Consider the following 54,224-nt stretch of genomic DNA (forward strand, 5'->3'; position numbering starts at 1 on the left):
CAGTATCAGTTTGAAGGGTTTTTTTAAGTGCCTTTCAAAGCTAATAGAATACACATAATTTTCCATAACTTCACATTTTAGCAAGAGCTTCATGAATTACTGTGAGGAACAAAACATAATCCTCCTATCCCTGCTTACATAACTTTAAACACAGCATTTTTAAAGGCTTTGGAGAACTGGATATGCCTGACTTCTCCAAAACAATGGTTTACTCTTGCACATTCATCTTTGGATGTCAGCTGTGGAAGTTACCAGGCAAAGTGCTTTGGTAAGTTCCAACAGTGGAAAAGAATGAAGCTTCAGAGGGTAGTGAAAACACAGCAATAGCAAATTATTTTTGTTGTGTGTGAATTCTGGAAGCTATTTCAGGAGTGAAGAAAATAAGAACTTGCTTTCTTTTACAGCATTGTTGGTACTTGCCAAACAATGAACATTACAAAAGCAGATTGGTCACTTTGGCTGCCTAACGAATAATCAGCTTCAAAATTCAAACTGCAGAGAGAATGCAAAAACCTGAAAGCTGCAAAACGAGGGCTAACTTGGACTCCTGGTGACAGGTAAAAATGTGTGTGCATGTTAGGCTGTAAGATGAATACGCATGTGCACGCATGCACATGGACCAGGAATAGGAGAGGTGCTCTTTTGTGACAACTGACTTGACTTACCATTATGGAAAAATCACTGAGGGACATTGCCAGTATTTGTAAGATTTAATATGCATTTAATGAAGGTAAAAATATTGCCTTTTAAAAAAAGTTTTTAAGGATCCCTATTTCTACTTGACGTATGTAACTAAGTAGCAAATAAAATAGTTTGTATATTCTCATGAGGTTATTCATAACGACTGATGTTAGATGCTTTACGTGATGAGTTAGTAATGGTGGTTTGAAATCTGGCTTATGTAATCCTGTATCCTTTCACTTCTTCATTCTTCCCATGTTAGAACTGGAAGGGTTGTATATTCAAAACAAGCCTGGTCCAAAGAGTAATTTCTTAAGATGGTTTCCTTTCCACAAATGTCATATGAGCACAGCTTCTGCTTCAGTGGAACTGTCCTTCTGCCTTCTTTGGGTGCCTTTACCAGGAGATGGTTCATACAGCCCAAAGGCATTTTTCACTTTTGATTCAGCTGTTCCACTGCAGTCCTGCCTGTACTGGCAGTGCCTGCTGTGTTTTGATCTTGTACCTGATGTAAAAAGCCCACGATGCAAATTCTCAGTGGCTTCTGAGAATATGTATTTTTTGTTCAGCCTAATGGTTGTTTTGTTTCTTGGACCTGAAATCACACGGATACTCTCTGGCTGCTCACTGTTACTTAGCTCTTCGTCTGGCTTGTTTTCTTCTTTCTCATATTCTTCCACTGCAACTTCCTCTTGATTGTTCTCCTTCATACTGTCACTTAGAGGAGTTTGTTCAGTTTTCATCACTTCTTTCAGCTCCTGTTTAAGCAAATCTGTCTCTTTTTCTTTTTTCATAAATTCCAAACAAATGTGTTCTTCCATCAGTAGTCTGCCCTCCTGTAAATAGTCTAAAATGAAATACGAGGTGTTTAGAGTAAGTTTCCTAGGAACATAAAGAGTCATGAAGCATTAATGAAAACTTCACTTCCTTATTTCTTAAGTTTCACTTCCTTATTGCTTAAGTTGTTAATGGTATTTCAGTCTTGAGGACTATGACAGTGCTGTTTACTAATAAATATAACAGGATGTGGCAAGATTTAAACAAGATTACTATGCCATTAAATCCAGGTAAATATGTTTCTCTTTTTTATTATGTTCAATTTTATTATATGAATTGTCATGCAAACATGATCAGTAATGGCTAAGTATAGGTCCAGAAAAGTCATGCGCAATGCAAGAGATTTTACAAGAGATCAATGCAAGAGACCACATGAGATCTGAACTCCTTACTTGTAATTTTCTTGCTTTTAAATGTAACTTCAATACATTTATGGTTTTCTTTCCCTTAACTGTCAACACAGTTGCTTGTTGCATGGAGCAGGATATATGGCAACTCTCATCTACAAATGAGTTGGCTTCACTTTCTAGTAGGAAAAGGTATGTGTGTACTGAATGCCTACAGCAAATACATTTGTTGGCTGCAGGGGACAAATTCTAATAGGTTCTGTGCTTTGGAGAGACTCAAAGAGTACCTCTAGACTGAGGTTAAAGGAGAAGTGTATAGAGTTGCAATAGCTAAAATGGCTAAATAATCTAATACTGGCAGTGAGTGAAAACTGGAAGGGTCCAGCAGACAGTAAGGAGAGACATTCACACGCAGAACCAGAAGACGGGTGTTTTCTGTAAGGGGGTTTTCAAAGACAATGGTGACGAGGGTTATCTGGTGGGGTCTTGGAAGGCTGCAACTGAAGACAGAGTACAAACCACAGGGGTTAATGCATTCCAGATTCCCAGCTCTGTTACTGATCTAGTAAGTGACCTCAACAACCTGTTTCACCTTTGTAACTGCGTGACCTTTAGGTCATGTAATGTCTCCTACCATAAGTGCATGATGGCATTCAGATCTCAGTTATTTCTACAAGCCTTACTGTAATGAAAGTAACATGAGTATTTTTAGAAGGAAAAAATCAGGTAAAGGAATAGATGCGCTGGCTCCTTTCTTCTACAGAATTCTGTCAGAATAAAGGTGTTTGTAGATGAGTCCCTTGCACGCAAGTTTTATATGAGAACACAGTCAATGGCTAAGGATTACATAAAATCTATTTATGCACTGCAATGAGGAGATACTCCTAGCCCTGGAAGAAGTCTTTTCCTTTTCAGCAATAGTTCCTGAGCCAGAAATACATGTTGACATCAGCTATGATGAAGATTCACAACCAAAAATTTGAGTTCTGTATTTGATCAGTGTGGAATTAAGAAACTAATAACTAAGTTGTACTTTTACCAATAAAGCACTGACTTTTTACCCTGTGACTAACAACTGCATTTAGAATCATAGAATGGTTTGGTTTGGAAGGGATCTTAAAGATCTGCTGGTTCTATCCCTCTGCCATGGGCAGGGACACCTTCCACTACACGAGGTTGCTCCAAGCCCCATCCAACCTGACCTTGAGCACTGCCAGGGATGGGGCAGCCACAGCTTCTCTGCGCAACCCAAGTAGTACAGGAATATGAAGATGTCTTATGCTATGCAGCCGCTCTGCTGTCAGGGCAGCACCACCAGCACCCGGATTTCACTGACATTTCATGTTATTCTGTTGAACTAGCTCCTGTCAGTCAGATATCAGCTAATGGCTGTTAGACCCAAGTAACCTACCAATACCATTGGTTCATTCATCCTTTGAAGAGATCAAATGAGTTTCTGAGAAAAATGATAAAATATACCTCTATGTGTCCTATTAAAAGCTTCTGGCTCTGGTATTTTCTTGGTTGATTGTTTTTCTGTTCTACATTGAGCATCTGGGTATACTTCATTTACTTCAGCTTTTTTACTTTTATCTTCTGGAGATGTTTCCTCCTACAATTGGCAATTAAAGGTAAAAATAATAAGGGAATACTTGTTTAGTGACTCTCAAAAGTACACAATCATGCCATACTTATAAAAAGTTGTAATTTCTATTACTATCATATTCTTATTTTGTATCATTACCTTGTGCTATATGTTTAATATAATTACATTTACACAAAATCCACATCCTAGAAAAAAAGATGGATGAGGCGATTCAGGCATATTACTGAAACGTATGGAGTAACAAACAGCTTAGCTGAGAGTTTAAACACGAGATTGGATCCAGATCATTCATACCTTTGTTAGCTGAAGAGGGCTGCTTTCTGTTTCCTGAGCTTCGTACTCTGACAGCAGCAGTGGTCTAAAAATGTCTTTATCTACTTGTACTGATCTGTGTATACTGAAGCCTATTGAAAAGGACAATCATTAGTAATACAGTAGTTTCTGGAATTATATTGTAGATATAAACAAAAGAACTCTTTGATGACTGATAATACTGGTATGTGGCCTAGGATTTAAACATTTTTGTGCTGCATGTCTTAATGCCCTTTAAGAAAGTAATTCTTTGTTTTGCCTGATCTATAAATGCTCAAACTGGAACACATACCTGGACTTTTGAGGGTTTTCATTTGTCCATCATAAATATACTTTAGTTTTAGATCTACAAAGTCCTGTTCAGATAGAACATGCTAAGTCAGACAAATGCATCTATGTCCTAGAACCCATGGTAACATTCCAATGAAAGTTTAAGAGATCTGGTATAAGGCCTCACCTTTCAGGTTCCTAAATTTGTATCTTAAAAGAGTATAATAAACATGCTTGCTTCGATGCCTTGTGGTTTGTTAACTCACCTTTCTCAAGTTAATGGAACCAAATTCTCCAGAGGGAATGCTTAACACTGAAATATCTATGGTCTTTGAAAAGGGATACAAAAGGAGTGACTGAGACATTTAAAAGAAGTAGCTGAATGGAGATGGGATGGGGAAGGTATGTTCTGCTTTTGTTCTATTTTTAGAATAGTTTTGACATAAGTACAGTAGCTGAGAAAGTTACTGGCACAGCAGCAAAAATGTGATCTTGCCTCTCTTGCCATTTGACCTTGTTCTCAGTTTTGATCTCTGAAATCAGAGGAGGACACGTTGTAAAAACGATGGTTTTCAAAGGTTTGGTGGTAAAACGGCTGTTGAGGATTACTCTTGAAGATACGGCTCCGATGTTGTGGAGGACTTTAGTTTTCCCTTTGGAAAGGCAACCAGCAAGCAGTTACCAGCTGCTTCAGCAGAGATCAGCGGAGAGTTCCTGAGATTCAGAACTAGGGGGAGCTGTACCTCTAGATCAGCTGGTGTGACCTTCCCACAACTGAGCAACCTGCTCTTACTAAGAGCTCATTAAATGAACGGCTTCATTCGATAAATCAATTTTATGTAGGTACACAGAGCTTTCTGATAACCTAAGCCAGCCTAACTTCAACTACTCATCAGGAGAGTTAAAAAATGCAACCCTGCATGATTCTATGATTTCTTCTTTCCATCTGGGTGAAAATTTTTGCAAACAGAATAAAAATAATTACTTGAATAATTACTATAAAAATAATAATGTATTACTTTAAATAATTATTTTTTATGACTTGAAGTAATAAAAATTATTACTGGAATAATTAATACTTGAAGAAGTAGCTCTTTCTAAATCTGCTGTAGGAAAAATCAAGTCAATAGTGGAAAGGAAAAAAATTGTCAGTAATTCCAGTTTAAGATTTCTAAATCATCTGTTTCCATTAACTCATAGAGAATGAAACCTTTATTGGGCAAAAATATCAAAAGATCACATAACTTTGCTTGGAACCTTTTTATTGCAAAATATTAGGTCTCTCTCCAGCTAAGCCCCGTTATCTTGCTTAAAGAAAAGAAACTTAAATCATAAACAGTGAGTTAAGTACTGTAATTTAAATGACAATACTGTACAAGTCCATAGGTTACTAAAATGACAAAAAATTACAGCTGGTTCTGGGGTGTAACTAAACCTGGAATTCAGAGCTTCATAAAATCTGTGTCTGACTTGGAATGAGAAGTAGGAATTTGTGTTTCTTAATTGTACAGCTTGAATTACCAAGCTGTTCCCTGCATTTCGCTTGTGGTTAAGGCAGAGTAATAAATTTGCAAAGGCAAAGAAGGGGAAAGACATAAGCAACTATGGTAAGATTTTGTACCAATACCATAATTTGAAGAATTCTGTGGGCAATATTTCCAGCAGATATGCTTGCTACCATGTAAGTTCTAGATGCTCCTCTGTACCCATACGAAGAAAGCTCCAATCCCTTCTTCCACTGGAATATTTGACCAGTATTTTAAAGAAGGCTTAACCCAAGGAAGTCATGTTCAGGTCATAATCCAAAATTAAGGGTGTAAGTTTGTTGAGCAGGAAGCTCTCCTTCAGGGTATTGACAGAATGTTTATGATCCTGAGTAGGAGGCAAATATCACTTTCAATGTGGGGGAAGTACTCGAAATCTATTTATTAGTTTCTGTATAAAATACACAAATTCTAGATACAACTTCTAAAGAATATGATAATTAGAAAGTTGTAAGTACTTAATCAGTGCCTCCTTCAACATTTTTGTCCCTGATGAATATAGTGAGCACACAGGCAGCTAAGTTCTTGACTTCTATGATTTGTGGCTGGTTTTAGCTGTTGCTTGCTCAGTTCAAGGGACGGGATCCACTTGTCTGAACACAGGCGCCTCATGCTATTTGAGATGCCCTCAAGTATTCAGGATATCTACATAAGGCTGGCTGATAATACATAGGACTGATGGGACGCCTGTGTCCTTCTGGAACAACAACTAAGGGCCAGGCAGAATGTACTAGAACACTCAAATGGCACTGGATGCCTGTAATTAAGTAGTTGAATCCCACACAAGGGGCAGTCCCACTCTTAGGATGTTTGATAAGGAAGACTGTATATGATAGATATTTCTCTCCAGTAACTGAGCACCCATGTAAAAAAACAACACTCTTTACTAAAGAGCTCGCTCTTCCTTGATGGAATTAACTTTCTATCATTCTTTTCTATCATTCGACTGTATCATCTTAAATAACACCAATTCTGTAGAAACAGTCGAAAGGATGGACAATAACTGGGTTATTGCCCATTTAAATTTACTGATGCTATAAACCCAAAGGGCTGCTAAGGATAAACATTCTCTTCTCTCAGATAAGCTGACCATACGATCATCCCACTGGCTATTAAACCTCCTAAACCTGGTATCTGAAAATTCCTCCTCTCCTTACACTCCAACAAATTGCAGGTTGCTGGAGCTTCAATAATGGACATTGAAGCACCTATGCTAGAAGTAACACGGTGTAAGGATTTTAAAGATGAGAAAACATTTTTTAAAGACCTTATTAAATCCATTAATTTTGCTGGCATGAAAGCACTTTGAAAGCCTGTACTAAAAGTAGGAACTTGATACAGAAGGGTTGTTTGTGAGGTGCTTTGAGTTAGTGAACCAGGTGGCAGGAATTCTAGGTCCAGGGTAGCCACTTCTCCAGGCCAAGTCAAAGGAAACAGCCTGAAGGAAACTGTCTGCCAAAGCTCTGGGGACTGATAGCTTCACCTTGTTAAAAAACAAACAGGCAAACAGCTCTTGATGCAAATATGCACTTAAAATAGCAGCACTACTTCAGTGTCACTGTTAGTATACTCAAATTATGTATGCTAAACACTATTCATGATGAAAATTGGGTTAAATATTAAAAACAAGTCATGTATTTGTATTCATAGAATAAATGAGCAAAAAACCTAAGCACAAATTATATGTAACAGAATATTTTTAGCCCATATAAAAGTACTATATTAGCTTTTATTTTGGAACATATGTCCAAGCTATAAAGCAAATTAAGCACGCAACTAAACCAAAAAAGGAAAATGAATGTACACGTACTTTTTCCATGAGGTACTGCATCACTTTTGTCTTTTGGGATTTTAGGCATCCGATTTGCATAGATATTTTTTATAAAAAGTTGACGATCTTTCTCCTAAGAAGAAATAAACACCATTAAACTTCTAATATGCGTTAAGAATTACATGTTAACAACTTAATTTTCCCATGTTGGAAGAAAACTGTCAATGTTTTTGCATTGTGCCAGGCTGCGTGGTGACTTCGTCATTTACATAAATAGGAATCTGTCCTTTGCTTTCATGAGCCAAATCAAAATTCTTCCTTTTCAAAGCTAAGAACACACCTGTACACCTATGTGATCTTTTTTATAACACCATGTTCAGCAGATGAAGTCTTCTATGATTTCTTCATTTGTTGTTCTGTTCGTTTCAGACTAAGCAATTTTTTTGCCTTTACTTCCTTCTTTTAATAAAAATTCTTTACTCAGTGCTCTTAGAACGTGCTCAGTTCTGTTTTATAAAATATTGCCTGGGAAATGACATAAACTTCAGAGGCACACTTTTAACATTTATTTAGCAAGAGTCCTCTTGCGTTACTGAAATTTGTCTGAAACACAGAGGAGAGATTTCAGTAACTCTCACTGTATTGGGTTTTAGCATGAAAAATAGGAGCTGCACTTAGTTTGGAGATACAGGTTGTCTTGATAGCATGTCTAAATACCTTCAATGCTCTGAATTAACCAGGTGCCCAAAACTATGAATGTGGAAGCCAAAACTCTGTTCTGGCAGAGAAATAAGGTTAAAAAGTATCTCTGGTCTTTTTGCAGTAAAACATGCATGGTCTGTTTGCAGTAAAACAATAGAAGGTTTCTGAATCTGAATAGAATATTGGGAGAACTGAACACATATAGAAAACTGTGTGGAGCAATCCCAGGCACAGCTAAAGGTTGGGCAGAGAAGAGATTCAGAGCAGCCCTGTGGAGAAGGACTTGGGGGTGCTGGTCGATGAGAAAATGAACATGAGCTGGCTTCAGTGTGTGCTCGCAGCTCAGGAAGCCAACCGTATCCTGGGCTGCATCAAAAGGAGCGTGACCAGCAGGTCGAAGGAGGTGATCCTGCCCCTCTACTCTGCTCTTGTGAGACCTCACTTGGAGTACTGTGTACAGTTCTGGTGTCCTCAACACAAAAAGGACATGGAACTGCTGAAATAAGTCCAGAGGAGGGCCACGAGGATGATCAGGGGACTGGAGCACCTCGTGTATGAAGACAGGCTGGGAAAGTTGGGGCTCTTCAGCCTGGAGAAGAGAAGGCTGCGTGGAGACCTCATAGCAGCCTTCCAGTATCTGAAGGGGGCCTATAGGGAAGGTGAGGAGGGACTCTTCATTAGGGACTGTAGTAACAGGATAAGGAGTAACGGGTTCAAACTTAAAGAAGGGAAGTTTAGATTGGATATAAGGAGGAAATTCTTTCCTGTTAGGGTGGTGAGGCACTGGAATGGGTTGCCCAGGGACGTTGCGAATGCTCCATCCCTGGCGGTGTTCAAGGCCAGGTTGGACGAGGCCTTGGGTGATATGGTTTAGTGTGAGGTGTCCCTGCCCATAGCAGGGGGGTTGGAACTTGATGATCTTAAGGTCCTTTCCAACCCTAACTATTCTATGATTCTATGATTTTAGAGAAGCACTAGAGTGTGAACTGTACTTCCGAATAACTTACATTTTGGAACAGTTTTACATTAGTGTTCTTGGGACTGTAACTGTTCCTGTCTCCTGGATCTGCACATATAGGAGGAGATCAGACTCTGGCAGGCAAGTAGCACTGCAGGTCCAGGAAAAGCACTGTACAGCTTCTGCTGCTGGGCAGCCTTGTTGCTGCCAACTAACAGGAGGAACATTTCTGCACCTGATATAAACAGCGAATGCCCTTGTACAGAAACACAAAGCTGCATGAATCTTCAGGAGGCACCGGTTCTGCCCTTCACAATGTCTGGGAAAGCTCCCCATAACAACATCTTTCGCATTTATTATGATTCCATTTAGAAGGAGGATGCTCCCTAGCAGGGCCAATGGGTGGATCAGTCACTTTACACAGAAATTAAACAGTGTATTTTAACTGTGTAACTAACAGTTTAAATTACTAAAAAGCCAGAAGGGTTTTTGTGTTTTCTGGAATTTGTACTATTTTTTCTTGTTTACAACTCATGACATACCATTCATGGCAGTTTTGTTTCTACTTCTATTTAGTGTCACTTTTAGGTTTTTCTGTATGTTTGGTTTACAGACATTACAGTAAGTGTTGAACTGGACATACTTGTCCCAAAAATATTTGCCTAAAAACGAAGCTGGAATTTAAACAAACGATTGAAACATTTATGTATGACTTTTTGTTATAGTTTTTCAGATTGTAACATTTGGCTAATTTTAATTTGAAAGTGTTTTTGTAAGGGAGCTCACTTTAAATTAGTAGGTAAATATATTGACACAGATATATCAAAATGGTAGCAAATTGGTGTGGCTTATTTGTTCAAACTGTAATGCATTCATCTCTGTTTAGAATATTTATTGATTTACTTTGAACTTGTGACAAAGAGACCCTACAATAATTTCATCATTTGATATTTGACCTTTTTTTCATAAACTATAGACTCAATTAGGAAACAAAAATCCCATTACTAAATAATATAAAAGAGTAAAAAAGAATAGGTAACATTTAATACTTGAATTTTCTTGTAGGAGCAGAAACCTCTTAAAAAGCTTAAATACCTTAATTTTTTGGTGAAGAGAGTTAATTTCCATTTGCAAGGTCTTTGTAATTATCCCAGCTTCCAGAGCTTTTCTGTTCTCATTTGCCAGCTGACGACTAAAGCTGCTATTGTTCAACTTCAGCTGCTTTTCCAGGATCTTAAAAAAAATTATGTATTTTAATATAAGAATGTGCTCAGTGTGACTGCTTAAAAATTACAGTACTTAGCAGAGTTGAAAAATAAGTATGATCATGTAATAGAAAGTAAGCTTCTAATAATTATAGTCTACGGTGAACAATGCAAGAAATTATGAAGTATCTGAAAAATTACTTTTAAAATGAGCAAAACCTGGTATAAAATCTATTTTTAATTAACAACAAAAAAGCATATTTGGCATTCAAACATAAAAAATACAGCTCTACATTATCCATCTGGTGGATTAACGAATACAGTCATCACTGAGAAATGTTAAGACAACATGTCTGTTCACACTGAGATCTACTAACCTCAATACCATAAGGAAGCTTAGTGTAAATGAAAACTAGGTAATTTATGGAGTACCTTATTAAGGACTTTATCATTAGAAGCCAGTGCCCTGCACTGAAATTATAATTACTAAAACTGTAATATGGACACCCCACCCTGCATGCTTTTTATAGCTTCTCACTAGGACTTCTGTGAATAGAAAAAGTTTTCAAAAACCCACCTGAGTTCAGCTGTTCACATTTTCATTTTCTTTCATGTAATAAATGTATTTCATCCCTAGCTGTTCAGATGGTGAAACACCTCTAAGATTACCTGGCTTTTTACTGATTCTATATATAATATATCCTAAGGAATAGAGAAATTAATGAAATAGAAATTTCACTCTTCCAGTTTTGTATTAAAAACTGTATTCTTCCCTTTTTGTGGCATCCTGGTGGTCTCCATGTATGACTAACCCTGTGCTTTGCCAAGGTAAATTAGGGTCTGTCCTGTTGTGACTCAGAGGCCCAAGCAAGCGTGGATACCCCATGCTGCTTGCAGGGAGCAGAGTAGACACTGCTGAAGACTGCCCTTCATAAGCTATGCTTCTCACCTAACAGGGTTAAGGCATACAAGTTAAAATAATTCCTAAAATATCTTTATTGCCAAACTCAACCTACTTATACATTTCTGCCAGATTTTAAAATACTGGAAGGGGGCACTACTGCCATTTTTAGTATCTTATATTCAGGACTGCACTGGATTAAAAGGAATGTTCGATGTTACAGGGCTGTATCAGAATCATTAATGTGACAAGCAGCAGCTAAAAACTCCACTATTCTTGCACAAAAAAACTTTCCTATTATTGTTCCATAAATACAATGCTATGCAGATATTACCTGTATTCTCTTATCATTCACTTCAATTTTTTCTGTAAGGACTGACAATCTGTGATCAAGTTCCTCTCTCTCTGCAAGAGTTTTGTCTCCTGAAAGTGTATGTAAGGTCTGCAAAGCACCTTTAGCTTTTACCAGCGATGCTTCAACTTCTCTGAGCTTCCTGGATGAATTTCGCTCGTCCTCCTGAGACATCCTCAGGCTTTTCCTTAAAGTTCTCACCTCATTATAATGACTTGCTAAGAGATCCTGCAAGCTACATCCTAAATTTTCATATCTATCTATTTCTTTCAAGTGTCGATACTGAAGCTCTTTCAAAATGTGGTTTTCTAAGCTTGATGCTTCTAATTTGCATTGTAAGTCAAATATTTCATTCTTCAGCTCTTTAATTTTGTGAACTTTTGCTGACGATATTCGCTGAGCCACCGTGGTTTCTTTCCGGGAAATCATACTACTCTGCAGGCTTAAAGATGAAGCATTTTGATGTGGTATCTTCTCAGCTGGCAATTTTGGTCCTCCTGCATTCAGACCAAAGTAAACTGGCATTGATATATAGCAATCATTTCAGATAGCAAAATCACCGTGTGTCTTTACTGCTCACGTAAGTGCATATACTGCTCATCCAAGCTTAACTGCGTATTTGACAAAAAGCCCAAGATCTATACTAAGACTCCAATATTCAAGTATTTCACAGATAAATCCATTAAAGATTTTATATCTCTGTGCGTGCAGTTATTTTTCTGCACTAGATCAATAGGAGGTCAAGGTTCCCTCCTTTCATTCTTTGAAGCCATTTTCATCCTAAACAGCCATCATACCCACTTTTCATTACTAAGGGTAACTATACAGGCAGTGTCTTCTAGGGCAAACAGCACTAAAACTCTGGGAATAATTTAGTAAAGTATGTTTACATTAACACATTACTGCAGTGTCAATGGAAATAACTTTTCTCTCTGTAAATCATGCAGCTCACTGTAGGCATGATCTGGAAACTGATTCCCAACAGGGGGACACATAGATATGTGTCGTGGTTTGAACCCAGCTGGTAACTAGGAAAAAAAATAACTATTACAGCTCAAACCAGGAAAGATGTGGCAGAAAAACCCTCAACATAGTAATGCAAGATCTTAAAAACCAAGGTGATCACAACAGCACATGGTGAAATTTCTCTGCAGCTAGGATTTTTAAACAGCTTTCTAGAATTCTCAAGTCAACTGTGAACTATGTTTTTAAACCATGGCTGCTTATTAGTATAGAACAGTTATGTAGCTGTGTACACTGTTTCGATAGACCAATTGAAAGAGATCTATATGGGCTAGCATTCTAAGTGTATTACTGCCATTTGCCCTTCTTTATGACCAGCATTCTGAGTGAATTACACTCATTTCCCTTTCCTGAAATATAATTAGGATTTGAAAATGGTCAAGACTGTAAATCTGAGTGTGTTCCCCCTTTTCAGGCATATATTCAATTTCACTATGGCTCTAAAGACATTTCAGGCAGCATTTTGCTAGAGGTTTATTATAACGATTTATAGATCACATAATATTTTATGGATAAAATAGGCAAGGTACTAACCTAAAAAACACCAGAGGGAAAGGACAGATCTTTTCAAGCACTTCTGTTGAATCTAATGGGTGTTTTGCACACAAACTCTTACAGGAGCAGGCCCCAACCAGAACACCCCATTGCAGATGGGAAGCAACATCGAATCAGTGGTAGGAAAAGTAAAGAAGGATGCTGCTTAGGGCAGCCGTGGCCTTTCTGCTCCCACAACATATGCCAGAATAGAAGAAAGCTATAGCAAGCATTATCTGGAAAGACAGTGGCTTCAGCAGGGGAATGGGCTATTCCCTGCAGCAGCAGAACCCACTGCTCTCTCCCTCCTTCCCTGAGGGCAGGAGCTTCCCCAGCATTCCACAGCTTCAGCCCAGCTCTGCTCCTCCCTTTCCTGAAGCAGCGCCTGGAGTCAGGCCCATGCCTAGGTGCGTGATGTGCAAGGCAGAAAGTTAGAGGAAAGAATGAAGGGGGTGATGTATACAGTTCTCTGAGTCCTCTGCTATTATTCCTGAAATACCTGATACACTCCACTGTTTCAGGATACAAATCAGATGGTCTTTGTTCTGATGGTCCTCCTGGTGGAGAAGAGAAAGCAGGAGGAAGGAAAGAAGGCAAGCTGGTAGGACCTCACTCATACAGAACCATGTAGGGAGAAGAGACTACCAAATTCAACGTGATAGCAGAATGATAGGATAGAAAGAATTAGATTAGCACTCAAAAGGAGGAGAGATTGTGACTTGGTCAGAGCTCTAATTTTTTTTACATATGTTTTAACTAGATTAAGAAGGACTGTTGCCCTGTTGGGCAATCTCAGGCACAGCTCCATCCCTAGCAGTGTTCAAGGCCAGGGTGGACAGGGCCTTGGGTGACATGGTCTAGTTTGAGGTGTCCCTGCCCATAGCAGGGGATTGGAACTAGATGATCTTAAGGTCCTTTCCAACCCTAATTATTCTATGATTCTATGATTGTGAAGATTCAAGTAAACAGAGAAGAAACTGTAGCAGCCAGTTGAGGTCGAACACATTCAAGACCTTCTGCAGTGAACACATTAACCAGTGCTGTGAAAAAACTCATCAGAAGTAAAAACCAAAGCAAATGGAAAGTACGCAGGATCACACTCATGTGTTCTCTGTAATATGATTCCACTGCAGAAAGACTGACATAGAATCATAGAACAGTTTGGCTTGGAAAGGACCTTAAGATCATCCAGTTCCAATCACAGAATCACAGAATAGTTGGGATTGGAAAGGACCTTAAGATCATCCAGTTCCAACCCCCCTGCCATGGGCAGGGACACTTCACTCTAAACCATATCACCCAAGGCCTCATCCAACCTGGCCTTGAACACTGCCAGGGATGGAGCATTCACAACCTCCCTGGGCAACCTATTCCAGTGCCTCACCACCCTAACAGGAAAGAATTTCCTCCTTATATCCAATCTAAATTTCCCCTGTTTAAGTTTTAACCCATTACCCCTTATCCTGTCACTACAGTCCCTAATGAAGAGTCCATCCCCAGCATCCCTATTGGCCCCCTTCAGATACTGGAAGGCTGCTATGAGGTCTCCACGCAGCCTTCTCTTCTCCAGGCTGAAGAGCCCCAACTTTCTCAGCCCGTCTTCATACGGGAGGTGCTCCAGTCCCCTGATCATCCTCGTGGCCCTCCTCTGGACTTATTTCAGCAGTTCCATGTCCTTTTTATGTTGAGGACACCAGAACTGTACACAGTACTCCAAGTGAGGTCTCACGAGAGCAGAATAAAGGGGCAGGATCACCTCCTTCGACCTGCTGGTCATGCTCCTTTTGATGCAGCCCAGGATATGGTTGGCTTTCTGGGCAGGGACACCTTCCACTAGAGCAGGTTGCTCCAAACCCCATCCAGCCTGGCCTTAAACACTGTCAGGGATGGAGCATTCACAACTTTTTGGGCAGCCTGTTCCTGTGCCTCACAACCCTCTCCGTAAAGAAAATCAGAACAACCATTACATTACTATTTTATTTTTTTCCAGAATGGAACACAATGATGTAAAAGAAATGGGAAAATACCTTCCTGCAAAAGCTGACAAAAATACTCTAAAAACTATACATGGCTATACAGGGTGAAAATGTAAGTTATAATCGTGTTCCTGGGAAACTGATCATTTCAAATAGCTGTGAACAAGCAAAAAATACCACTTACAATATCCAACACAGGTAGTAGCTAATAATGATTCTTCTGCTAAATTGATTTGAAAAAATGTGACTATTCTTTCTGGTCTGCTAGTTTTATGCCAATATGACTTCTTGATAGCAGCATGTAACTCAGATGATAGAAGAGGTAATCAGTTGTTCTCTCTCTTTTTTTTGGTTGATTTGTATCTTACAGATTTGGTAGATCTAGATGAAATTTTGAAGCTCAGCAGGAAAAGGGTCATTTTTTGACATGTAATGCTGGGATTTAAGAAAGCATGGGTGTAGATATGAAAATATGCAGACATGAAAAAGATTATTTACTGTTAACATTTATTTAAAAGTATTATTTTTGTGTAATATGGTCATGCCACTGAAACACAGACTTAATTTTACTATATACACCACGACTACGCTGGCCAAAACATAGCACTTTTTTTTGGTCAAAATTGACACTTTTATGCAGACATATAATTTTTGAGCAACTTCCCTCAGGAAGGGCTTTTTCAGACTCATCATGTGATGCATGGCCAAAACCAGAAATTCCAGGAAATGTGTGAGAGTTTCCAAGTCCTCAGATTAGGTTTGTAAAGGTGCTCCTACATCTCTGGTGATTATCCTCTCTTGGATCATGAGTACTGTGGGATAATACAATGAGGAACCTCTATCTCTCTTCCCTCCCCTTCCTAGTGTTTGAAACATAATTTGTTACTTCACTGGAAAACTGTTTCCCCTGTCTACCTAGTTACTGAAAAAAAATGCCAAAGAAAGGGAACAACTGTACTTCTCAAGAGTCTCATTTTCTACTAACAGATAACAAAGTACCTTTTTTACCATCTTGAGGGAAGATACAGTGTCCTTTCTTCCTCTTTTCCTTTTCCTTTTTTTTCTTTTCCTCTGTTTTCTTCTCTTCAGTTCCTGATATTTCTAAATGTTTGCTGCTTCTGGGTGTTTCAGAGCACATCACTGGCAAAGCCTTCAGAATAGTCAATGTGAGAATTTTCACTTCTGTATTCACACTTCTGTATTCTCTACTGTGTTGCTTACAATTGTTACCTCTGTTACAGCTTCTGCTTCTAATACTTCTGGGCTTTGGGGAATCTATAGTATCCCTGCTTTGTGCCAGGTTCTGACTTCTTATCTTCTGTCACTATAATATGGAAGAAACAATCATCTGAGTTCACCACTGTGTAATAGTAGAAGACTTAAAAGTGGACCTCCATAACCTATCAGATATCAGAAGGACACTGAGTTGTTTGCAGTTAACATAAAAATACTAAACAGGGTTGAACTATATTAAATTATGCTAAGAAACACTGAATTACCTTTAAAAAAATCCAGACATTATTCTTTAACCCATAAAATAATTGTGTGGTCTGCAGGAAGTGGGTGAGTTTGTTTCTAGGATGAACTGCAATATGAAATATACTAGCTTGTGTTCAGAATTTCCCATGAAACTGGCATGCATTTTCTAAAGATTTACTTCTGTTTAAATAGAAACAGATACCATTGTTTGTTTCCTGTAATGTACACATTTTCTCCAGGATTAATGTAATTTAAAAGCAGCTTAATTGTATTTATGCTTAATATCTACAAAGTGCTTTTCTAAATTAAAAAAGAATTGTTCAAGTCTCTAAAACATGGACATTTCTAACTGTGTTTTTATGATATTTTTAGCCTTCCAGTCATGTCATAAAAGTATCAGTCATATTTTTCAATAATTAGATCACAAATCAAATAACAAAATTAGCATAAAACAAACCAAATCAAATCAAATAAAATCAAATCTTAGCTGCTATATTACCATTACAAGTAGAGGATATAGCAGCACCTAAAGCTGTACAACAGATCATATGACTTCGAGGCTTGAAATAAAGGTTTTCTTAAATTTTTGGTTAGTATTTTATTTTACTTATTCTCAGATTGTGAAAAAAAAAGGCTTGCACATAAAAGCTCACAATGTAGTCAAAATGTCTCTGCACAATTTCAGAAGAAACATTAGAGAGGATTTCAGAGTGTATTTTAAATGAAAACAATTTCTTCACAGCCTAAATGTACTTAACACGTTCGCTTTTGAAAATGCAGCAAGACACTTATCTCCATGTCTACGCACTCATACAGCTTGGAAAAATATCACCTGTAATGCACTGCTGTTGTCAGAAATGTGCCTCTCTGATGAGATGATGATCTCATTTTGTTTGACTGAGTTTGAAGTAACACTGTTGCTTCCTCTGGAATTGTCTTCCCTCAAAAGCCCAATTTTCAAACAAAATGAACTCTCCTAAGTGTTTGGCTTTTAAAATCATATATTTAGCATAAAATACAGAATGCTGACTAATTTTCTATATCTTTGTTAATACCTGCCACACCTCAATTTTTTTCTCTACTGAAGCAGCTGGAGAGTAGGAGAACAGATTAGTTCATACTCCTGGCAGCATTGTTTAAGCACTGTGGTTCTGGTAAAAATTATTTCTTGGGATATGATACAACCTGCTTCATTTTCTTAATATCACATGAAGACTATTTAGACCACTACTGAGATCAGAGCTTTATAGATGCATAATTCTACTCAGTACTGGGATAAGTTGTCTATATGGGGGGCTGCGGTGCTGTGTGAAAGGGGCATAGCAATTATCTAAAAGAAATCTGAGGGAGATTAAAATGATATTTTAGTTCAGATGAATTTTAACAAGTAGCCTTTACTAAAAAAATGAGAAGGCATTTTTAGAACATACTAAATCCTTTGTTGGCATTTTTGTTTTGTGGTGGCATTTGATTTTTAATTAATTTCTAAAGGGGAGAGGGGAATCACATAACTCCCAAAGAAGATTAAAAAGGGTAATTTAGGATCTCACAAAATGTTCTAAGTTGAATTAAAATGGTTTCATTACTCTTCAGTCCTTTACATGAATAACATTTCCCTGTGGAAGACTAAGGAATGCCCAGGGTTCCTGCTAAATGTGAGCCAGTGCAATAATCTCTTAAGAGATGAGAACTCATATTTAAAGATGAGGACTAGGCAAAGGCCATCTTGGTGCATAGATTTGTATTTCTGTTTAAATTTGATTTGGCACTGTCAACACTTTCTGGCCAAATTGTCTTTAAATCAAATTAGCTTAAATTAAACTTAGAACTACTGCTTTAATTTGTTTTGGTGAGAAGCATGGGCTGAATCTCACTATCCAGCTTGAAGAGCAGATGTTGAGAAGAAAATAAAATGGAAATGGAGAAGACAGAAAAACAAAAGGTGAAGGACGAGAAAGAAGAAAAATTAAATGAGAGGTTACTACGGAAATTAAGGGCGGGGGGAAGCAGTAGCTGAAGGGCAACTAAAATGGACAAACAGTAGGAGAATGCATGTTGGAGGAAGAGATGCAAACAAAAATAATTAGGGTCTAATCTACCTGTCAGAGATGAAAATGTAATGTCAAGCATTTAGAAACTGCAGAACTGTCGTGGGGAAGAATTAATTGTAGCCTGTGTACAAAACCTAAGTAAGTAAATCCAGGTGGGAGAACACTGACTTCCCAGAGGAGCATGGTGCAGCAGCCTGCTCTGCCTCACAGCTGACCCCTGAGCTCCACGGGAATCAAAACGGGGCCAGAGCCCAGCTGCTCAGGCAGGAAGGGTGAGGGTGTATCCTGGGCCCCCATACCTACCACTGGGCTCCTCCAAGGGCCACAGGCAGCACCCCGGTGTGCTCCATGCAACCAACAGCACCCCCACCAAACTTCACAGTGCAGGGCTCCCATGGAGCTGGTGAGGTCCCACCGCCACCCCACTCTCCCCAGTCACCTCAGAGGCTTCAAAGTCAGCACCCTACCCTAACAGCCAACACAGCACCTCAACACCCACCCCTAGGCTCTGACAGCCACTTCGAGTTGCCCCACACCTTGCCACCCAGCCTGACAACGTCCTCTTCTGCTCTCTCTGTCCAGAGCGAGGGAGCAGCCCCTTGCTACTGCGCACCCCAAGGCAGGACATCCCGCCGTCCCCTCTCATGAAACCTCCATCTTTTTCCACCCGGCCCTAGCCCACCCGGGCATTGCCCGCACCGCCGCCATTACCGGCCTCATCGCCGGGCAGCCGCGTCGCCGTTGCCATGGGGACAGGGCGGCGGCCGCGGTGCACCCCGGGAGGTGTAGTCCCAGCCGGTGCGGCAGCCTTAGCCCTTTTCCTCTCCCCGAGACCTGCAGTGGTGTCTGCAAAAGTGCTTTTTATGTACCTCTTATTTATGTGCCTCACCTTATTTATGTACCCCACTGAGGTGTTAATGGGAATTCGACATTTTAGTGTGCAGGCAGTGGGTCCCTCTGCGCTATGCGGCCGCTGAGCCTTGTGGTGGCTGTGGGGGCACCTCATGCTGTGTGTAGTGTGTGGTGTGAAGATGTCCGATATGGTGCAGCATGGTGAACGTCCTGAGAGCGTGCATGCTGAACACAACAGGCTCCAACTCACTCTGTGGGGTTTACACAAAACATTTATCCCATGAAAAGAGCGAAAAATCCCATGAGAATTGATGAAAGAAAAGGTATGAATGTGCCATCCCTGGCAGTGTTCAAGGCCAGGTTGGATGGGACCTTGAGTGACCTGGTCTAGTGGAAGGTGTCCCTGCCAGTGGCAGGGGGTTGGAACTGGATGAGCTTTACAGGTCCCTTCCAAACCAAAACATTCTTATGATTCTATGAAAGCAGCTGGAGCAATGGAAATCGTGCCCTGAAGTCCTGACCTGCCAAGCCCTGAGTGGGCAGAGGCTTTGGCTATATCCCGTTTTTCCCCTGTGTAGTTCAGTGTCAGTTTCAGGGGTGAAGTCAAATGGGAGAGAGTGCTAACTGATACTTTGTCTCAGTCCTGACAGTGGACATTTGATCAAGCGAGTATTTCCTGCTTTGAGTATTAACTATTAGCATTGCAAAGCTTATCGGTATGTTTTGAAGCCAATGACCACTGCCTCTATTGTTTGGTTGGCATATTCCAAGTGGCCAGTCATTTCCACTGAATTTGCTTACATACAGAATCTCCTTAAAAACAAGTATGTGTAACAGCTTCTGGCAATAATTTATGGGTTTGCACTAAGGGGGTTTTGTGTATTTGTTTTACAGGCAAATACTCTGAAAATACCAGATTCTATTAGGCTTTTCTTTTTGTTGGGCCTGCTATTGCTTCTCAGAAGAAGAAAGAAAAGACAGATGGTGAGCCGCAGTAAATAGTGCACACCATCTACTGTTATTTTTAGTTTTCATGAGGTTTTTCAGGATCCCTGTTCCATACATGGAATACTCCCATTTCCAGCTCCACATAATGGTTTACTTTCACGAACATATTTCCTATTGAGCATTTGGTCCTACCTACTCCTGGAAAGAAAGTATTCTATTCTATTTTAAGTTTTTATCCAGACTGGACACTGCTATATTCAGTTTTAACATTTGAAATGTGTGTAAGCACCTTCTAAAACCTAGGCCAGCTTCACCTCTGACATAAGGTCAGCTTTACTGAGCTTGGTGACATGTTGCTGACCTAGAGCAGAGACAAACTTGGCCCTCAAAACCTGAAAGTAATCTGTTACCATTTAACATTCTTAAAATACCTCTCATGCTCAGAGATCTCCTTAAGCAAATACACACAGTCAGCCACTGAACTTTGACCATCTCTGGGGTAGAAGGCAATGACTAAGTGCAAAAAGAGCATCCTGTATCACACAGTAGAATGGTGTGTTTTTCACCCAGGACCTCGTCTTAGCACCTTATGCCCTGACAATTTTCACCGGTGATGCAAAAAATGCAGCAGAAGGTTCTTTATACACAGAAGCAGCCAAATCACACCCCTCAGTATTATGAAGTGCCCTGACATGTATTTATTTCAGAGAAGTCCCTGAGCCCTGCAGTGTGGATGATGATCTGAATTCTTTAAAGCTGACAGCATTTGTAACTGAGGTTTATTTCAACATGATCTCTGCTATAATTACTTCTGCATCTATGCTCCCCTTGCTCCCCCATTTCTCCTTCCCCTTTTAATATGTAAAATTTGCAGCTACAACTGTGAAGCCTCCTTGCTGTGGTGAGGGAGAGGACATAAGCCATTTCATGCAGGAGGTAGCTGTGACAGTGCCCATGCAACATTAAATGTTAAACCAGCTTTGTGATCACCCCCAGGACTAAGTTGCCTGCTCCCTGTCCCTTGTCCCTTCTCACTTGTCCCTTCCCCCTCTCCCAAATATTTCTCCAGCCCTGTCTCATTGGTGCTCTACTTTGCTTTGCCTTTTTTGGACTGCCACCCTGTCAATCTAATGCGATAAGGCCAGGGGCAGGTGCAAACCTCTTGCTATGGCTCCTCTTACTAACCAATCCTCTGTCGGTCCCTCAGCCCAAAATACCTAAGAGCCAATAGGGTGGGAAAACCCAGGACCTGGGGGAGAGGCCAAAGCTGCTGGACTGCTGCAGGGGCATCCATTTAGGGCTCAGGTTAGTCCAGGAGCGGCTGAACAAGCACTTGGATTCCTCTTGGGGCTGTGGTGACTTGTGGATAGCAGGTGTGCTCTGCTGATCCACTTCCCTCACTGTCAACATGGTGATCAAAGTCTTTGTAGCCACGTCTTCGGGGTCTACAGCGGTAGGTGTCTTATTTTCAACATACTCCTCTTTCTGCTGCGATCAGGTTGGTAAATTAGCCTAGAATATCCCAGGACAGCCTGAGTTTGCCTGTGAGAAAATAACACTGGATTTCTTCTCGTCCACACTGGCCACCTTATTCTTGAAAGCTACTGAAGATGTAGGGAATTCCTGTTAATGCAGGATTGCTTGCATGCAAGGTTTTACTACAGTTGTAACATTTGCATATAAATTATCAAATAGATTTACTTCTGTTTGAAAAAGTATATGCAATATATATTCACTGAAGAAGGGAAAAGTGGGTATTTTATTTGCACAAAAGCTAAAGTAGATTGTTTGCAGTAGAAATTAATGTATTTCTTTTTAAAAGAGACTTCAGGACACTGCTCCTCCAAAATGGGAACACTGTCTAAGACAGAACCCGGAGGCAAAGTAAGCTGAATGAAGATATGCAGAAAAAAATTGTTCCTCCCTTTCCCTAGGTTGGTTGGTTGTTGGGGTTTTCTGGTATGTATGTATTTTGGGTTTTTTTTCCCTTGTCGGTTGTTTGTGTGTGTGTCTTGAAATGCTATACTGATGATTTTTTGTATTGAGATATACTGCTGTAGCTGTCAGCATAGTGTATCAACTGAAGGGAAGGGCATGTGAATAGTAGGGAGGTTGGAAGTCCGTGGGAGGTGGGAACCAGGAAAGGACTGTTTCCTTTTATATCCAGTTCCCAGATGAGCTCAGATTGCAGCTTTCCTTTGGCAGTCACTCACTCCCAGTGACATGGCTAAACAAACAGGCTGGTGCTTGCTCATAGCTGTAACTACATCTCTGTCTGACACCAGCTCCGCGTCTTTAAGAAGCTTCCAGAGTAGAACAGCTCCAAAACTCACACCCTGTTCATGGGGCCGTCACCTCTAGAAAACGAACTGGGGGTCATTCACTACAGTTCAAATTGGAATTGCTGGGGAATTTTGCAGTTCTCTCATCAGCTTATCTCATCAGCCTGTTGCTAAGCCTGATGCTCTAAATTTATTACTGACATTTTAGCATTCCTCTTTTAATAAGAAACCTCAGATGCAAGGGCAAGAAAGAAGAGGGGCTTGGACACTGCAGGTTTGGTAATCTGTAATGTAGCAGTTAATGCTCAAGTAGCTTTATAGATTGCCCTACACTGTGCTTTGCTCCTCTTTGGTCTTCTGTTTTTTGGTCTCCTTTGGCTGACCAAGGAAGAGTTGGTAAGGATACTTCTTTACCACTTTTCTGGGGAAAGTTGTGACCATGACTGAAATCACACTACTGACATTCTATATGTGTGTGTTGAGGCCATCGTTGTCATGTATGCCTCAGGCACGAACTGTTGCCACTCTGGCCATAGGACTGGGGCTGTAGTCAACAAGGCAGTTGTACGAATGCTTTGATTCAACAATGATATTCAGAGATCACCTATGCAGTTAAAACTAAGCATATCATATATTTAGCACTAGCAGAAAGAAGACCTTTCCCCTGCTATATACATTCCTTGTAAATTCTCCCAGCTAGTAGCTTTAACTAAGTCTTTCCTCTTGGACTGCAGTGAAGGGCTGGGTAGGTATGCTCCACTGAACACTGAGTAACATGCAAGCTTTATCCAGCCATTTTGAGCTGTAAAGCATTGCTGCTGTGGTGTATTACTCCTAAGAAATATAGCTAATGCCAGTGAACTGTAACAGATTTTAAGCTTATTAATGCCAGCCCACAAAAAGCAGCCCACAAAAGCTGTTAGTGATACCCCAAACATACATTGGAAAGAAGGGTATGGCATCTCTGCATGGCAGTATGTTTCTGTACTTCCTCCTTTCTGGTGTGTTGGGTGTATGTGTAGCTGTAACAATCTCAGAAGACAGAATGTTCAGATAACTGATACAGAATTTCAATGCCAAGTGAAAACAATTTCAGCTGGAGTAGTTTTACAGATTTGCTGATTAAAATTGAAGGTATCCTTTCAATGAACCTTTAATGAGTTTGGTATATATGAAATAAAACTCATTCATGCAAGGAGCCAGCACAAACTTCAATGTATCACTAAAATCCTATTAAAAACAAATTTTGTATCAGCCTTGTACAGCTTTTCCTGAGAAGAATGAATTTAATCCCTAAAGCACTTAAATTGGAAGACTAAATTGTCCTAGTAGCACTGGTGCTCTCTTCAATGTGGCTGATCTCCATCAAATGCGTGGTGTTCATTTTGAATTTCAATCTAAGATGGGGTTAGCCTCTGCTGATTTACACTAGAGGATATTTGGTAAAGAATGAAAACCATCTCTATTCTATGTACCACACAATCACACTACTAATTTCAACTGGTTATTATGGTAATAAGTACTTTTAAAAAGTGAACGCAGTGGAATACACAGTAATGTCCCAGTGCTCTGGATCAGACGCTTGAATGATACAATTCACTGTGGCTCTAGAGCAGATCTGAAGTCTTTATTTTTCCCCTCACACATTCATAAATTAATTTTAAATAACTTCATCTTTAGATGATCTTTCTGCTCCAAACTTAGTTGGTATTGAACTATTCATTATGGCAAGCAGAAGTGGAGACATATATACTGCTAAAAAGTACTAAATTCTTGGCTTGAAGCAAACAGTAGAAAAATAAATCTAGCTACAGAGGTGTTTAGAAATGTGTAATATCCTGCAAAGTTCTAAGGTACCATGAATCACAGGAGAAAGGGGGAGTTGCGTTTTACACAGAGGAAGTCTTCTGAAGTCTTGCTTACTGCTTCTTATGGTTAGGGCACCTCTAAAATCCTTTTATTCCCAGTGGTTTTGGTGACATTGTATGAACTTTAAATCTGTAGGTCTCAGGACTGAGAAAAATGCAGGCTATTTGAATTATGTCCTCTACAATGCAGCACAGGTTTGTCATCTGTGACTGTGAATCTAGCCATAGAGAAAGAGCTTGAATTGCAGACAGATTTCAAGTCAAATCAGAGGTAAGAGGGTGATCAATAATTATCAGGAGTAGGTTGTCCACGCAGTAGTAGAACCAGAAGCTGCAGCAATTCTGCCTACCAACATTAATGTTTGTCTTGCTCTAAGTTGTTGACTACGCACCACTTGCTTCTGCCACAAGCAGCTGGTCAATGTGAATGCTCAGGGTCATAAGGATATAGATGATAATATTTAATTACTCATCAGGTGAAACTAATATTATCTGTAGCTCTTACACTCTACCTAGGTGATATTTATTCAGAACTATTTTAAGGGACTACGCAGCTAGGGATGGTGGAAGTCAGGCTTTGCTGAAAGGGAAAATTACACTACCACTTTACAGGGAATCTGTGCCCAAGTAGTGTGAATTCTTGCCATACCATCAGACACAAGTGAGGGCACAAACAAGCTCCTCTAACCTCGTATCTTCCGGAAAAACCTTTGCCTGTCCCCTGTGTTGTTACGCCCTGGAAGACTTCTCTCTCTCAGTATTGCTTGCTGGAGAGATTCTTTTGGTTGCCCAGCTACTTGGTGCCAGCCACAGCATAGTCTTGCTGTATGGTTTCATACTTAGAATGTGTCCCAAGTCTTTTGCTCTGCCTAAACCGTAATAATTGTAAATGTTAAGACATAGCACATTTTCATCATAGTTTGTTGTTGTTCTCATAAACATCTTGCCTTTCCCTTATGCAGGCATAATTGCATGTAACTTTTTGTTTTTCCTCAGCATCCATTTTTCACACAACCCTCTCCTAACTTTTGCTTTCAGTCCTGGTGCCTCCACAATACCAGTCTGAGCCTCCTTTGTATTATGAGCCTCAAGCTGGAGAAATATTGTTTATCTGGGTTTAATTCTAAAAGTTATAGCTACAGTCATAAGCAAGGGAGCACAGAATCTATATCTCAGTTTCCATTATCTCCTCAGAGGCGCTGTCTGTCCTGGGCACTAGCTATTCCAGGAGCCGTATCTACTGTGCCCAAAGAGACAAGCTGATGCTGAAATTGCAGCTGACAGCATTTGAGTACACTGGCTTTCAGAGAATGTGATGAAACTCTTAGCACTGGCTCATGCAGATTTTATTAACCATTTATGCAAATACTATCCTGCCACTTCCTGCAATGAAGTGTCTCTCAAGCAATCCTTTCTGCCCCCTGAATGTGCTCTGTAAGTAACTGTTCAGCTCAATAGCCATTAAGAAAATTACCTCTGTTTACAAAGTGAAAGTAAGAATATAAATAAGCACCTTTGAGATCTGTCAACTGCATGGCTTTTGAACACTCTGGATGAGTGTTCCATTCAAAGTGATGCACTTTTTCAAGCTCACCATAAACCTCTGTTGCTCCCATAAAAATGTACAGCATTTAATGTTATTTTTTATAATCAAGCATAGATGTATAGATACTTCCTTATTTAAGCAAATAAAAAGAGTTTAATCCTTAATAATGAAAATTCATACTTCCAATATAATATGCTATCATTCCACTTCAGCTTTCAGGTTTATTAGATTATAAAAATACAGAGTCTAGGAATCATTTTCATTGTCTGTCTCAGAGTGATTTACACTAGCTTGGTGTCACTTTAAATTCAGTTGTTCATATGTCTGGCTTGCGAAGGTGCAGTTTCAAATCAAATGATGGCTCATATGTAAAACTTACCTTAATACATCATTCCAGCTACTGTTTACACAGGACACTATCTTGCTGCATGAAGTACCATAACTGGGAGAAGATGAGAGTCATGTCTGGAGTGTGATTGTGCTAGACAGTAATTTAGTTGTCTGTGACTGAAGAGCACCTTGAGAGAATTTGGACAAATCAGTGGAAACAGTGCTTGCTTCAAATGCTGCAGTACTTGTAGGGCTAATGTTTGGCCTTGCAGCTACTAGATGAGATAGATAAAGAATCATAGAACAGTTAAGGTTTGAAAGGATCTTAAGAACATCTAGTTCCAACCCCCCTGCCATGGGCAGGGACACCACACACTAAACCATGTTACCCCAAGACTCCGTCCAGCCTGGCCTTGAACACTGCCAGGGATGGAGCATTCACAACTTCCTTGGGCAACCTGTTCCAGTGGCTCACCACCCTCACAGTAAAGAACTTCTTCTTTATATATAATCTAAGCTTTCCCTTTTAACTTTGAACCCATTACCCCTTGTACTATCACTACAGCCCCTAATGAAGAGTCCCTCCCCAGCATCCTTGTAGGGCCCCTTCAGATACTGGAAGGCTGCTATGAGGTCTCCACGCAGCCTTCTCCAGGCTGAACAGCCCCAACTTTCTCAGCCTGTCTTCATATGGGAGGTGCTCCAGTCCCCTGATCATCCTCTTGGCCCTTCTCTGGACTTGTTCCAACAGTTCCATGTCCTTTTTATGTTGAGGACACCAGAACTGCACACAATACTCCAGGTGAGGTCTCACGAGAGCAGAGTAGGATCACCTCCTTCGACCTGCTGGTCACACTCCTTTTGAGGCAGCCCAGGATACGGTTGGCTTTCTGGGCTGCGAGCGCACACTGAAGTGGGCTCATGTTTATTTTCTCATCAACCAACACCAGGGCTGCTCTGAATCTCTTCTCTGCCCAACCTGTATCTGTGTCTGGGATTGCTCTGACCCAGGTGTAGGACCTTGCACTTGGCATGGTTAAACTTCATGAGGTTGGCATCAGCCCACCTCACAAGCGTGTCAAGGTCCCTCTGGATGGCATTCCTTCCCTCCAGCATATCAACCGAACCACACAGCTTGGTGTCATCGGCAAACTTGCTTAGAGTGCACTCAATCCCACTGTCCATGTCAGCGACAAAGATGTTGAACAGGATCGGTCCCAACACTGATCCCTGAGGTACACCACTCGTTACTGGTCTCCAGCTGGATGCTGAGCCATTGATCACAACTCTTTATGTGCGGCCATCCAGCCAGTTCTTTATCCACCGAGTGGTCCATCCATCAAATTGACGTCTCTCCAATTTAGAGACAAGGATGTCGTGCAGGACAGTGTTGAACGCTTTGCACAAGTCCACGTAGATTACGTCAACTGCTTTGCCTCATCCATCAGTTCTGTAGCCCCATTACAGCCCACCAAATCGGTCAGGCAGGATTTCCCCTTAGTGAAGCCATGCTGGCTGTCACCAAGCATCTTGTTGATTTTCATGTGCCTTAGCATGCCTTCCAGGAGAATCTGCTCCAAGATTTTGCCAGGCACAGAGGTAAGACTGACTGGTATGTAATTCCCCGGGTCTTCTATGTTCCCCTTCTTGAAAATGGGGGTTATATTTCCCTTTTTGCAGTTGTCAGGAACTTCATCTCACTGCCATGATTTTTCAAATGATGGACAGTGGCTTAGCAACTTCATTTGCCAGCTCCTCCAGGACTCATGGATGGATTTCATCTGGTTCCACGGACTTGTGCACATTGAGGTTAAGATGATCTTGAACCTGATGGTCTCCTACACTGGGCCTAGGGTCCTCCATTCTCACAGAGGCATCTGCCTCCCAAGACTTGGGCATTGTGGTCAGAGCATTTGCCGGTGAACAGAGGCAAAGGAGTCATTGAGAACCGCAGCCTCCTTCAAATCCAGGGTAACCAGTTCTCCTGTTAACTCCTGGAGAGGGCTCACGTTACCCCTCGTCTGTCTTTTGTTTGCTGCATACCTATAGAAGCCCTTGCTGTTATCTTTCACATCCCTTGCCAGCTTTAATTCTAACTGGGCTTAGAATCTTTTAGCCTACTGACAGTGTCCTGCAGCTCAGTCACCTGCTGCAGAAGGACCTCCACCAGGGCAAACCGAGTGCAGCCTTTCCCATTGTGCACCCTTGCCTCAAGACACACGTGGAGGCACTTTCTACACTCCAAGGTCTGCGCTGCAGCCTCCCCTCTCACTGGTTCTGTCTGGGTGTCTGGTGTGATTAAGCTCACTTTCTACCAGAACTGGGCAGAGGCAGTAGCATTTTCTACTACTGTGTGTGAAAAACATGGGTGTATTGCCTAAAAGAACAGTTTGCTCAGGCAGACACAGAAGTTTCCTCACTTCAGATAGGATCCCAGCTGGAGCTGTCTTCTGCAGCCTACACCAACACCTCCAATAAACTGTCTTTCCCTTCCCCCCCCAATAGACCACTCAAGAAATAAGCCTGTGGGAGAGAGACAGCAGTCATTCTGCATTTCAGGGATTCTAACAAATGTAATGGGGATTTGTTGCCAATCTCTAAATCTCTGCCCTCTGTACAGTACTCTTACGTGATACTTAGCTGAGGGTTTTAAAACTGTTCTACACAACTGGGTCAGTTACTTGTTTTTCCTGAGTGTTGAAGGGAAAAGCTGCTCAGTCCACATGGTTTAAACCAAACTGGGATCAAAACACTTTATTGAGCTATCAAGAACATAGAATTAGGCAGCAGTCAGCGAAACGTCGCATTCAAGTAATAATACAAGAGGTAAACCCCCAAATTAGTCACACGAATGTTAATAAACACAAGCAAATATCTAAACACCCTGTGTAACAAAGGCAGAAGAGATTTCTTAAATTCTTCTTCTTTCCAAGAAGAAGACCTCACCATAAGCAGCGCAGTAGCAAATGCCATTTGGCATATTGATAAGGAATGGTGACTAAATTCTGTATGCTCTCTACATTTCTGCCAAGTTCATGCAGAGGGAACCAAAACCCCTTTCCTTTCACCTTTGGGATCACCACTGTCAAATGACTGTACATGGTATAAAAGCCTTTATTGACACATCTGAACATAGAGATTAATTTACAGGGACACCAAGCAGTGGTGCCCAGTGTGTGGCCACCATGGTGGGACATCCCCCTGTGCCTCCTGGGCACAGGCACTGCCTCTGGACAGCTCCCCAAAGGCCTTTCTCCAAGGGATGCTGGGCAAAAGGGCAGCAGCAGCAGGGCTGCAGTGGGCAGGACTGTGGGGGCCCATCACCGCAGTGTTATAGTGCCACTATCTGCCAACACAGCATCACAATACTCTGGGCAGTATAAGGCAGCGTCCGCCTGTGTCCCACTGCCAGAGTGCCCGGCTTTGCCACCAGGACAGAGCTGGCAGCCTGAAGGCATCCAAGAGGAAGTCCTTGAGGCACTGGTGGAATTACTTGGAGGGGCAGAGGGGGGAAGACTGCCCGAAGCTGCGAGAAGCTCTCTGCTGCAGTTCCAGCTCCTGGAGGGGCCATGCTCAGAGCTCATTGATGGATGGATACCCTGCTTCAGTCTTTGGGGAGCTCGCTGCCCTCATCGTCTGGGGAGACAGTGGCAGTAGCCATAAGAAATAGGATCCACAGATGGCCCAGTGCCCTCCTCCAGTGCTTTGGAGCTCCAAGGATTCTTTCCCCCAGGGTTGATCAGGCCAGCGGCATTTTGCTGTTCTTGGGAGCCCCTCAGATGGCTCCAGGCGGAGGCAGAAAAGGCAGAGCCAGTGTCCCCTTAGAGGCATAACCAGCCCGAGCCGGTCTTGCTCACATGCTCAGGGAGTAGCCGACTGCCAGCACTGGGGTCAGGAAGGAATTTTCCCCCAGGGCAGACTGGCACCAGTCCCCGGGGTTTTTTTGCCTTCCTCTGAGCACTGAGCATGACCACTTGTCAGGGCTCCTCTGGTCCTGGTGCTCTGGGTTATCCCCTGGTGCTCATGCACCACGAAGGTGGCCCCTTGTGTCCTGCAGCTGGGGAGGGAAGGCTTTTTTGCCCCCAGGGTGGACTAGCAAGTGTCCCCGGGGTTTTTTGCCTCCTCCGCGGCCGAGCACAGCCCCTTCATGGGGCTCCTTTGGGATATTGTGGCCCAAAGGCAGCTGCTCGTGCTCCACGCAGGTGGCCCTCGTGCCCCGCATCCGGGGGGAGGCAGCGTTCAGCATTCCCAAGGTGGCCCCAGCGTGGCCCCGGGACTTGCTGCTGTCCTCTGTAGCACTGAGCACCACCCCGAGTCAGGTCTTCCCTGGCCCTTTCTGGCCGGGTTCTTGCGCTCCTCTTGCACCACCATGGCATCGCTCCTGCCCTGGCTTTCCTTTGTCAGAATGAAAGGGATGAGTCAGCCTGCTGCAGGCTACGCATGTGCATTGTGTTAATGCTTGTGAGCATCAGCTCTGAGGGATTTAGAAAAAGAAAATATAATCTAAACTAGACTAAAATTAACTAAAGCAAGATAAAATAACTTTCTTTATAAATAAATACTCTTTCCATCCGTAACCTTTCTGATTTGTGTCTTTGAAAGGGGTTTTGATGCTGAAAATCCCTTGACTTCCTAATGTCTAGTTTAAACTTCCCCGGGCGCAGCTCTGAACCATACCCACATGTCCTCCCAGTGGATCCCAGGGAGAAGAGATCAGCACCTCCCTCTCCATTTCCCCTCCTTGGGAAGAGCTGTAGGGAGCAGCTCACAGGTAGAGAGAGAGCTGCCCATTGGACATGACTTCCAGCCCTGTCACCAGCCTTGTTGCCCTCCTGGATGCATTCAAGGGCCTTCCATGTTCTTAAATGGTGGGGCCTAGAACTGTACCCAGTACTCACGGTGAGCCTGCAGCAGCACTGATCACAGCAGGTCACTCACCTCTTTCTTCCTCCTTTTTTTTTTGTAACTAGCTGCTAGCTCCCTGGATTACCGCCCTCTTCCTTTTCTGTGTGCGCTATGGTGGGCGCCTGTGGCCCCTGCACAGCTCAGGCCCGGAGCAAACAGCCCAGCTCCCTCTCAGCTTCCCTGACACCTTTCAGCTACTGACAGTGCCCCGCAGCTCAGCCCCTGCTGCAGCAGGGCCTCTACCAGGGCACCCAGTGCAACCCTGCCCATGGCGCACCCTCCCCTCACGACTCCAGTGCAGGCACTTTCTGCACCCCGCGCTCCGCGCTGCAGCCTCCCCTCTCACCGGCTCTGTCTGGTGCCGACGCTGCCACCGCCGGGGCAGCCAGAGCAGAGCTCCCAGAGCGGGCCCCGGCCCTGGCCCTGAGGCGAGCGCTCCCCATCCCGCTCGCGCTGCCGACGCCCACCGCCGCGCCACGCGCCGCTCCCGCGCTCCCCGGGGCGGGTCCGTCCCTCCTGGCCCCGCCCCCTGTGAGTCCCAGCTGGGCTCAGCGGAGCTGCGGCCCCAGGGCAAGGCCTGGCGAGGGCTCGAGGCTCCCTCGGTGGCTCTGGGCGCTCGGAACTGGGCCTGCGGGACGAGGGGTTCCCCCTCGCTCCGGTGCTGAAGGCTCCTCTCTGGAGCCGCTCACCTCCGGAAATGAGTGTATACGTATACAAGATGGGAGATTCTTTAAACGTTGCTTAGGAGTGGCATCCCTTTAGGAGAGAAGTATAGTGAGTATTGCATCTTCAGGGTAAAAGGCTAGGTTACAAGCTTGATGCTTAGCAGAGAAGTTAAGCAGTACTGGGTTTTCATTGAGCTTTCACTCACAATTACGCCTACTGTTAAAGAACAGGTACAAAGAGAAGTATGTGGCTCACAGAAGGCTAAATGTCATACATAATGAGGAGGGAAAAGGAGAGTGTTACATATTGAGGAGAATATGTACATTCTCAGGCCTGTACTGGCTTCAGGCAGGATTCTCTTGGGTATCTGCACACCACAGTGACAGATCTGGGAACAGAGTAGGAGGCTTCCTGCTGAGCCTCATTTCTTAAATGGAAATATCACTGCTTCCAGGGAGGAAAGAGAGAAGCTGGTATGGTGGGAGAGGAGGAAGTAATAGCAAAATAGCAATGCTCTGGGTGCTGAGCACCAGTGTGGAATATCAGCTTCAAAAAGTTTGGGGGCTACTGGAGTAGTGGATCCAACTTGACATATTTGCATTAGATCTTCTTGTAACAGCGATTTCTTTCTAAAAAAAGAACCACCTCAACTTCTTTTTTAAAGAAGGAATTCTGTTTTTCCTCTTTCCTGACCAGATCAAAAAGAAACAACAAGAAGTAGTGGGCTTTTTAGAAGCCAACAAGATTGATTTTCAGCAAATGGACATAGCAGGTGACGAAGACAACAGGAAATGGATGAGAGAGAATGTCCCTGGCGAAAAAAAGCCTCAAAATGGAATTCCCCTCCCCCCACAGATCTTCAATGAGGAGCGGTACTGTGGGGTAAGAAGCTGTTTGGAAATTTAAATACCTTCAGAAAGTCTTCTTTCACAGAAAGTCGCTCTTTTCGATTAGTAGGAAGTGTCAAACTCCTTAAGGCAATTTGAGATTCACTTCGAAAGAATATTCAAAAGCAATTTTTAGGAACAGAAAAGCAATGAAATAAAAGATTATTCATTTTGAAGAGAAAAAATATACATGGAGGGAAAACTGACTAGAGAAACTCTGCTTAACAGAGTGTATGGCTTATCCCCTGGAGACCAGAGCCTATGCAGGGGACAAAGCTCACTGCAAGGCATGGAGTTTGCTGTCTGTAGGGAGCTCTCTATTTTTCTCATTCTCCTGCCTCCTGCTGTATAGCTTACTCACAGTTGTCCTGCTATTGGCTCTCTGCCTGAACTCTCTCACTCCTAAGACCAAAGGCACTACTGCCTAGGTGAGGCTATGGCTTCTTCACACAGTATGTCAGGATAACCAAATGTAGACTATGAGGACAGCTCAGCTGCTCTTCCAGTAGTAAATGCTCCATAATCTGGTTTGAGAATACCGAGCTACTCAAGGCTAGTGAGATTTATAGCAAGGCTGATCTGCAGTCTCTGGCTTTAGGTTAATCTTTTGCTTCTTGAACTTTAGTTTTACAGGGGGAGTGTTGATATATTGTTTGTTTGGCACAGACTCATCTGGGCTGCTAGGAAGTCAAGTAGATGTTTGAGGTACCAGGGGCTGTGAACAGGTATCTTTCTTTTCCATTATATTATATAAATAAATAGGAATTATAGTTGACTGGAATAGTTCTAGTATGTTTGAATTACTGAAATTATACTCATTATTCAACATCCAACTCTTTGTAACAGACATTGTAATGCTCATCAGATGTTTTTATATTTTCATATATGCTTGTAAAAGATTACTTCTCTTGAGAGAGTTTGTTCAAAGCAGTGATAGATGATACTGTACCAGCATGAATATTATGGTCGTGAATCAAGAGAGATATCTGAGACAGTTTTTTTGTCATAGTCTGGATAGAAATACACAGCCTGGAGAGTACTCTGATGTGATTGCTGAAATGAACTTGCAAAGAACTCTGAAATGCAGATCACATAGTGAGCCCAGTTTTAAGTTACTCCGCAAATCCAGTGTGAACTACTGCAAAGGTTGTTTTGAGAGAGAAGGGATTTACATGCCACTGAGTTTTCAGAATTAACTTAAGTGCTCTCGGAGCAAAAGTTGATAGTATGAATAATGGAGTGCAACCGTTTCCTCATTTTCTCATAGGAATCTTAAGAGAACTTGGTAGGTTAGAGTTCATGTGCATTTTAACATCCAATCTACATCAATAAAAATATAATTTGATACATCTTACTGTGGATTTTGTGGCAGCCAATGTTGCAATAAATACTTATGGTATGCCCTGGAGATGTTACATAGTGATTTAAAGAGTAATTGCCTTACAAAGTGTTGCAGCTGGTCAGTCTTGCCAGTAAATTGTAAATATACAATTTTTATTCCATGTATGAAGCTAGTTCAGGAAGCCAAATAATCTACATGTTGAAATCAGTTTAAGCTTAAGACAGAGTCCTTTGCAAAGACACCTCCATGTGGAAAGGGGTCCAGAAAGCAGTTGCAGCTATTGATTTAAAAATTAAATCAAATTTACAGTTAGACTAGAAGTCTCCAGAATTCCCATGTACACAGCTTTCAAAGCTCATAGCTAATGATCCCAGTGAGTACATAAAATAAAGGTCAATTTATAGCATCATTATTCCTAAATAAATAAATAAGGTAAGGAGATCCATATCAGTACATGATCCTCATCCTTCTCCTCAGGGAAAAGTGCCTTAAGGGAGCTGCACAGAGTGTGAAGTGGGATTATGTGGGCTGATTGAGATCATGGTGAGGGGCTGGTAGATTTGTGCAAAATTCCTCAAACTGACACAATGCCTTCTGCAACATGTCTACAGTATAAAGCTGGGATTTGCATTCTGCTTCTGTTCATAACCTGTGCATGTCCAACAGAAATCTAGAATTGTTTTATGCTGTTTAATGTTTAAATGATAGATCTTAACTCTTCCCCTGTGCCTCACATCCTTTGTCCTCACTTTATTAAAAATAGGGCTGAGAATTGCAAAGGCCTGTCTGAGTCAGGTATACCAGTCCAATATGCTGAATTCATGAAAGTCCCTTTAAAATACATTTCTCTTGTTAGTTACAGTCTTCAAGGCCACACTAGATGCTACACTCTGTCTTGTGGCATCTAGAAACCTTTTAATTTGTAGTCTGGGCATAGGCAGCCAGTTGATGCCAAAATCTTTAGCTTAAACAGCTCTAATCCAATGTAGTACGTCCTACTGATTTTTTTAATTTCTTCATTCCCAGGTAGTCCTCTGTTTTCAGATCAAACTTTACATTTCATTTCAGCTTATCCTTTCAGAGATCACTTCCTTCCAATCAATTTTCCTGTATGTTTGGTTCCCATTCAAACGTGCGTGCTGGCCTGGGACCACTGGCCTTGCGAGATGAAAATTCACAATAAAATATTTCCTTCCTCACTTTGAGAAAGAGGAGTTAGGAGAAAGTCACGACAATCTTAAAATATTTTAAGGGCTGAAGAAAAAAGGAATTAATTATTAGTCTGAATTAAGTATTGACCCCACTTTGAGCAGGAGGTTGAACTAGATGGTCTCCTGAAGTCTGTTCCCACCTGAGAGTTATCCTGTGGTTCTGGAATTTTGTAACATATGTTCTGCTCCACCCTCACAGGCGTTGAGACAAGATGTAATGAACAGAAAGTTCAGCAAAGAAAGTTTAAGTCCAACATCAGAAAAAAATAAAATGTAGTTTTTAGGGGATTGACTCATCTCCTTAAAGGTGATTATCAGGGGATTGCACAAACACCTATCAGGAATAGCAGTGATTCTTGCTTTGGAGAAGTCCTTTGAGATCTTTTCCAATACCCTTTTATGCAGTTCAGTGGAATTTTGGGGGTGGAGGTAAGGAAAGAGGGGATAGCGGGGACATGTGAGGCTTCCTTTTTGTGCTGACATATGACATATGATATATGACCGGCATAATGAGCAAGTAAACACAGTCCTATCCTAGCCTGCTTTTCTGCCAGTAACATGATAGTATCTGCATCTTTTGGCCAACCCTGAAGAGCTGCTTCACTTCCTAATTTGTACTTAAAATGGAGGTTTCTTACAGATTCATGGAAATACACCAACTGTGAGCAGCTTTTCCTTGAGGTCAGAGAAGCTTAAGACTGTCTGATAAAATAGCTTGAATCTTATTTTTCTTTCAGATTTTTGGTACTGCCACTTGAAGAAACAGATTAGAAATGGATTCATTTTGTATGCCTTGCTGTAGCATAAATTTCAAGTATCTATTCTGAACCATCATTGTTGGCAATTACGTTCTTATTTGATTTTTTTCTTAAGCTGCTTTTTTCTCATGTCTAGACAGGCGTCTGCATTTGTGTCACTTTCTAAATATATTGAGCACTCTGTTGCTCTTGTCTTTGTTTTTGCTTAACAAAAAAACCTAGAAAATCAGGAAAGAAATTGAATGGTTTTCTCTGCAAGCTGTAACCTCTGCTTTTCTCTGTAAACTGCAATCTGCAGAATATAAAATACCCAGGTACATACTTTTTAAAGACTCTCTGAATTATTAGGTAAGACTTTTGCTTTATATACCTCCTAAAGTAAAATATATGAAAATCATAGGGACCTGTGGAGGTCTGTGGTCCAGCCTGCTGCTTAAAGCAGGCATAGCTATAAGGTTAGCTTATGTTGCTGGGGGCTTTTCCCATCTGAGTTTCAAAAGGCTCTAAGGATGTTGTTTCCATGCCCTCTCTGTGTTCTGTGACCTGGTGCCATACCACTTACATGGGGAAGAACTTTCCACTGATGTCTAGTTTTGTTGTTCTGCTGTCTGTCATTTCCACAGTGGTTATAAAAAAGATGGTAGTGTAGAGTGTATATGTGCATATGCACTCATAAGGAAAAACTCATGGAGTATTATTTTTCTTTTAAATACATTTCACCGTATTTTTTGAAGACTAGTTCCAAAGACAAATGACACCAGTGTCCTCTGCCTAGACCCTTCATGTCTTCTCATACAGTATAGTTTTATTGCTTACCTGAAATAAATTGTTACTGCTCATTTTTCTTACTGCCTGCTTGGTAACAGTTATCTTTTGTCATTCAGTGAAATAAAATATCAAGTTCACTTCATGGCCTTTCCTCGTTACAGTCTTTGTTTCCCAGCTATTCATATATTGTGCTGTAGTTTGCTTAGGCTGTGTTGTGAGTATGTGGTATGCAGGAGGACCCAAGCTTCCTGTGTTTTGTATGGCCTCTCAGAAGCCCATGTCAAATTTTAGCCCTTTGAATTGCATAAAATCCTCGTGGTTTTGTTTGCTATATTGCTCCTAAGTTTGTGGGTTAGACTTGAGACACTGTCTTTCTTAAATACTTATGGCAGACCTGGCTTAGGTAAGAAGGAGAAACCTAGAGCAACATGAAAAAAACAAAGAGGTGATTTGAGAAGTGGGTGGCCTGGAGCAGCAGCAGGCAGTCTGCCTGGGCTGGGCAAAATGTGCTCTGGGGCCTCTCTCAGACCGAACAGTTCCCACTGCCTATAGCCAGGTGTGTGTGAAAGCCAATCTGTCCCTTAGATAAATCAGCAAAATGGCCTGTCATTTATCTTGTCTGTTAAGCTATGTTACCTCTTCCAAACTGGACTGAAATGTCATGGCTTCCAGTCTTTCTGACATTACACTGACTTCTAAACCATCATTCCAGCCTTTCCCTAGGATTACCTATGGTCAATAATTTATTCTCTGGAAATACTAAAACAGTCCAGTACGACAACTCAGGTCCTAACCCAGCTTTACAAACAAGTCTCAAGGACGAGATAGCACCTTACTATTTACAAGCTTCTATTTTTGGAGTTATTTTGGATGAGTGGAAGAATGAGGAAGGGGTGAGGCCAAGGCAGTTGTCTAGGACCCAGCAGACATGTCCCCTGCACTACACAGAGCTGCTGTGTGATTGTGGGCCAGTAATTTATGACCAGAGTTTCTGCTGAGATCTTAAGTATATTTTGATTTTTACCTGTGTAAGATCACAGAATCATAGAATGGTTGAAGGGCTTCAAAGATCATTTGGTTCCAACCGCCCTGCCACGGGCAGGGACACCTTCCACTAGACAAGGTTGCTGAAAGCCCTGGACAGCCTGGTCTTGAACACTTCAGAGATGGCGCATGAACAAGTTCTCTGGGCAACCTGCTCCAATCCACCTATCCACCACCTTCAGACTGAAGAATATTTTCCTAATATCTAATCTAAATCTACCCTCTTTCCGCTTGAAGCCATTCTCCCTTGTCCTGTCACTACACGTCCTTGTAAAAAGTCCTCTCCAGACTTTATTTTTGCCCTTCAGGCACTGGAAGGCCTCTATGAGGTCTTCCCAGAGCCTTCTCTTCTTGAGGCTGAACAAGCCCAACTCTCCCAGCCTGTCTCAATACCAGAGATGCTCCAGTCTTCTGACGATCACCTTCATGGTCTCCTCTGGTCTTGCTCCAATGACTCCACCTCCCTCTTGTGCTGGGAGCACCGGAGCTGGATGCAGTACTGCAGGTGGGGTCTCATGAGAGCAGAGTATAAGGGGGAAGCCCACCTCCCTTGACCTGCTGGTCACACATGTGATGTGAGTCATGAACTTGTCAGTAACAAACTAGTGATAGCAGAGCTTCCTTAATTGATAGGAAAGTTGTACAGGTGAATACTGTAAAGACCATGCAAGTTCTAGGTGGTAAGATAGGAGCCATCCCTAAAGTTTTTTCAGTTATATTAATATGTATAATGTATTCAGTTACATATTTCAGTAATAATATTCAGTTATATGTATCTGATATATATATATATGAAGAGAAAATAGAGCATTTAACATTATTTAACTTCATGTGCGGACAAGAGATTTTGGTTGGTACATATATGTCAGAAGGACCAACCCAATCCTTTTCTAAGTTTGTCTGAAAAGTAACTGCATTTTCTAACCAGAGTGACTTTCTTTAAAGTTTCCTCATTATCATTATCATTGTGCTATTATGTTGACAGTTGCCTTTTATATGACATAAAGCTGTCCAGGCTCTTGAGGGCTTGTTTTGTGTTCTTTCTCACTGCAAGTTTTATTTTAACATTTAAATGGTAATAGCTTTGCTTTGGTGTGTACAGCTGAGGCACATTAAAGTGAAATGCTTTATTTTATCTGATGTGATATAATTAAAGTCTAAATCTCTGGAGAGATTTGCCCATTATTCATTTTGCCAGCCAGTATGAAACTCCCTTAATCTGAGTTTTCTTCCTGGGGCTTAGATAATGCAGGTGCATGTGCAAATGCATAGTCATTCTCATCAATGTAAGAAAGATTTGCCTGGGCTATTCTCTTCCTCCTGTGCTTTTTGTTTGATTTTTGTTACCAATTTTCTGTTGTCTGTTTGTTCCTTTTTAGGATTTTGAATCCTTTTTCTCTGCTAAAGAAGAAAATATTATTTATTCATTCCTGGGGCTTGCTCCTCCTCCAGGCACAAAGGTATGAGCTGCTGTACTTCCGGGGGGGGGGATTTGGTTTTAATAAAAGATGAAGGGAGGCAGTGACTCAGCATGTCAAATAAGGGGCAGTGACAAAGCATTACATTAGATGCTTGTCCAGCAAAATGTTCTTAAGGGGGAAAAAAAGAAGTGGTTGGTTCAGTAAATACTAGAAAATACTTCTCTTTTCCCTTCTTTCACTGCAGACTTGTTACCATACCTCCAGCTGATGACTTTTTTTTTTTTTGGTAGATGTTGTTTACACAAAGCAGTATTTTATCATGTTTAGCTTTTAAATTATGTAGAATTTCCTAGTGCATTTTATAGGTTGAATTAAAATTACAAGACACCTTCACTTCCCCCAGATTGCATCAAGCCTTGAACAAACAGGGTTTGTGTAGGCCACCAACAGAGGGGCTGGGGTGTGGACCCAGCCCATCCTCTATGTGTACACGCAGACTGGCACTATGGGATGCGCTCCCTCTGCCTTGAGAAGATAGTCTATTTCTAATTAGAAGTTTGATACCTGAGAGCGTTACAGCTGTCTTATCCTGAGATCATGTTAGATCATCATAAAATGTTGCCATCTTTAACGTGGGTGGTTCAACAAAAGAAATGGATCAAGAGAGTGATGAGCCAGAGTGACCAAATTCTGCTGCATTGCTGTGACCTGGCTGAAGAAGTGCCCTGGAGCATGAGATCTGCTTTCTGTTCCAACTCTGCTGCTAGCTGTGTAGCAACTCTGAGTGAGACAGTGTTGTACATGTCTCTGTTTTTCCTCTTCTGTCAAGGTAAAGATAAAAAGGAGGCTTTACTAAGTGCTTTAAGAGTTAGAGATGAAGAGATACCCAGGGGAGAGCCACAGTTGCTACGAATGTCTTTGATACTGAGTCTCTGTGTGATAGAGACCAAGTGATTTAAACTTTCTGCTTTAGCTGTGCCATCTCCCACCAAGGGAAATAAAAATTACTTGCCTACCTCACAAGGGTCTGTGAGAATTCATTTAATTAACATCCACAAAGCCATGAAAGGCTTAAAGAACAGCAGGTATTAAGTATTATAATCATTATAAAAGATATGTGGAAAATCAATGAGATAAAGAAAATTGCATTTTTCTGTCTTTCCAATTCATATATTATCTGCTCTTTCATGCATGGTTCTGTTGATAGTATCTCTGTGAAGTAACAGAAGAGAATTCATTAATTTCCAGCTGTTAGCAGAGGCTATTGCAGTTTCTGCTTGTGACAACTTTGTAAACTTTGAAAATAGTATGTTCTGCACATTCTGCTGGGCAGATTAGTGTTAGTGCTATTAGCAGCAAGCAAGTACTGTGTACGCCTATTAGCTGCTGCATTGGTGGAGGTGGTGATCGTTTCAGCCCAGAAGTGGAAATAGCTGAGAGTGTTTTTTAAAAACCCATGTATACTTCCAGAGTGGAAGTATAATTACACTGTCTCCCTGTTAGAATCTGTTCCTGAATTTGAAAGAGACATATGCAAGTGTTTTAGCATTTGTTGCAGGGGTTAATTTCTCAGCATCTTCACTGCATGGACAGTCTGGCTGTGCTTTGTCATACAAATAACCTTGCTGCACTGCTTCTGCTTTCCTGTCATTAGGCTGTCAATGCAACCTTAGCATGAATTACAGTAAATGGCTTGTGACATTGATTTCCAGCAGTGTGAAACTGGAATTATAAGTCAGGTGGAAGAGATGGTGATGATGACACATATGACAGGGTTTCCTACTAATTCCTTCCTGAATAATTGTGTGTGGGGGTTGTGTGTGTGGTTTTGTTGTTGTTGTTGGGTTTTTTGTTGTTTTTTGTTGTTTGGTTTTGGTTTTTTGTGTTTTTTTTTGTTTGTTTGTTTTCTGGAATATGGTGATAATTTACAAAGCATGGAAATGCCATGAAACACTAAGCATTTACTTTCTAGGGATTTTTACCTCACTGAGACATTGCAAAGATTAATATAAAGCAGATACACATATTATACACTTGCCCCAGAAGGAGTCTTTTCCATCTATCTTTTGTCTCACATTGCATCAGAAGTAGAGAAGCTCTTTAATGGCCATGAGATTCTGTTTCATAGCCCAGTCTGTTAGGATCCTGATCTAGGACTGTTTTGAGACCATTTTCTAGAGCAACCAGAGGAACTTTTTGTTACTCCCTCAACAAATTACATCTTCCCAACAAAATCCTGTAGTTAAATCCATTGCCACATCAGCCTGCTGAGTGCAAAATACATGTTTCAGTTCTGCAGATTCTCGTTTTTGTAGGCCTGACCTCTCTGGGTTAGGTGGCTACAATTTTTCACCAGACCTATTTGTTCATCATTTACATTGAATTGTTACTGGTAGGTATTGGAGCTCTGATGGTGCCAGAGCCTAATGTGCAAACTGATCTACATTTAGAGGGTGAGTCTGGTATGTCCAAAAGTCCAGAGAGCCTGTAGCCTGTATCAAGATCACCTAGGTTTGCAATTGATTTGTGAACTTGGTGAAGCTCATTTACTTGAGCTGAAGGTCTGTTTTCAAATCTTGTATATACTTAGATCCTTAATCTCAGTATTATTGCTCTTAATATCCATAATCTTGACAACCTGAAATCTGTAAATACTTGAGCTTTGGTCTTTTAGTTGAAGAAGACTTCTACTAAGACTGCTTTGAATTACAAATCTACAGTATGTGCGTTTTATTTAAAGAGAAAATTACCTGTCAGCCAATCTTCATAAATGGTACTTCATTTTAAATTAGTTAAAAATTAAATTTTCTGTTTCTATGGAGAGCTGGCATAATGATGATATTCTAAGCATCACAGTTCTCCATATAATTAACAAGAACTCTATGTGTGTGTGTGTGTGTGTGCGCGCGCGCGCGTTCTGGCTGATAACATGCTGCTTCTACAGTTTAGTTCTTTCAGCTACAACTTTTATTTGCCTTATGTTCTGAGTAGGTGTATGATTCATCTGAGAGTTTTACACAATAGGTTAATTTTAATTAGAATGCCATCTTAGTCTTTATGTATTTTATATATCTCCCCAAAATATTGAGTACATAGATTTTAAAATGACATCTTAATATACATGCTGAAAATAAATATATAACCAGTTTAGTTTTCCTTAACACTATCCTTTTCATTTTAGAAACTGCTACAGAGAATGTAAGGAAGTTATCGCTTGAGAAAACAATGTATTGACAGTGTTGCACAAGAGAATGTCAATACATGCTGTGTTACTACTTATTTTATTCTTCAAATATTTTGTTAGTTTGTGGGGGAAAAGTACAAGATAGATTAAGCCAAACAAATGTCTCTGTAGATTTGTTTTTAATAACAATGATATTAACAATCACCGTTTTTAATAACAATGCCACCAGCATGAGAGTGCAGTGAGCCCACAGTTTTATGTGTACTTGAAATGAGACAATACTGCCAGAAGAAGAAATAGTCTTCTCTCCTTCCTTCTTCTAGCTTCTTCTGCTTACTCCCAGCTGCTCATTCCTCTTCTCAAGCATCCCCCACGTGCTGGCAAAAACATTCATGCAGCTGTGTAACAGAGTGCACAAAGTGTGTGTGAGAGAAATGTTTTTCTTTTTAAAGCATTACTCTTGATCAGCCTTCTGTTCCAGTTCACCGTGCAGCCCTGGAAAGGCTTTTGCTGCCAGGAGGGCAGGGGCAGCGCAGCACTGGGAAGAACTGCAGGGAGGGCAAGGCTTGCTGCTGAGTTTTTCTGTTGTTGTTTTTCTCTGAGGAGGGGAAGGGGAATTTAGGAGCTTATGTGCCTACTCTCTTGTCATTGCAAGCTCCTTAGATGTAAAACATATTTTGCATGATTCAGGAGCAAATTGCCAGAAAGGCACAAAATCTTACACAGTGAAGTTTCAGGAAAAGGATAAAACTACAGAATTATTTTGTCTATTGTGACTTTGTCTTCATAACCTGCTTACAAATGTTCCTAACCACTCTTCTATAACTTTTGTCCCCAGAGCATCTCAGCAGGAGGGCACAAAGATCCCTAAATCAGCACTCCCCCAAGTCTGATCTGGGGCTAAAAGCCAGATAGCTGTGCTTACGTCATGCTTCTGCAGGCTAAGTACACTGGCTGAAGAAACCATATATGGATGAGGACACTGGAGGAGGACTTGAGAAGCTTAAAGGGCAGGAGGTCATGACAGGGGTTTTTGTTTAACTGTAGCAACAAATGAAAATGTGGAAAAGCATAGAAACCCAAACCAACCAGCTAGATGAGTTGTAAGGGCTGGGTGGCAGAGATGAGAAAAGAGCTGGTTGTCTACTGGGGCATGTTGCTCTGCCCAAAGCATGTAGAATTTAGGATGACACAGGACAGGACCTTTCCTGAGCCCAATTCTCTCTTGCTGGAGGCAAGCACAGTGGATAAGACCTTTAAGAAGTGGTCAAATTCCCTTTTAACATATTAGGTCCTTTGCCTCTGCTTCTTTGCTAGGAAGCTCTTCCAAAATTCCATACTGCTGCTGATTAGAGTTTTTATTAACAGCCGGTTTGTACTCATTTTGCATCTTTATCTGTGCTCTTCCTTATCCTACCACTCCCTGTTTACTCTGATCTATTTTTAGAGAGCCATCATATCCCCTCACAGCATTACTTTCAATAGATTAAAGTAATGAATCTTTTTTTGTCACCCTTTCATAAGACAGGCTCTCCACTCCCTCAGATATTCCCAAAGCCCTCCTCTGCACCTGTTCCAGTCTGAATTTCTCTTTCTTGAGCCTGAGTAACTGGAACAGTACAGAGCGATCCAGAGGAGGTTGTGCCTTGGCCTTGTACAATAACAATGTACAATATTTGCTTTCAACTCCACTAGCTATACCTCACTTCATACATGTGGGGATGACATTTATTACCTCTTTCACTACTATATCATATTCATGGCTCAATTATTGTTATTTAAATACATCCATCTTTCTCTTCTTTGATGATTCTCAGCTAACAAGCTCCCAAAGTACAGTAGAAACATCTGTTTCTAAGCTCTGTCCCAGAACTGCATGTCCCAAAGAGTGTGACTTTGCACTTCATGTTATTAAATTTAATCCTATTTTTCTTATTCCGGTTGAGGTCATACAGTTCTTTTTTTATCTGATGCAGTGTGTGATTCAGTGTGACCTTTCATAGTTACCTAGCTGAAAGTACCACAGGACTTAAAGAGCCTTCTGGGAGGTGCTTGTTCATGGAGCTGGAATAAATAGATTGGATAGATCAGTGTATGAACTGAGAAGCAGTTTCCCTGATGATTTTAAATGAGAAAGTTAAGACACTGTATGTGAAATCCTTTATTACTTCTGTTTTTCTGTAGGTTCTTGCTGTAGTTTAATTGGAATGCATGCTGAAGAAAAGGCTTTTTTTTTTTTCCTTAATCTGGAATGTGCAGTCAGGGTGAGCACCAGTTTCTATTAGGCTTTCCACAGAAAAGTGAGAGACTCTGCTATGAAGAGGGAGAAGTGCTTGAATTCATGTTTTCCCTACACAAACACCATGGTTTTACCAAAAGATTAACATGCCAACAAATGTTCTTTTCACAGGAAAATGTCCAGAAGGGTGTATTTTCATTTGTGTGCTGAAGTAAAATTAGAAAAGCACCACCCAAAACTGTAAAGTCAAGTTATAGAAATTGTTGATTATGTGCCACAAAACTAACAATGTCATCTTTGCTGCCAGGAGACTGAAAAGTCTGATGCCACGGATGGAACTGAGGCACAAACAGAAGACAAGGCAGACGAAGGGGCTCATGAAGGGGCTCATGAAGAGGCTCAGTCTGCTCAGTCAGAATCAGAAGATCAACAGGTAATTTTTCCTTTTTCCCTTTGTGATATGAGGGTTTTACCTGTGCCAAGCACATGAAGCATAAACCCACAGGCCTTCCTATTGTGTCTCAGGATGGAAAAGCTGATAGCAGAGTGGTCCTGTTTTGCTCTTGGATGCATTTTCTTTGACATCATGGTGATATGAAACCTAGATAAAACTCTGGGGAACTTGCTCTGAATCTTGAGTAACAGTGCTTGTCTTTATTGAAGTTTCCTTTTACACATTCTTACTGTAAGTTCTTGGGTTTTAATGCTCATTTTGAACCAGACCCTGCTTATGGAGAATAATTTAGGACTAGACATCTGGGTCCTGTCTGTGTAGAAAAAATTGCTTCTATCAATGGCCAATGTCTGCAGGGCTCATAAATCTAGTTGTTAATGTTTGTTGTCATGTACCAGTATTGACTGCTGTTGCAGCAAACCATATCTGACAGTGTCTTCTCCAGGACAGGCAGAAACCCCTGGGCAATGCAGAAATTGAGTCTTCTGTTATCCTTTTGCTGCATTATGGTCTGATGTTACAGTCACATGGACAGATCTCAAGCTGCAGTGCTAAAGGTTCTTGGAAGAGGCCACCTGAGTTCCTTAAATTCCCTAGGATAATATCCTGCTGTTAGCCAACATCAGTAGAGTACTTGTGGTAGATGGATCCTGCAAAAAGGGACCATTCTGCTGTGTGCCATCTTCCTCAGGGGGGTGTTCATATTACTGGCCGGGTTCTAGACCTAGTGGAGACTAAGAAGAAATGGATCCTGTGTCTGGAGATAGGGATCAGGCTCCTTCATTTCTTCTGCTGCTCTGACAGTTTGGCATTTAAGGATGGGTTTATTTTGATGTTGCAGTGTCAAGTGACTCGTCTCAAAGAGGCAGGCCTACTGCTGGATCAAGTACTTGATGGTTTTTTTGTGGTTTGGAGATCAGATGGTCCCAGTGGGATATCTGTCACAAATGCATCATGTCTTTCACTAAAGAGGAAAACAAATGTGTTTTCATTGTTTCATTGTTTTCCATCTAGCTGCAGTGTTTTTCAGAGGAAGCACCTCTCTCTAAGCTTTTCCCCACTACCTTTTTTAGCAATGACTGTAGTCATTGTTAGGCTGGAAAAGCACCCTTTTACATTAGCCTCATGCAAGTCTCAGGTGCTGGGAAGTCCCATTTAAAATTTCAAAATGGCAATGAGGAGAAACAGTTCTCAGTAGGAACTGAAATTTCACATTACATTCTATCCAAACACTTTTCATGTCTCAGAATTTCAGCTGGTGCATGAGTGCCATCAAATACCATTTTCCTTGGCTCTTAAGACCAGCATAAAACTGCAGTGCAACCCCTGGCTGGCTTAGGTTACCTTGCCATTCTGGCTGGCAGAGTACTCTAATATTTTTTAAATGCAGAATGCTGGAACATGTCTGCAAATGTGTCAAGCAGCTGTGTATGAGAGGTTTTGTAATGACATAATGCAATACCAGTCCTGTACAACAAGCACCTTGCTCCATTTCTCACAGGATGGACTGGAGCTGTAAATGGAAAATACATTCTCCTTTAGTTTTTCTGGGAGGGGAGTGGCAGAGGAGCGAGCACAAGGCAAGACAGTGTATTTGAACAGATTGTTCTGTCATTATAAGGTTATAAAATATGGTTAGTTTTACAAACCCTCCCCTTTCACCTGCACAGTCTTGGCAGCATTGAAATGGTTTTACATAAGGAGTAAAAGTCTTCCTGAAATCGTCCAACTCTGATGCCCACCTTTATCATGCCAGGTGTATATTAGCTCATAGGGGAAGTAAAAAAAGCACTGTTTCTCTTCCTGTCTCACTTTTATATAGGGTATTTCCCACTGCAAGCAGCAAGGTTCAATGTCTCCTGCTAGGGATGCACAAAACCCATTTTTCACCCTGTTCCACCACCCATTTCCCTTGTCACCTAGGACAGATCACTTTGGTGACGTGGCATCTGTCTGCCTTGCCACAGTTTATCCCAATTATCACTTCTGTTGGGATGGCATGAATAATTCTGTAGAAATTCTGTTATTCTCTTTCACAACAAACAGCACACAGAGGATGAATAACTTGGAGGCAGGTCCAGTGAGACGAATTCCACTTTATGTTTCTGTATCCCAATTTACCTCTAAAAAAGAAAGCCCAAATAACATTTCATTATGTGGCCAGGCATTTATGAAGTTAAATACATTTGAAGACTGTCAGATTGCCATTGTAGTATTTCCCCTGGGTGTTAGGTCCTGAAGGGTACATGTAGTATCAACATAGTATTTTCAGTATTCCCCTTTCTTCCTCTCATTCTGCAGCCCAGCACATCTTGTTTGACTGCTTTCCACATTAAATAGATGTTTTCTGTGTGCTCTCCCCACCCATGTGTTTTTTTTCTGTCTAACTTAGTAAGAGCTATTCTCTGTATACTGAATTCTGAAAGAGTGACCTTTATATTAGTGGTCCACCTTGTTTTGCAGCTGAACAGTTGCATCTTTTGAGCAGTAGTCATGTCCCTTTTGGAGTGTCAACTTACTCTTTTGACAGGCCCTCAAACCAAAATACAGTAACTTAAGCACCACAGTTTTATGTTCTATTTCTGAATTAATATACCAGTGGGAATTCAGTATTGGCATGTTGGCCGTGTTTAGCAGTCAGTTTTGTACCAGCTTAAAAATTACTCTCTCATGCAGGGTGTAACCCAGCTGGCTTTTCTCCAGTGACTCTGCAGGAGAAACGCCAGTGCTATGGAAAAATTCTAGAAGAGTCTGGGCAAGATAAAGATATCTCAGTCTTTGCCAATGAGCGTATGACAGGTAACAAAATAAACTCTGACTGTCTCAGTTGTGGAGCTGCATGAAGGCTCCCAGATTTCAGAAGGCTCCTTAAAGCCTCAGTATCAAGGATGGCATCTGATGGTCAATATGGGTACTTGTGGAGGCTGCAGCCCTCCTCTACTTCTTCTGTTGCCCTTGCTGGAAGATGCAGGAGTCCAGAAGCTCCAGCTTTTTGTCTCAGGCTGGTGTGAGCCTGAGGAAACCAGTGAGAGACCCCAACCCTCTGAAAAACAAAACTCTTAAGTCAACAGCTGCCTCCTGAAAGTGGTGGGTATAAGCGGCAGTGCAAAAGATTGTTCTTCGTACACCTCACATTAGACTGCCTAGGCTTCAGCAGCTGCAGCCCCTCATTCAAACAAGCACCCAGGAAACCTCGGAGCAGATATTGAAATAGTAAGTCTCTTACACAGATGCAATAGTAAGTAACAGAACAGCTTTCAGCCTGGTCACCAAGGAACAGCTGCACTAAGATTTCTTTAGATTATGAATTTTTTTTTCACCTTAAACCTGTTGCATACTTTCCTTCCCTAATCACTTCATCAGGCTTATCTAATCTTTTTTTTCCATTCCTAATCCCTATCCTCTGATGGACAAGGTTGAGGAACCATTTTGTTGGGGGATAGTGTCCCTTTTTATTACTTTGTCTGTCCCTTTGTTTTTAAGCTTTTTGAGGAAAAACTGTGATTTTCTCTGCATATGGAAAAGCAAGGGCTCTGCTGGTCACTAGATATGATGGTAATAATTTTTATTTTACTGCCTGTTTTAAACTTCAGATTTTAGCTTGGGGGTTAGAATATTTTTAAGTGGTGTCCCAGTTAAATCAGTTTGCAGTACAGATTAGGCTCACTTCAGGGCAGAATTATTTTAGAAACATGTTCAAAAATCATATTATAATGCAAGTCTGTATCCTGTCTCAGCAATTCCTCAGGCCACATATAAACCCCGGCACTGCAGTTCACTTCCTTATCTCAATGCATTCTATGCAAACTCATATCAACCACTCATGCCTTCTGCATGGTGCTATTCCATCTGCCTTTTCTCTTTGGGATTTTGCGTAAGATTAGCTCTTCTCTCCAATAACCAGCTTGGTATCTAACATTAAATTCTATTCACTGTACATTTAGATAATTTTTCTCTTTTATCTCTCTTCATCACTTTTTCTTGATCTATAGTCTAAACCCATCTTGTTATTATATCTTATTCCCCAGTATTGCTGAGCCAAGGCATCTGTTCCAGCCTACAACAGTTAACAGAATTGCAAGCCAGATTCTGAGCGATGATGTGTAACATAGATAAGACTCTGCATAATTCTGATCTAACTTTCATTTTGCAGACCACCTAATTAAAAAGAAAAATAAAAAAAGCCACAACAAACACCAAACCTCCAAACCCCACCTGGAAAAGCAAACCAACCCCTCCAATGCTTTGCTCATCAATGGAGCAGATTTAATTGGAAGGAACTGAGAAAAAGGGAGCTGTATTTAATGATTTTGTAGCCCTTTTTCAAAGTAAAAGCTTAGGGTAAATGTGCCTTGTGAGTTAATATGAAAGACTCAAAATAAATCCACTGAATTCCACATAATGTTCCTAAATCCAGTGTTTAATTTCTACTGTTTCACCTGCATGATCTTTGATATTCTTTCTTTGGTCTATCATTTAAACACGTTCTTTTGTATCTCTTATGTAGGAAAGCAAGGAAGAACATGAAACAACAGGGGTATGGTATATTTTGCCTTCATCTTTTGTTTGCATGCATTTAATTCCTTTTCAGTCTCATTGCTTCACTCAAAAGTTAGTAAATTCTTATTCATAAAACTAAAAATACTAGTGTTATATTCAGCTAGAGATAATTATTGGTCGTATCATAGTCTTATTGTTTGGGAACAAAGACAGGCCTCTAATAATAAAAAAATGCAAATGGAAGAGAAATTGTCTTTCACAGATTCTTCAATAAAATGTGCCAAGGATTTCCAAGACAACTACATCTTTGACAATTGCTAACTGACACCATGCTGATTGCATTTTCAGTGTTGTGAGTATGAAAGAGCCATTCTGACAATTTTGGCAGTTCTGCCTGTAAAGGAAATATTTTCCTTGCCAGAATTTGAAAGAACCAGGTGCAAATTCTTATGCAGTTTTCTCCTTTTCCTGGCATTTCAAGTTTATGCCTTGAACATTTCTTCAGTATTGGAGCCCTCATAGCAGCCTTCCAGTATCTGAAGGGGGGCTGTAAGGATGCTGGGGAGGGACTCTTCATTAGGGACTGTAGTGGCAGCACAAGGGGTAACGGGTTCAAACTTAAACAGGGGAAGTTTAGATTGGATATAAGGAAGAAGTTCTTTACTGTAAGGGTGGAGAGGCACTGGAATGGGGTGCCTAGGGAAGCTGTGAATGCTCCATCCCTGGCAGTGTTCAAAGCTAGGTTGGACAGAGCCTTGGGTGACATGATTTAGTGTGAGGTGTCCCTGCCCATGGTGGGCAGGTTGGAACTGGATGATCTTACAGACCTTTCCAACCCTAACTATTCTATGATTCTATGATTTCCAGGAAGACTAATGATTACTTTAGGCTATTTTCCACTACAGGACAGCAATTAGTAAGACAGCACATTCACATCTTCCCACTTCCAAACTGCAATATATATATATGCATATATATACATGTGAACACATACACATGCCAGCTGTCAGTTATGCAGTATGGAACCAGCAGCTGGAATGGAGCTCCATGGGCAAGTTGTGGGGGGCTCCTGATGAGGCTGGCGAGGGCTGTTAAGGCTGCTTAGTGCACCCTGGCACCACTAGCTAATGCTTTAAGCAAGCAAAATACCCATTTTTTTTCTGTAAGAGGTAATTGACTTGAATTTTGAACTGAGGTTGTTAATATCCGAAAGATGTTGCTTGTCTGTGGGTTTGCCTGGCTCTGTTTCAAAGATTGCTAATGAAAGACCCCTTTCCTGAGGGACGGTGCTGAAAGAGGCAATATTCCTTGGCACAAGAATTTCTAATCCAGCTGACCTGTGTGCAATGATTTTTCTCTGAAAAACTATTTAAACCAAGAATCTGGTTACAACAGGTCCATTCCCCAGCACGTATTTAAGCAGGATTTTACTTCAACAGCTCAGATGTGGCTCTTGTACAAACAGTATGTGCCTGAGAGGAAAATCAAAGGGCTGTGCTACTCATACTACCTGTAGTCCTGACTAAATGCTGATTATATATTCTTTGATTGACTGTTTGATTATGCCAGGAAGAAACTACCATAATTTTTGTAGTCTAGGTAGTGTATGAAGTTATGACATTTTGAGATAAAGCTTGTTTATACACACGGAAAGAGTGCCTTTGAACAAGAATTTGCTGGAAGAGAAGGAACAGAGAAGCTTACAATGCAATTTTGAGTTCTTTGTCAGAGTAGGACTACACTTCAAAGCTTCATTTACTGGCTCTTAAAATACAATAAGCGCAGATTGTTGTCTGTCTTACATAAATGCTAGCTTTCAGATAACTGTTCATTTGATCGAGTGAAGAAAAGGGCTATTGTCTTTAAATTGTGCCATTTCTTCTCTATAAAAGAGAGAAATAAAAACTTTTGAAACAGAGACAAGGCTGTATTATCTGATTCTGAATGATTTTTTGATTATTCAGGATCCTGGTTCACGTGCCATGAATCTTGACTTGTTTACTTCTCCAAGAAAGTGTATTAAAAATACTAAACTTTTTTCATACTTGCATATATTTCATATCCTCATTTTGATCTTCAATGTTTTTTTACAACTTAACTATGTACCATATTCTAGCCTCTCTAAGAAGGTTCTTGTATTCGAGCACTTGCCTATTAACTCCATAAAGCTAGAGCCCTGGCATGATAAGATTAAAAGGTCTATATGTTACTTCTTCGTTCTACTTTTTTTTTTTTTTAAAAAAAAAGCTCAAATAATACTGCATTTACTAGAAACAGAAAAGTTGCAAAAGCAGAGCTCTGCATTTCAAGACTCTTTGTTTTTTCTTCAATTCTTACATGATAATTACAACTGTTTTCTATAAAAAAGGAGGAAGAAGAAAAGCAGGAAGAGGGAGAAGAAAAGGAAGATGGAGAAGAAAAGGACAAGGTGGAAGAGCAAGAAGAGTCTTAGTACACTGTGACACATTCTTTCTTGAACAGGTTTTCAGGTAACCATTGAGACGTCCAGCAGTTTCTAAATGTTCTTAGAGTAACACAAACTTGAAAATTTTGTACGTATTGTTGTTATATGCAGTGACAAGAACAGAAAGTATGTACCAAAACCAAAAGAAGGCTTACATTTGAAGCACAACAGTTAATAAGAGCTATTGTCTTTATTGTGTCCATTAGTTTTCCCATTTCTCTGGCATCAGTGAATCTGACTTTCCTGCACAGCTGTCTCTGTCATCCCTAATATCTACCATATTTTGCAGGCTCTTCCATCCATTCCCCATCGCTCTTACAACATTCATTTCCCTGCCAGGCTTCTGATACCTGCTTTGGGCATATTCCTTAGCATCTTCCTGCGCTGTGTCCCCTAAGTATGAGCAATGCAGAGAGCAGCATGCTCTCTAAATGGGCCAGGGCTATCCTGGCTGGTATGGGCCAGCACAGTGATCATCCCCTTATACTCTGCACTGGTGAGGCAGCATCTCGAATACTGTGTTCAGTTCTGGGCTCCTCACTACAAGAAGGACGTGGAGGTGCCTGAGTGGGTCCAGAAAAGGGCAACAAAGCTGGTGAAGGCTCTGGAGCCCAAGTCTTATGAGGAATGGCTGAGGGAACTGGGGTTGTTTAGTCTGGAGAAGAGATTGCTCAGGGGGAACCTTGTTGCTCTCTACAACTGCCTGAAAGGAGGTTGTAGTGAGGTATGGATTGGTCTCTTCTCCTGAGTAACAAGTGATAGGACAAAAGGAAATGGCCTCAAGCTGTGCTAGGGGAGGTTTAGGTTGGGTATTAGGAAAAATTTCTTCACAGAGAGGGTGCTCAGTGTTCAGACATGTAAAATCACAAAATGAGTGATAAATTCTAATCTAATTTTCCTTATTTTTGTTCAGGAAGCACAAGCTGGAGTAGCCCTGACAAAGAAAATGAAGTGGATCTCTTGAGCAAATCATCACTACCTTTCATGCCTGTAGGCTTATGAACATATAAATACATAACAGAACAAGATACCACCCTGTACTATGTGTTGCCTTTATATATATATTTGGTATTCCATTTGCTTGTTAGAACGGGTCTTCTTATATCTGACTGATGATATTTCAGGTGATTGTTATATGTTGGAATAGTATTGTCTATGTCACGTTCTAGACTGTAAGCTCCTCAGGGCAGGAGCCATGTCTTTCCCCATGTTTATGTACTGCCAAACACATTGCTGCCACTTAGCAGGTGACTGCACTCACACAAGTGAGCTACTTAGAGAAAAAGAAATTCAGTGTTGAAAACTGCAAAGAGGCTTCCTGTGTGCAAGCTGTGTGAGCCACTTCTCCTTCAGCTGGCTTTTGAAAATGATTGAGATTTCCATTGTACAGCAGTTTAAATAAATGCATTTTCTGTCATATCTCTTCTTTGTCTTCAAAAGCATTAATTCAACCCTAGATCTATAAAGTTTTCTCAATTTTCATCGTCTCCACCATTACAGAGGCTATGCAAAGTCCTTTTCCTTGCCTTATGTTCCTGCTGATATTTCTGAATTAAAGATGATGATCTTAATTGAAGGAAAGAGATGTCCCAGTCCCTTCTGCTGAAGCCTTTTCAGCCTTCATGGATATATATATATGTATTCACTGGTCCAGGAAAAGTGGAGAAAACTAATCCATATTGACACTGTAACTGTTGGTTAGAATTTCACTGAAGAGGGAGCTTGGATTTCAGTAGCTTATAAAAACTCCTTGTAGAGGAAGTGAGGGGATAAAAAATGTTTATTGCGAAAGTAGCCTGTGGCTTCATAAACTAAATGAACTCCAAAGCAACTACAAGTTTATGTTCAACTCTGATCAGGAAGAGGTTGGCTTTTCAAGCTGAAATCTCCTACACCATGAGTGCTTGAACAGTGGCTGAACAGATAAAGTGGACAAAAAATTTGTGGAGGCTTCTGGAATGTCCTGAGTGGGTACATCTGAAGTTGCAGTTGTTGGGAGGGGATGG

At 41.1% G+C, this 54,224-nt stretch overlaps 2 protein-coding genes across 9 annotated transcripts; one reads left to right on the forward strand and one right to left on the reverse strand.

Annotated features, from left to right (window-relative positions):
- Window positions 1-625: 625 nt before the first annotated feature.
- On the reverse strand, window positions 626-19,318 carry LCA5L (lebercilin LCA5 like). Of its 6 annotated transcripts, XM_061359178.1 has the most exons (8): window positions 16,019-16,839; window positions 15,204-15,454; window positions 11,469-11,983; window positions 10,124-10,261; window positions 7,408-7,501; window positions 3,766-3,875; window positions 3,345-3,477; window positions 626-1,528 (listed from the first exon to the last, which is right to left on the reverse strand). In XM_061359178.1, the coding sequence occupies exons 3-8, from the start codon at window positions 11,913-11,915 to the stop codon at window positions 1,020-1,022; spliced, it is 1,431 nt and encodes a 476-aa protein (XP_061215162.1). In that variant the 5' UTR covers window positions 11,916-11,983; window positions 15,204-15,454; window positions 16,019-16,839; the 3' UTR covers window positions 626-1,019. The 6 variants fall into 6 exon arrangements, 4 of the variants coding, with proteins under 4 accessions (XP_061215162.1, XP_061215160.1, XP_061215161.1 ...); XM_061359176.1 differs by lacking the exons at window positions 15,204-15,454; window positions 16,019-16,839 and adding an exon at window positions 19,261-19,311; XM_061359177.1 differs by having other exon boundaries at window positions 15,204-16,839.
- A 2,325-nt stretch (window positions 19,319-21,643) lies between these two features.
- On the forward strand, window positions 21,644-53,637 carry SH3BGR (SH3 domain binding glutamate rich protein). Of its 3 annotated transcripts, none has more exons than XM_061359262.1 (7): window positions 21,644-21,802; window positions 32,643-32,828; window positions 39,336-39,416; window positions 45,108-45,233; window positions 49,762-49,791; window positions 52,123-52,243; window positions 53,132-53,637. In XM_061359262.1, the coding sequence occupies exons 1-6, from the start codon at window positions 21,758-21,760 to the stop codon at window positions 52,204-52,206; spliced, it is 552 nt and encodes a 183-aa protein (XP_061215246.1). In that variant the 5' UTR covers window positions 21,644-21,757; the 3' UTR covers window positions 52,207-52,243; window positions 53,132-53,637. The 3 variants fall into 3 exon arrangements, with proteins under 3 accessions (XP_061215246.1, XP_061215247.1, XP_061215248.1); XM_061359264.1 differs by lacking the exon at window positions 21,644-21,802 and adding an exon at window positions 31,850-32,054; XM_061359263.1 differs by lacking the exon at window positions 39,336-39,416.
- Window positions 53,638-54,224: the final 587 nt, after the last annotated feature.

Source organism: Neopsephotus bourkii, unplaced genomic scaffold (genome assembly GCF_033783945.1).
Source record: "Neopsephotus bourkii isolate Nb327-2 ecotype Australia unplaced genomic scaffold, CSIRO-AGI_Nbou_v1 NB_962, whole genome shotgun sequence".
NCBI lineage: Eukaryota > Metazoa > Chordata > Aves > Psittaciformes > Psittacidae > Neopsephotus > Neopsephotus bourkii.

Coding starts and splice junctions, on each gene's coding strand:
- LCA5L (XM_061359176.1), bottom strand. CDS start 19,297: ATGGCAACGGCGACGCGGCTGCCCGGCGATGAGGCCG. Junction 10,262..11,468: donor TGAATGATAAGAGAATACAG/GTAATATCTGCA, acceptor ATTTTTTTTAAG/ATCCTGGAAAAGCAGCTGAA. Junction 1,529..3,344: donor TTTTAATAGGACACATAGAG/GTATATTTTATC, acceptor ATTTCATTTTAG/ACTATTTACAGGAGGGCAGA.
- SH3BGR (XM_061359262.1), top strand. CDS start 21,758: ATGGTGATCAAAGTCTTTGTAGCCACGTCTTCGGGGTCTACAGCG. Junction 39,417..45,107: donor CTCCTCCTCCAGGCACAAAG/GTATGAGCTGCT, acceptor CTTTGCTGCCAG/GAGACTGAAAAGTCTGATGC. Junction 45,234..49,761: donor CAGAATCAGAAGATCAACAG/GTAATTTTTCCT, acceptor TCTCTTATGTAG/GAAAGCAAGGAAGAACATGA.